General features: G+C 34.8%; 4 protein-coding genes across 6 annotated transcripts; 2 read left to right on the top strand and 2 right to left on the bottom strand.

Annotated features, from left to right (window-relative positions):
* The first annotated feature begins 5,263 nt into the window (after positions 1–5,263).
* LOC132618705 (auxin-responsive protein IAA4-like) lies at positions 5,264–7,560 on the top strand. Its single transcript, XM_060333712.1, has 3 exons — positions 5,264–5,599; positions 6,310–6,621; positions 7,297–7,560. Exons 1-3 carry the CDS (start codon positions 5,421–5,423, stop codon positions 7,373–7,375), a joined length of 570 nt encoding a protein of 189 aa, XP_060189695.1. The 5' UTR covers positions 5,264–5,420; the 3' UTR covers positions 7,376–7,560.
* A 145-nt stretch (positions 7,561–7,705) lies between these two features.
* Positions 7,706–14,818, bottom strand: LOC132620273 (transcription factor UNE12-like). The gene is made up of 8 exons (XM_060334946.1): positions 14,212–14,818; positions 13,372–13,393; positions 13,135–13,233; positions 12,110–12,229; positions 11,887–11,952; positions 11,417–11,482; positions 10,201–10,278; positions 7,706–9,236 (listed from the first exon to the last, which is right to left on the bottom strand). Exons 1-8 carry the CDS (start codon positions 14,388–14,390, stop codon positions 9,006–9,008), a joined length of 861 nt encoding a protein of 286 aa, XP_060190929.1. The 5' UTR covers positions 14,391–14,818; the 3' UTR covers positions 7,706–9,005.
* A 4,904-nt stretch (positions 14,819–19,722) lies between these two features.
* LOC132616910 (acylamino-acid-releasing enzyme-like) lies at positions 19,723–40,349 on the top strand. Of its 3 annotated transcripts, none has more exons than XM_060331669.1 (18): positions 19,723–19,884; positions 23,275–23,453; positions 24,062–24,365; positions 24,976–25,197; positions 25,780–25,992; positions 26,503–26,577; positions 26,776–26,914; positions 27,430–27,581; positions 27,681–27,763; positions 27,870–27,991; positions 28,117–28,195; positions 28,614–28,791; positions 29,109–29,169; positions 29,340–29,462; positions 29,650–29,847; positions 30,436–30,504; positions 31,247–31,323; positions 40,223–40,349. In XM_060331669.1, the coding sequence occupies exons 1-18, from the start codon at positions 19,775–19,777 to the stop codon at positions 40,284–40,286; spliced, it is 2,448 nt and encodes an 815-aa protein (XP_060187652.1). In that variant the 5' UTR covers positions 19,723–19,774; the 3' UTR covers positions 40,287–40,349. The 3 variants fall into 3 exon arrangements, with proteins under 3 accessions (XP_060187652.1, XP_060187651.1, XP_060187654.1); XM_060331668.1 differs by lacking the exon at positions 40,223–40,349 and adding an exon at positions 31,411–31,713 and having other exon boundaries at positions 19,724–19,884; XM_060331671.1 differs by lacking the exons at positions 19,723–19,884; positions 40,223–40,349 and adding exons at positions 20,570–20,721; positions 31,411–31,713.
* A 1,976-nt stretch (positions 40,350–42,325) lies between these two features.
* Positions 42,326–44,581, bottom strand: LOC132618391 (CBL-interacting serine/threonine-protein kinase 7-like). The gene has a single exon (XM_060333452.1). The coding sequence runs from the start codon at positions 44,439–44,441 to the stop codon at positions 43,116–43,118; it is 1,326 nt and encodes a 441-aa protein (XP_060189435.1). The 5' UTR covers positions 44,442–44,581; the 3' UTR covers positions 42,326–43,115.
* Between the last annotated feature and the right edge of the window lie 9,289 nt (positions 44,582–53,870).

The raw sequence follows: 53,870 nt of genomic DNA on the forward strand, positions 1-53,870 counted from the left end.
TATGGTCCAACAAACTTTAAATCTTTCTAACGCCGCTGTCACTCAAATTGCTTATAATAAAGATAGAGATCGTTAAGAACTAGCTAAAATAGTTGCAGTTTGTGGCTTGCCTTTTAGTTTTCCTTCTAACCCCGGTTTTGTGCATTGTATTAGAGCTATGTATAACCCTACTTTTTAGGCATTCCTAGATCAACTGTTAGAGCCGACGTTTTTAAATTTCAAAGTGATTATTGTCAATCTATGCGTTGTGTGTTCCATCACTTAGATACTAGAGTGTTTGTCACTTCTGATATAGGTTGCAGTGTTAATGGCAATGATTATTTATGTGTTACGGCACATTGGATTGATCATAATTGGAATATGCAAAAGCGTATACTTGGTTATAAATATATTGATGAGGAAAAAATAGGTTCTTATATTTCTACAAATGTTCTAGACATTTTGCAATTATATGGTCTTGTTGACAAAGTATTAACTGTTACATTTGACAATGCTTCTTCCATGACTAAGAGTGCTGAACTTATGGCTATAAGAATTTGCCTAATTAACCTTGATATTTTTCATGTCCGATGTGCATGCCATGTTTTTAATTTATTTGTAAAAGATGGTCTTGATTTATTTGAGGGTTCTCTACAAAAAATATCACAGACATTCATTAGCACAAGATAACTTGGAAATTTCTGTCTTATTCAGGGATTGGATCAACGCAGAAAGAAGAAATTATGGGCTACCAAAATTAACCCGTCAAGAAGAAGAAGAATATGAAGAGATAATCAACACTAATAGCGATGATGGCATGGAACTTATGGACCGTCAAGGAGATATACCAATTCCGGAATTGGATGCAATGGAAGTGATATGACATTTAGAAAAAATGTACATAGATCCGTACAAGTTTTAGTGTGATAATTTATAATTAACTACTCAGATGCCTAGTTAAAACAGAACCCTTCCTAGAAGGTGGCAGTGTAAATTATGTGATCTTATTGTAACTTAAAGGCCTAATTGAAATAGAACCCTTCCTGGAAGGTGGCTGTGTAGATTAGGTGCTCTTCTTGTATTTGAGACTTTGAGTCAAGTTTTATGGAATTTAAAAGATCTATTTTGAATAAATAAACATAAAGTTCTTACTTGAAATTGTTTTTCTTTACATAACTACAAAAAAGATTGCAATTCTTTATAAAGATTATAAAGACTTGAAAGTATATTTAATATTATGTAATACATTAAAAATAATAGCCCTTGGAAGTTCAAGAAATAGCCGTTGTTAAATACATTTAAAGACTTTAAAGTTATAAGTTATAAAAAATAAATAGTTCTTACTTGAAATTATTTTCTCCTTTTATAAATACCTAAAAATAAATCTAAGTCTTTAAATTTTTTATAAAGACTTGAAAATTTAATATTAACTAAGTTAAAAACTAGCCGTTATAAGTTAAAAAAAATAACCGTTGTAAAAAATAACCGTTTTAAAATTATAAAAACTCAACTATAAATACCCCTCCATCCTACTTCATTCTTCACACAATTATCTCTCTACCTCAATTTTAAAACTCAACTATTCTACTTCAAAGTTCAAACTTTCATGGAAAATCCACCTTCTCCTCAAAGAAGAATTTCTCGGGTATGGAATTTTTATGAGCGGGTAGACGACGAAAATGTGCGTTGTAACAAGTGTCAAAAGTGTATCGTTATACACTTAATCCCGCCAAATCACCCCATGGGGGTAACAGACCGTTAAGAAAACACATGAAGCAGTGCCACAAAATAAAAGATGAACTTTGAAGTTCATATGTATCAATGTTAAGTGTTAACCGTTTAATTTGTATGTTTTGAAGTTTTATGATTTGCAATGTGTTTACGTTTCGTTTCTATGTTTTGAATTTTAAATTTGCAATGTATTAGCCGTTTGTATGTTTGATTTGTAATGTTACCAATTTAAATGTTAAGTTTGAAGTTTTATAAAATTTGTGTCTATTTAGTCCTTTAAAATTAAATATTTAAATAAATTAAACCCCCCTGTCCCGTCCCGTCCCCCCTTGGAGTGGGACGGGCCGGGCCCCCCAAAAAATCCCCTATAAGCCCGTCCCCCCAAAGTCCCCGTCCCCCTAAATCCCCCTTTAAAAAGTCCCTGTCCCGTCCCGTCCCCCCAGAAAGTCCCCTACCGTCCCCGTCCCCTTCACCACCCTTAAATTTCTATCTTACATAACGTTTCCTTTTCCTCTCCCTTTCCAATATGTGATTTGCCTAAGGCTTCGCATGTAACTTTTGTTCTGCAACTTGCTAGCCTAAGGGTGTGTCCGGTATGAAGGAAAATGTTTTCCATGAAAAATGTCGATTTTCTTTTGATGCCCACTCATCAGCCCAAAGGCGGATATGAAATTTTATCGGTTCTAAACTTTAATTTGGACAAGATAATTTATTAGATTCGAGATAGATGAAGTAAATTTCTTTACATAAATATAGGTCTGAGTCATAGTTATTGAATTTTGTAATGTCATTAGAAAGTTGAATACCTCTTGAAGACACATTTTAAGAAAAGAAAAGAGAAAACTAAATGATGTCGATACATTTATAGAGTTTAATAAGTAATACTTTTAGATAGTAATTGTTTCTTTATTACGAAATCTCATCATTTGTGTGCTACTTTTACTTTAAATTAAAAAACTTGAGAAGAATCTCAGCAGCTCCCCATCTTCTCTTATTCTCCAAAGCCAAAAACTATATTTCTTTGAAAATATAATGCTCATTTAATTCCCCCTAAGATTCTTTGACTCCTAATCATGATTATTGTGACAATAATATGAACACGTTCTTAATAAAATGAATTGTTCTTCAAAGACCAGACAACGAATATATATAATGAGTATCAAAACATACTTTCAATAAATGATATTTTATTTCTTAATCCATTCAACGAAATTAATAAACTAAAAAGTAAGAGACTAGCAATAGACCGAGGGAACAAAATCATTTCATGTGCCATTTTCATTCTTGCTTTATTTCTTACGCGTTTCCCCCTTATTCCATGTGAAAATGGAAAGAAGTCTAAGGTTAGTGTTGGGATCGAAATCACAAGTTGTCATACGAAAGCTAACAATTGTAAAACCTTAAAAAAATAATAAATCAGACAACAAAGAAAATACACTAAAAAAAGCATAATTATATAATATGATTTGGTCAAGTGACCTACATATTGAGAAACCTAATATTTTTTTTTTTTAAAAAAACATTAAAACTATGAGCGAATAATCTCTCCTAAACGAAACTCTTTTAATGATTATATTGTGGATGCTCTTGTGTCTTGTTTTGTTTTGAGAGAGATTCTTCAATATATAGAGGTTCAAAACCTTTTCATTCAAAAAAGGGGCTAGCCAAATATGAAAGACTTTTTCTTTTTTATTTTAGGAAAAGTAAAACCAATAATGATAATACTTTGTTTTTCCTTATAGAGAAAAGTGTAATCAAATATCTGATAAGAAAATCAGGACAAAAAACCCTAACAGTTAGAACCCTCACCATGATAAGCTCCTGCACATATAAGAGGGAAAAAAGTATTGTCATCTACCTCAACTAGTTTTCCGAGGCGTTGGAAATTCAAACTGGCTCAGAGAATCGGTCTTGCTATTGAGTCGCTGGTTCTGCCAACAAAAAGTGTGTTATGTACCATGTAATTAATAATCTTGTTGTGGTGTATTATATAACACTTTAATTTTCTCTTCTTTTCTATGTGCAATTCGCCTAAGGCATCATCTGTGATTTTTGTTCTGTAACTTGCTAGTTTAGAAACCTGTTAATTATTATTTTTGTGACTCATACTCATCAGCCTGCCCTTCGTTATAGGTTCGAGAGAGTTATCCTGTGCTATATGGTTAAAAAAATAGTTGTTCTCTAAAACCAGACAAGCTACCTCATATTTTTTTTGACTAATCCACTGAATTATGTCATTATGAAGTTAAATATCTCCTGAAGACATATTTTAAGAAAAGAAAAGAGAAAACCAAATAATGCTTGCTACTTTTATAAAGTTAATAATACTTTAGATAATAGTTTCTATATTACGAAGTCTCATCATTTGTGTGCTACTTTTACTTAAATTGAAAACTTGAGAATCTCAAAAGTTCCACAACTATGAGCCCGTTTGGATTGGCTTATAAGTTGGCTTATAAGCTGTTTTCAGTTTTTTTTAGTGTTTGGCTGGCCAGCTTAAAGTCATTTTATGTTTAAAATAAGCTCAAAAAAATAATTGGACCAATTTGACTTAGTTTATCTAAAGCAGCTTATAAGCTGAAAACAGCTTATAAGCCAAAAAAAATAAGTTGGACTACCCCAACTTATTTTTTTCAGCTTATAAGCTGCAAACAGCTTTAAGCTGTAAGCCAATCCAAACGGGCTCTATATCTTATTCTCAAAAGCCAACAACAAATATAATTTCTTTGAATACACTCATTTCCGCATAAGATTCTCTTCGCAACTCCTAATCATTTTTGTGAGAATAAATATGAACAAGTTCATAATAGAATGAACTGTTCTTGAAAGACTAGACAAAGAATATTATAATGGTATCAAAACATAGTTTAATAAATGATAGTTTATTTTCTTAATCCATTCAAAGACGTTTATAAACAAAGGGGATGGAGATAGTGGCAAAACCACAACGGATTAAGATGGTCAGTTGAATACCTTTTAGATCGGAAAAATTATGAGCACATAGATCAAATATTACTTTTTATACGTAAAGAATGTTGAACAATTTTGTAATGGTTAAAAAAATGAAAAGAGAAACTTGGTCAGATAACCACGTTATTACCAGTCTACCACTGTACCACTGAAGGTTATGGTGGATGGATATGATCTCATTAATCTGAGATCTGGGGTTCGAGTCCTGGAATAAAAAACCCCAATAGAGTCATATACTGATGTCTCCTTAAAGTTCACGACTTAGGGTGTCTCGACCTCTTTTAGACGCGTGAATTGTCCTAAAGGTAATAGACGTGCACATCTTCGACATACATTAAATGTCTAATAGGTAACACGTTTAGTTGGAGTGTCAAAACGAACAAAAAAGTTTTCAAAAGTGTTGGCCATATGGGTGGGTGAACTTGTCCCTTTTGTGTCCCCTAGATGTTCAAAGCTTGTCCTCTTCCTCCCAACAGCCTTAATTAGCTTGTCTTTGTCTCAAAATTTTGCACTTTTTGAACTTTTAAAAAAATAAATAAAAAAAAATTGATTCCAATAACTCTTTCACCCTTTTCCCATTATATAACAACAACCTACAAACTATTAGCTAACTCATATTTTCTTAAACACAAATACAGTGTCTTTACAAAAATCTTGAAGAAGAAAATCAAGAAAGTGTTAGAACTTTGGGTTTATTGTTTGAGATTTAATTGTTTGTGAAGAAGCTTTTATTACAAAATATGGAGAAAAGATTGAATCTTAAGGCAACTGAACTTAGATTGGGTTTGCCAGGGTCAGAGGAAGAATTTGATCACCAACAAATTCTGTCCAATTCCAAGAATAACAAAAGGGCTTTACCTGAATCTGAAGAGGATGAATCAGATTCAGATTATGAAGCCACAACACCCCCTGTTGCCAAGTAAGTTTGATATTCCTTTTGTTCCAATTTACCTGATGCAGTTGACTCAGTACGGAATTTAAAAAGAAAATAAAGACTTTTGAAACGTGCAGTCTTAAACATGTCATATCATTTGTGTTGCTATAATAGCTAAGGTTAATTTTGTTCGGTCCAAAAATTGCCAATGCAACTGTATTGAATCATAAAAAAATGCACTATTTTTAAACATTTGGGCCCAGAAATATTTTTGAAGGATCCGAGCAACATAGACCAAGGGTAAAATGGAAAATTAAGTTAAATTACTGCCAAATTTAGAAAGATATTATTCTTTTAAATGGACAAAACAAAAATGATGCAACATAAAATGGGAAGGAGAAAATATTTCATTTCGAAATCTATGAAAATTTCCAAGTCTTGAATCATAGTAATGGAGCAAAGGACTAAATTTTCCATGGTGAATGGAATTGCAAGGCACATTAGCTATGAAAGATGTCATTTATCTGTTGCTAAATATCCCGTAGCTAACAGGAAATTTGTCCACAATTCATCGCTAAATAGGATTAGCGATAATATTTCATAGTTTAGCAACAGAAATTGTCTGCCCCTAATTCATGTTTTTTTTTTTTTTTTGTAGTAAATTATTTTTAGGTTTAAAAAAGTTGTCATTTTTTAAGTCTTGAATCATAGCAATGGAGACAAGGACTAAATTTTGACATGGTGAATTATTGCAGGGCACAAATAGTGGGGTGGCCACCAGTGAGATCTTACAGGAAGAACACCATACAAATTACCACAAAGAAAACAGAAGCTCATCAAGAATCTGGAATTTATGTCAAAGTTATCATGGATGGAGCCCCTTTTCTTAGAAAAATTGATCTTAAATTGTACGAGTGTTACACTGAGCTTCTTAAGGCATTGGAGAACCTGTTCAAACTCAATATAGGTGAATATTCAGAGAGAGAAGGCTATAAAGGGTCAGAATTTTCTCCTGCTTATGAAGATAAAGATGGTGATTTGATGCTTGTTGGAGATGTTCCTTGGGAGTAAGTTCTTGAACTTCCCCCCCCCCCCCAACCCCACAACTAATTATCGTAAAAGTAGTTATACAATCAGGTCATTTATAAAATAATTGTAGGTAAATTTTTAGAGAAAAAAAAACATATAATTAATAATACCATAAAAATGATAACTAACTTGATATATATAATAGGTTAATTGCATTGGTCGGGAGTAAGTTCATGAACCTTGATTCAACCCCCACCCACACTTGCCGTTAAAAAAATAGTTACACAATCAGGTTACTATAAGATACTTACCAGTAAATTTTGGGAAAATAGCTTATTAGTGATAATTTGATAAAAATGATAACAAACGTGTTATAATAGGTTAGACTACATTAGTTGGAGTAAGTTCTTGAACCTTGACTTCCACCCCCCCCCCCCCCCCCCCCCCCACCAACCCCACACCAATTGCCATTTAAAAAGTTAGTTAAACATTTAGGTAATTTATATTGTAATTCTAGGTAATTTTTTTAGAAAAATATATGTAATTGGCGGTAATCTGATAAAAATGGTAACTAATTAATCTATTATAATAGGTTGAACTATATAGGTCGTGTAAAAAATCTTTACAGTGTCAATGTATATAACTTAAATTTATATATGTTATATACATGTTTTTGTGCATGGATTTTAATGTAATTTTCATGGCTATTGCAGAATGTTCATGTCATCATGCAAGAGGCTGAGGATAATGAAAGGATCAGAAGCAAGAGGCTTGGGATCATGTGGACTATAATGTATATGAAAAATCCCACACACAAATTTAAAATTGATTTTTTTTTTGTTTTTTGAAATATTGTAATCAAACAGAAGTGCAGAAAAAAAAGGAGAAACTTATACTATAATTACAGGTACCATTTTTGTTGTTCTTGCTGTAACATCATATACATATAGCAGGAAATAAAACGTGGTGGTTTATAAGTCCAGCAGTTTTATTGTCTTTTTGGACTGGGATAATCTCCCCTTCAAACGTACAAAGCAACTGTACTCTTTTAAAAAAAAAATTGCTGTAAGAGCAATTATATAAACACACATACACATAGTATTTTTTTCTCTTTTCAGTTCTTGGGTATGAAAAATATTTTTGTTCTCCAATTTCTCGTAGCTTCTTCAACAATTTTTTTTAATCATCTGATATTTAGTGACTGATTTGACTATAACTCAAATACCTACCGCGTATGACCCATTTAAGGAAGAAACGATCGGTATACACAACAATCTCGATAGCATTTCCATCTTGTTTGTAAGGAAGAAAAAAAATTACTCACTTATCAGTACATTTAGTAGATAAGGAATAATTGAATTGTCGAACTAAATTGAACTATTTTTTATTATGAAGCATGACACACAAAAAAAATGGTTTGTGTAATGTGACTACAATCCACAGGCTGTGATGATTTTTTTAAAACTATGTATATAAGTAAGACTCTTTTTAAATTACTGCATAATCTCTTCAATGATTTAGGTAGATTAGATATGCCTAGTGAAAGATATATGGCTTGTCATAATTAAAGTTAGAGAAACTTACAAACACACCCATGTGGCATGCTACCCAACTAACATTATGTTGTGCTGTAATTTTAAAATATATGAGTTGGCAACAAGTAATTATTGGTAGATTATTACTTTAAAATGATCACAAGAACTACCTAACTTTTTCTTGGTCCAAACATTCAGCAGTCAACAGATAAAGCCTATTTTCAAGCCGTGAAAATAATTTGCAGATTTATAAAGTGAGTCCACATACAATAGATCATACTACTTGTTTAATCTTGATGTTGAAAAATGGTATTTGAAAGTTAGGTAAACAGACAAAACCAATTTGAGTATTTTAAGGTAATCAAAGGCACCAAAGATAAAAAGCACAAAAGAAGCATAAATCACACAGTAATACTTATTTAACAAGAACTTTTTTGGGCAGGACACTTCAATTATCCAATGGGATAATATATTTAAATTACACTAAACTTTACAAGCACTAGTTGATCACTTTTACAATTACCCCCCCCCCCCCCCCACCCCCAACCCATCCTCTATGAAAAAACAACTAATGAGTCCCAACCAACCCACAACAAAAAAGGGGGAACTAGCAGCTAATAACAGAAAATTTGAAAAAATTACACTCCACCCTAAAATGATACAAATGGACTGGTTGCTTTCTTAAGTGTTACCTTGGTTAACAAAACTCAAGAAAGTTGCGGAAGGGGCCAATGGTTGAGCTAAAAGGAAAAGTTGTGGCATCTGACTTTGATTGCATTGCCACGGATTTCGGAAGGTAATACAAGAGATTATAGGTAAGGATATAAAGGAGGGTGCTCCACAAAGCCATTAGGAGTTCTCGATGGCACGTGCGATAAGTTAGAAGTCTAGGATGGGGCTGCTGGTTCCGGCTTGACCATTGATTGGTCGTCGGTTTGCTGAGTGGGATAGATAAGTGCAGCAAGTGAAACGGGCATGATGCAGAGTGATTTGGATTGAAGGTATTGCATGGCTGCTCCAACATCTTCTTCCATGAGCTTTGCTACTTCTTGCTTTGTTTCAGCATCGGACCACTTTTCCCAGACATGCTGGTTGGATCGACTTTCACCACTGTCCCCCTAAATTATTGACGAAATAATGAAGTCTTGGAGCAAATGAAGCAAACTTACGGAGTTGAACTACCAGACACTGCATAAAGGTATTTTTTATGGTGTTTGGTCAGTAAGAAAGTGCCACCAAAACTTAAAAGGCAAGTTCTACAAAGTGGTGGTTAGACCGACTTTATTGTACGGGGCGAAGTGTTGGCCAGTCAAGAACTCTCACGTTCAGAAGATAAAAGTCGCGGAAATGCGAATGCTGCGATGGATGTGTGGGCACACTAAGAGGGATAGAGTTAGGAATGAAGATATCCGGGACAAGGTAGGAGTGACATCGATGGAGGACAAGATGCAGGAAGCGAGACTGAGATGGTTTGGGCATGTGAAGAGGAGAGATACAGATGCTCCAGTGCGGAGGTGTGAGAGGTTGGCTATGGACGATTTCAGGAGAGGTAAAGGGAGGCCGAAGAAGTTTTGGGGAGAGGTGATTAGACAGGACATGACACAGTTTCAGCTTACCGAGGGCATGACCTTAGATAGGAGGTTGTGGAGGACTCAGATTAGGATAGAAAGCTAGGTTGCTTATCCTTTCACCCTAGTAGTTGTAGTTTTGTTCATTCGTTTATTGCCATTTGATTTCTGCTTATATTTGTTGCGCCTTGTGCTTTGATTATCTTATTTATCTATGATAGCTAATGCTCCTTTCTTTCCAGATTGTTTTATCATGACTTTCTCGCTTTTGTTATTCCTCGTTTTCATATTATTTTTGATATGCTTGTCCCTATCTGACTTTTTGTCTTGTCTTGTTTTCTCTCTTGAGTCGAGGGTCTTTCGGAAACAGCCGCCCTACCTTTCAAGGTGGGGGTTAGGTCTACGTACACTCTACCCTCCCCAGACCCCACATTGTAGGATTATACTGGGCATGTTGTTGTTGTTGTTGTTGTTTGGTTAGTAAGAAGCAAAAAAGATTGATTGTGTTCATTACCTCAGCAGACTGCAATGGAATGTTAGCAACAAGTTGTGCCACTGCGCTAGCTCCTCCCAGCCTACTCATGCTCAGTACCTTTAGGCAGATTTTGAGGCAAATCATTTATTGGACTAACATAGTTAGGAAAACTGGGGCATCTAGAACAACTAATAAGGGGGGTATCCATGTATTTAATTTGTCCAACCTTTACTACGGCCAGAATCCCCTTAAAAGATTGCAGTGAGTACCATAACAAGTATAATTGTACAAGATTAAGAGCTTTAAGCAGGACTAGAATGATAATCATTGTTATTCAATTAAAGGTTTCAGTCAGTAAATTCATTACATAGTGTTGCCACCAGACAAGATTTTAAGAGCCACTATCCATCCTCGGCGAGGTTATTGTTTAATTGGAGGAAAAGAGGAAAAAGAATTTCATTTGATGGAAAGAAACAAGTTCAACCAGCTTTGAACGAGATTCTTTCTTCTTTTCCAATATTTTCACACACATTTAGAAAGGTTGACGCAAGGATAACCTGCAGTTCGAATTATCAAGCAAAGATTGAAATCATGAAGAGTACTATTGCTCATTAGCAATCTACAAGGTGCATTAAACTAGCAAGGAAGCAAAATAAATTAATGGAAAAATGGTGATTAATCCTTTGCAGAATACGTTAAGGGTGATGTTAAGTCAATAACCTTTTGGAAAACCACATCACTACAACTCACAGAATGAAATCCATCCAACAAGCTGTTCAATCAATCAATCAATCGACTAAATCTCAATCAGAAGCTAATTGAGGTTAGCACAGACATACTCAAACAAAGAATAATTGAAAACCGCCACTAAGATTCTCAAACAGATTGTAAACTTCTTTGAATGGCTTAAACTGTTTTTTTTTTGAATGGCTTAAACTGTTTTTACTTTTTTATCTCTTTTGAGAAACGCATTCCTCATTGACGTCAGCGTCGATGAGCCTGACCGGCCCAAAAGGGCACAGCCAGGTCCGTCGTAGCAAGGGTGGTGGCTTATTATGTTCCCATCCAATAGAACTATATTCCCATTATCCAAAACCAGAATGAAATCATCTGGGAAAAGAAGAGTAGGAAGAACCAGTACCGTCGTACATATCTCAAAATTGCAGGAACTTTGGAAATGTTTGTCATGGAATATAATGGCTAGAGTCATCAGCTAAGCTAGTAATTGACTTGAAAATTGGTTCTCTCAAATTACCTTAACTTGAAGCCTTAAGAACTTCACATAGTCCAGAATCTCATCAAGCATTGCTGCCCTGTCGGTCTGGTAAGACAAAAAAAAATTATCAATCCCACAAGCTACGACATCTTTTAAATTGCCTCAATAACTCAGGCTGAGGCAAACCAATTTTTAGAAATAACACTACAATGAGGTTTAGGAACTACTTGTGTGAAAATCAAATTCATATATATAACTTGAATCCATTAATCCACACTCAACCGCAACAGAAAGTTATTCTAACAGAAGATTACTTAATCTATTTTTCAATTTATGTAGGTATTGGTATTTTAACATAAAGATAAAGCGATGGATCAGCATAAAAGTCAATATTTCCATTATTTTGAATATACATCTTTAAGATTGAATGAGCCAGATTGTTACTTGTCGCGCAACAAAAGAACAATGCTCATCAACAGAATTTGTGGCAACAAGAGAATAGAGCACACCTTATTGCAGCTGGGGACAAGTTCCTGCAAAGCCTTTATTCGTTCTGATATCCTTTCTCTTCTTAACTGTAAAAAGACAGACGCATCACTACAGCGCCCCCCCCCCCCCCCCCCCCACACACACACACACATATTTTACAACATTATATATATATATATATATATTTTTTAGAATTAACATAACTTAAAATTCTTAACTCTCTAAATATATCTGTCATATTACCCGCTCAGCAATACTATGTGGATCAGTGGCCTGTCCTCTTCGTGCCCGAACCCTAGGACGAATAGCAGGTTGGTGTGGTATAGTTACTGCTGTGCTTGATGTTGGCTGGCCTTGAAAAGGCTGCAAGAACCAAAGAGAAGTTAAGAGATCTATTAGCAAATAGTTAGATTCTTTAATCAAGATCAGCAAATAGTAGATGTAAATCCTAAAATTGACAAAGATGCCATGTTTTCTAAAACATTTCCCCCTAAGACTTGCCAAGCCTTACTAAACTGGAATTTGGAAATGAGGGTAAATAAAATACATAAGAATTAATGCAAGAAACTAACATATATCACAAAAGGGGGCAACAAAAGAATACGATAAAGCCTTTCACTTTCTCCCCTTCCTTATGATCCATAGCCAGGACATAGTGTGTCTAGATAATGTGAAGTATGCAAATTGAATGAGACATATTCTGGTGAAATAAAAGGTGCAATTTTATATCTTTACTAGGAACATAAAGTATATGATGCTAAGAGGCCAAAAAAAGATTCAGGAGCCTGCCAAATTTAAAATGGGAATTGATTCTTCTCGAAGATGATTTTTTACTATATCTGTTATCCTATGTTGCTCGGACTCTTCGAAAATATCGCGAGGTGTGTGTCGGATCCTCCAAAAGTACTGCATTTTTGGAGGGTCTGACACGGGTGCGGCAACATTTTTGGAGAGTCCGAGCAACATAGCTGTTATCTAATGATATCCGTCTGTGCCTAATTATTAGGTTCTTCAACTCACCCTGGCTCCTTCATCATCGCCAAACTAAAACTCCGGAAACATTAGCAATCTTACTACAAGGGCCTGTATCAAATCGTATGCAAAACAGAGTTTCTGGCACGTATACTAGTGATTAAATTCTCAACAGCTACTTTAAATAAATTAATTAAGCTGATTTATTAGGTTAGCTGATATTAAATGGAAATGGTAGTCTAAAAGAATAATAATTATGAAACAATAGCTTAGTGAAAAAAACAGAAATATGTAACCTGGACTTGGTGAACTTGAGGAACAGTGTGGCGAACTGCATGAGATTGCAAATGTTCTAGGCCTGGATATAAATTTCCCATGTTCATTGCTTCTCTTTCCTGGAAAGAACATGAATTACAAATATAAAGATGGCATTATCCCCTAAGCTTACCCCTATCGAAACACATCCAGTTCCTCCTCCACACCAGCTAAACTCTAAATACTGTGAATTTTTTGATAAGTTACGTAAATTTCACTAATGCAAGTGTCAAGGAGGTACTGCAAAACAGAAGTAAGCAAAAAAAAAAAAAAACTCTAAATACTATTTAATTAAATTCAAAGTTTTCACAACAAAAACACTCTTAGTGGCCGTTTGGCCGTGAATACTTTTTACTTTTTTTTTTTCTGGAGTTGAATTCCAGAAATCATGTTTGGCCATAAAATTCTAGAATTTGGAAAACACCAATGAGTTGTTTTCACTCCAAATCACTCACATAAAATTAAAAAACAATTCCAATTTGTATTCATGGCCAAACACAACTCCAATTTCCAAATATCATTTTTCACTTTGAAAACAAAAACTACTTTTCTTCAAATCCTCACAATTTCCATGGTCAAACGGGTCCTTAATTGTCCCAGTACGATACGGATACAAAATAGTGAAATACACACTAATATTTACCTACCAAAAATACAAAATATAGTTACCATATATTGTAGGCATAATACATAAAGAGCCCTCAAACTTGGCCTCAGTTGGCAAGGCACAAGTAGGCACCTCAACTTATCTCCACTTTGTCAGTTGAACACTCTTAACTTGCAAAATAATCATTTAAACACCCTCAAAATTTATGTGTCACGTCAATATTTATATTTTGAGTGTTCAACTTTATACAAATTGAGGTATCTACTTATGCACATTCAAAATTAGAAAGCATACTTGCCAGCTGAGATCAAGTTTGAGGGAGGTCATGTGTTATGCCTATATTCTATTTTACAAACGTTACCAATAAGTTATGATATCTAGATGATCATTTTATAAGTTGGAGTATTCAACTGTTACATGTCAAGTTTAAGTGTGTATTTATGTATTCTGCCTTTTGAAATCAAGTGAGCTGAGAAACACCATATAATGAATTCGACGACGCCGTTTCCGATGAAGCTTCACTGGGCCAACATCAGTTACTGTAAGGCTACTAGCGTAAGAGGGAATCGTGAGAATTTGGTCGAGAAAATCGTCAGTGACAGCGTATCCTTCCGGTGGATTTCTCGACATGCCGGTGAGACTTTCCGGCCAGATAAGTTAGGCTTAGTAAATGTACTTTTTTAACTTATCTATTAAAAAACTCTTTGTTCACTTTTTAAGTTATTTTAAAAAAAAAAAAATCCCCACTTTTTAACTTAATCTCTATACTAAAAGTACGTGTTCATTTTTACTTGTTCAATTTAAAAAATTAAGAGATGTTACAAAATATATTAATGTGGATGTCCATATAGTTCCCCTCCACTACTTTTCACCATTATATTCCACCTCCATTTTCTCAAATCTTTAATGCCATAACCTCTAACACCTCCACAACTTCATCCATGATCTTTCCCGTTATGTCAATGATTAATGTCTTTTAAGACATTCCTTTTGTAATTCTATCTCTATGTAAATGTATAAATAAAGGCATGGAATGTGATATGCGATACACCTGAACACACTTGGATGAATAAGAAAGTTATTATCTCTTGTCTCTCTATTTCTATTGCTTTCATCATTTTATATTGTTACTCTTTTAGTTTGATTTTACAACAAGAGATAATTTATCATTTTATACTTATTTTATCATCATTATTAAGTACTCCTAATTATTTCTAATTCATTTCACAATATTAGATAACTTATAATAATTTGAGTAAGGTTTGTTCACTGAATATGTTGTTGTATAGGAATATTCTCATTTCATTTTGTGATTTCTTAACCCCCTGTTTGGATGGTGGTTTCCCGTGGTTCATTAATGTATGGTTTTGTATGAAATCATGTTTGTTTCCATTCTTCTTAAAATTATGTGGTATGGTGTTGTAAACCCGTGGTTTATCCCATGATTATATAACCATGAAAAGTCTCAACTTTTGTAACCACGGATTTGATGGTTTTTTCGTGGTTACGTATTTCATTTCCCCATTATACCCCACCCTCCACCATCCACCCCACCCTCGCCCCCACCCCACCCCTGCTCACCCTCCACCATCCACCCCACCCCACCCTACCACTCACTCCCACCTCACCCATGCCACTCACCCCCACCCCACTCCCGCCCTACCACCCACCCCTCCCTCATCCCACAACCACCCACCTCACACCACCCACCCCTCCACCACCCACTACCCCTCACCACCACCCAAACCCCACCCCTACAACCACTCACCCCCACCCTACCACCCACTACCCCCATCTTCATCCCACAACCACCCACCTCACACCACTCACCCCTCCACCATTCACTACCCCTCACCACCACCCAACCCCACAACCACTCACCCCACCCTACCACCCACTACCCCCACCCACCTCACACCACTCACCCCTCCACCCCCTACTCACTACCCACTTATTTTTTAAAGTTTCTATTTTATTCTTTACCTGAGTTTTATTAATATATATAAACTAATTTCTAATTAAGAGTTAAGGGTATTTTAGTAAACATACAAGTTATTATACAGTACCATACAGTCAAACCAAACAATTCAAATATTATTAAATCACAACAAACAATACAGTTTATCCAAACATTATGTTCATTAATACAGTACAATACAATACAATACAACACCATACTGTACATTAATGAACTACGGGGAACAACCATCCAAACAGAGGGTAAGAGATGTGCCAAGTCAAATATGGACAGAGAGTAGTAGTAAACATCAAAGTACTTGTGAAGTGCTTATAAGCCAAAAGACACGAGATGATGTTCAGTTTATAAGCCATTTTAGTTTGACCAAGTATTTTATTATTTTATTCTTAATAAATTTCTGATTCTTAAGATATCTTTTTCAAAATGAAACATTCCTCTTCATTTTGTCTGTAATTTCTTATTTTCTTTATAATCACATTTTTAAATCTATAATATTTTGTAAAAAAAATATAGGTGTCTTATAGTCATCCTAATAAAAATATAATTTATCAGCACCTTTTGGTCAAACCCAATTTCATAAAGTCGCGCGGGCACCTACCTATTCCACCTCGGTAGGCGAACCCTTAACCCAACATTCACAAATACAGTATAAATAACAAAAAAAGATAAAGTAACGTAAGCCTGACATATGAATATATGATAAATGCGAAAGTAAATCAAAAACCACCCCAGCATCTGGTCTGGTCATACAAGAGCATCTAACTAAAATCTATAATTCTAGAAGTAATAATAATACATCAATAGTCTCAATAATGTCTTAGAATAGCAAAGCAAGACATAATAGAAGAAGAGTCTTCGGGTAGCAAAGCGTCCACATGCTCACCCAAACAGACTAGAATCAGCAGCCTCGAACTCTCAGCCACAAGGGGTAGACATTGATCCCACCCGATACTCTGCATTCATGAAAGAATGCAGCAAGTGCAGGTCAATACAAACAACACATACTGGTAGGTATCATAGGCCGACTAAGATTAGCTAACATATACCAAGACAATAAAGTAAGATAAACAGGTAAATCAACAGAGCATAAGTCAACACGAGCCAGTAACCAAGTACAAGTCATCACCTATATTATAGCATTTAAACCCAACTATGCCATGTCTCATTACATCCAATTTGAATCTGTATATCACAACTATATCACAAGAATATCATATGAAGCCAAAGGTACAATGCAATGCAATAATGTATGAAATATGGATGTAATGCACATGCACCAATACACAATGTACTCCGATGATGGAACATCACATCTCGGCAGCACAACCCATGGAGGACCCGCGAAGTCCATGTACCATTCCTCACGATTTTGGCAAAGACCTTAGCAATCCCTACTAGCACTCGTACCTCAATTCCGGGATAAACATCAGACATCGGTCCTCACGTCACTCTTATCCAACTAAGCCCAGCTCATAACAGTGTTTCCTTGTATATCATCAATGTATCAACAATATATCATGAAGGATGAAAATGCGTGCAATGTATGAGCTCAATGTCAATAATCAAATCAATCTCAAAAGTACCACACATAGGCACACCAACAATATCAATAAAAAAGCTATACAATAAGCCACAATAGTATCACAATCCTCGTCTCAAAACAACAAGAAGTAAGGTGCTACAATATCATCATCAAGATATATCACTAGTCATGAATATCTACTATCTCCAAGTGGCAACGAGCCAACAACAAATAGAACAAGATAAGTCACACGGGGTGGCTAGCCCTAAATCATATAATAAGGCCCAACGTAAGGCAATATCCAATCCAACTTCATACCCGAAGGTTTACATGCATTCTCCGACAATATCATCTAAATATATGCTTCGCTAATAGAAGTCTCACCATAGGGTAAACCGTAACCTACCTGGAAGGCCGAATAACAAAGTCTCCAACAATCACACCTTATTCTTTTCTTTCCTTTGAGCCTCGTGATAATGGAAGTCTAATCATATCCAAAATAGGCAATTAGAATCAAGAAGAACATCATTCAAACCTTACTTCTATTCAAGGCTCAATTCCCAACCTATATAATGGGGTTTATGAACTAGAAAGATGAAATTTGGATCCTATAGGTCCCAACAAAAAATTAAGGTTCTAGGTGATCAATTCCCATCAATAATAAACTAGGAGAACTAACAAAATACTTAAATTCGGATTCTAGGCAAAATCCCCAAATTTGGGTATGAATCCTCACTTCCAATCCCATAAATTTAGCCACTAATTAGGAACAAATGATGCAATAATAGATCCTAGTCATCAATTCCACGCTTAATGAAGCTAACCCAATCAATAAATCAAGATTACAAAGCCTAGAAAGAAGAACTCATTGAACCCTTTTTTAATTCTTAAACTCTTAGTGAACTAGCATGATAATGGAATCCTAAGATAATTATGGAAAATGGAATAGCAAAGAAGATAGAAGGACTTATCACAAAGATTTCCCCCCAAGAATCACCTTAAAATGCTCCCAATAACACTAAAGTCGAAATAATAAAAAATGAGGGATTTACGACTTTTAATACTCATTTAATGAATGTATCTGCCCGATGCCCGCTCCTACGACAACGAGACCGCTGCGGCGGTCTCGCTTTGACGCTCACTCAGACCACTGTGGCGGTCAGCTACTATATGCACTAGCTGCTGCAGTACTAGTGCTGCTATAGCGGGGCACCAGAACCAGAAAACTTCCCAAAAAATCACAATCTCAATCCAAAATCCCGACTATCACCCGAGGCCATCTGCTCACATACCACATATGCAGACACATATAAAAACACGCTACGAACGCACTCGTGGCCTCGGAATTCCCAACGGAGATCTCGGTGACCGAGTCAACCCCCGATACCTCAACATCAACTTCCCAAACCAAGTCCCGAAATGCACCCCAGTGCATTGAGAACCGATCCAAATATACGCACAAGTTTTAAAAGGCCATCCATACCTCTCGGAATCGACAGATTCTCGAAAAAGGTCTGTTACCCAAAAGTTAACTTTGAGTCAACTCTTTTTTCGCTTTAAGCCCAAATTTTCCAAAAAGTCGCTCGAATCGTATCCAAACACCTCGGGAAGCATGTCAACGGTCCCCTCGGGTCAAATGTGATCTAAACAAGCTCGGGGAAGGGTCAAAAGTACCGAAAAGACTATAACGTTTGGTCGTTACATCTCAGCACTTTTATCTAAATATCTAGCTGCTTATTTATAAAAATTAAGTTTCATCACTTAAAGCTTATTAACTAATTCAAAGGAACTCTAAGTCGGAGTCTAAAAATGCGATTGATAAGTAACAAATGAAATATATAGTTGAAAATACGATTTATAAGCCGGGCTCAACAATTGTGAGTTATAAACGGGGGTAGGTGAATGCACTTGTAAGTCGGGCACAACAACTTTGATTTATAAGTCGGGATCTAAAAATGTTAGTTATAAGTTGGGTTCAACACTACGATTTATGAAAAGAATCTATGAATATGAATAGAGCCAGCAAATGCGATTTGTAAGTCGAGGTCAAATGTGATTATATAAATGTTCATTTTTTTATCAAATAATATTTGTATTTTATTAAATTTGTATCTATTTTCTAATATTTAGTTACTTTTTTATTTGAATTGTATATTTATTACTTATGTTTAAATTCATACATTATGCACATTCAGATGTTGAAAAACAAACAATCTTAATCATTTAGTGTTCAGATCTAGAAACAACATCTTAATCAAGATGTGCATTCAGATTAGACGCCTTGATCTTAATGAAAACAAATAAGGCATAAATAATTTTACATGAGTTGGTGTAAATACTTTAGTTGGGTCAAGTATTCATCCAGAAACTCTATGGTTGAAGTTTTTTCCCCAAGCAAAATGTAAAATGCAGTTGATGTTGAGTCTCATTAAAAACTAAAAAAGGGGCCAATATGAAAAAAGTTCAACTAAAAAAAAGGAGCTAATGTGGTTGAAAAGTAAAACATAGTGGAGTATGACGAATATAGTTTCTTCTCCCTTAGCAGCAATACGCACGCACTCTCATAGCTTTCCCCAATATCGCATTCTCAAGCCTATTTCCAATAGACCCATTTGGCTAAACACGTAAATCCTCTTTCATTTTGTCTTAATTATGCAAATATTTGCTCGTAGCCTTGTATAGTACTGATTCTTTCATTGTGTCTTTAATTATTTACATTTGGATACTCCCTCCACTTAAAAAAAAGTGTCCACTTAGCTATTTACATACCCCTTAAAAAAATATTAACTCCTGAACAAAAAAAAGTTAATTTGACTAAACTGCTCCTAATTAAAAAAACACTTAACAAGGGTAAATATGAAAAAATAAAGCTAATTCTTTCTTAATTTTGCAGAACTATCTGATTTTTTTTTTTGGGTTCTTTTCTTGTTCTTCTTTTGTTGCTTTTCTACCATTTTCATATGCTTATCTTGAATTTGTGCATTTTTTGTTGATAAATTAACATAAATAGGCGCCCATTAAAATAATAGCCAACAAATATGTACTCCCTCCATTTCAATTTATATGAACCCATTTGACTGGACACGACATTTAAGAAAGAGGGAAGACTTTTGAAACTTGTGGTTCAAAATAAGTCTTGAAAATTTGTGTGACTGTAAATCATTCATAAAGTGAATTTGTTTTTAAATTAGGAAAGAAGTCATTCATTTTAACACGGACTAAAAAGAAAATAGGTTCAAACAAATTCAAACAGAGAGAGTATATTTTTTGTATATTAATGTATGTTATACATAAAATATGAGTACATCTTTAATTATTTTTGGTCAACTGGCCAAATGTGTAATGTGCCGTTTGTGTGTCATATGGTGCAAAGATTGAGTTGTCCTCAAATAAGTATTGTCTGAAATTCGCCTTCTCAAGCAACTCAAACCTATTTCCAGTTGACCCTTTTGGCTATACATGTAAATTCTCTTTCACTTGTCTTGATTATGCAAATATTTGTTCAAATCTTCCTATAGTACTGATTCTTTCATTTTGTCTTTAATTGATTACATTTGGATACTCCCTCCGGTTCAAAAAGAGTGTCCACTAAGTCATTTGCACACTAAAATACTAACTCCTAGTCAAAAGTAGATAATTTGACTAAACTGTCCCTAATTAAAAAGGTATTGAGATTTGATCACTTAACACTTAATAAGGGCAAATATGAAAAAATAAGGTTAATTCTTTCTTGATTTGGCAAGTGGACACTCTTTTTGAACTAAAAAATAAAGGCTAAGTAGACACTCTGTTTGAACGGAAGGGAGTAGACATTTTTTTTTTTTTTTGGGTTCTTTTTCTTGTTCTTGTTTTGTTGCGTTTAAATTTGTGCATTTTTGTTGATAAGTATAGCCGCTCACCAAAATAATAGCTAACAAATGTATATTTTTTTGTATATTAATGTTGTATGTTATACATAAAACTTACATTTTGGATACAAAGTAGTATATATTTTTTCTATATTTAGCTAGCGAATGTAATTATTTTTAGTCAACTGGCCAAATGTGTAACATGCCCTTTTTTGTTACATATGGTGCAAAGACTGAGTTGTCCTCAATAAGTATTGAAAAAGAAAAGAACTTTATCTGTTCTCATAAGTGCATTTAGGATTTGACCGTTTTTCTGCTATGAATTAAATAGACATAATACATAAACAGACCCTTAAACTTGGTCTCAGCTGCCAAGTATGCCCTCCCACTTTGGGTGTGCACAAGTAGGCACCTCAACTTGTCTAGAGTTGAACATGTGAACACAAATGCTGACGTGGCACATAAATTTTGGAGAGTCACGTCAGTGCCATGTAAGCATTTGCGTTTATGTGTTCAACGTTATATAAATTGAGGTGCCTACTTGTGCACATCCAAAGTTAAAGGGTATACTTGCTAGCTGAAGCCAAGTTTAAGGGTCTGTTTATGTATTATGCCAATTAAATAAAGGGTGTGCATAGATGCTAATTGCATTTTGACCTTTAGCAAAAATTGCATTTAGATTCTCTTTCACTAAAGGACAGCCTGGTGCACTAAGCTCCCGCTATGCGCGGGGTCCGGGGAAGGGCCGGACCACAAGGGTCTATTGTACGCAGCCTTACCTTGCATTTCTGCAAGAGGTTATTTCCACGGCTCGAACCCGTGACCTCCTGGTCACATGGCAACAACTTTACCAGTTACGCCAAGGCTCCCCTTCGATTTAGATTCTCTTTCACTGTGTCTTGATTATGTCAATATATGGTTGTAGCTTTGTACAGTAATGTAGATAGAATTTTATGATTGCAATATTAACTTTTGCAAGTTTTCCTTTTGCAGAACTGTCTTAACTTCTTTTTTTTTTTGTTTTTTTTTTGTCTTTTGTTGTTCTTCTAATGTTGGGTTTCTAATTTCTGCGGTTTCCTTATGCTTATCTTGAATTTGAGTATATTTTGTTGTATATGGTGCAAAGATTGATTTGTACTCGATAAGTATTAAGAAAGAACAAAATTTTATCTGTTCTAGTATGGGCATTTACAATCGACCATTTTGCTGCTATGAATTAATTAAAAAGTGTACATGGATGCGTGCCTTTGGCAAAAAAATCATGTATATTCTCTTTCATTGTGTCTTGATTATGCTTGTATTTTCGTATAGTACTGCATATTGCATTCCGATATATAGCTTTTTATGTCCCTAATTAACTTTGAAAAGTTTTCATTTTGCAGAACTATTTGATCTTTTTTGTCTTTTTCTTGTTCTTCTTCTGTTGCGTTTCTAATTTCTGCCATTTCCTTTTGCGTATCTTGATTTTGTGCATATATTGTTTCATTTGGTGCAAAGATTGATTTGTACTCGATAAGTATTAAGAAAGAAAAAAACTTTATCTGTTCTAGTAAGTGTAGTTAGAATTGACCATTTTGCTGCTATGAATTGAATAAAAGGTGTACATAAATGCGTTACTTTAGCAAAAATAAAAAATGGTGCACTTATCAGGAAAAAATCTAGTAATCATTAATCTACTATGCCTTAGCATATTGTAGGTGGTTCTCTCTGATTCTAGGATTTTTTTTCTTTCAATATGCATGGGCGGGTGTTAGCTAGATCCAATACAAGGACATTACGGAATCAAAACTTGGAGCAAATGCTAATTCTTGTGAATGCTTCTGAAAAGATCATACGTTTACTTGTACCAAGTTGTACATTACCAAAGAAAAGATTCTTTTTTCTTAAGAGGATGTTCCATTAATCATGAGTAGTGGAAAAATTCAAAATCATGTGGTACTTAGTTATTATTTGTTTGAGTTTCTTTCAGCACCAGTCTTAAAAGTTGCTTCCTTTAGATCATTTGAACTTTTATTGATCAACTTCAAAACACTAGAATTTTTGTTTCGTAGTCACTTATCTCCATCTTGTCATTCTGTAAGCATTCAAGACGAAAAAAACGTGTCCATCACTGTTAGACTCCCTTTTCTATATTAATTGGTCTTTTTTTTCTTTTTTTTTCATTAGTAGACGAAGTTTCGCAGTTTTATCCAAAATGAATAATGTGGGAGCCATCTCCACTAAAGAGTTTCCTCTGGGTTTGGATGCGAGTTCTGAGGAAGAATACTCTTCTCAATCTAATTTGCTCCAAGATTTCACTAGTATCCCCACCATTGACAAAGCATGGACTTTCACATCTGACGGTGGTATGATTTCTTTAGTTTTTCATTCTCTTTGTTTTGGTGATGAACAATAATAATTGCTGTGTTTGGTACGAAGGAATATGTTTTCCATGGAAAATATTTTTTTAGAAGATGTTTTCTTGGAAAACAAGTGGGTTTCTTACTCTTTTTTTTCCCGGTGTTTGGTAAGTAAGCAAATTTTTTTTTCATTCCAAGAGCATTTATATGTAATCTAGTAAAACACTATGGAGGTGGGATGGAGTGGGGAGTGGGGGTTCGAGGGTGGTGCCGGGTGGGATGGTCAAGTGGTGGCAGTTGGGCCGTTGGGTGGGTGGGGAGGAGACAATGGTCTTGGAAAATGATTTATGGAACTTGTTTTTCCTACTTCCATTAGGGAAGTCATTTTCCTCATTTTTAAGGAATTTATTTTCCTAGAGTATGCCAAAGTATTTTGACCAACCAAACATGGGAAAATAGGAAAGAAAATGCTTTCCTCCATACCAAACACGCCCTAAATCTGACCTGGAGGATAAAAATGGTGTAGTATTAGTTAAATTCTTCCCTTCCCACTTAAATATTATGCTTTATTCTTTAACTGCTGCTAGTTTTTAACCCTTTTTCTACCTTTCAAGGTTCCCAAGGTATGTTCTCAATGAGCCAACCAAATCTCCTTGCCAACAAGAAGAGGAGATACATATTACCTTGTCAAATTTCTAAAGAAAGTAAAAGTGCTGTAAGCTTTAAATGGGCTGCTTTCCCTATCGAGATGTCCAACGTGTCTATGATGATCCCATCACCTTCAGGCTCAAAGCTTCTTGTAGTTAAGAATCCTGAAAATGATTCTCCAACCAAGTTTGAAATTTGGGGTCGATCTTTGGTCGAAAAGGAGTTTTGTGTTCCTGCTTCTGTCCATGGCTCTGTATATTCAGATGGATGGTAAGTTATTATATGAACTAAACATCGAGAAAATGATAAAAATAGTCCCTGATGTTTGCAGGTAGGTTCAGAATAGTTGCTTTAAGAATGCAATGAACAACTTTGGTCCTTTAAGTTTGTCAACAGTTAACACTTTTAGTTTCCGTCAAATATGTACCGAACTCTGTTCGTTAGATTTGACAGGAATTATTAAAAAAAAGAAAAAAGAGAAAAGGAAATTAGCAGGAACTCATATTTAGAGGTATAATTTTTGTAGTTTCTGCTATTTTTGATTAATTTCTAGAGTCTGGTCCAGCTTTTGAGGTGTAATTTCTTTATATCTTTTTAGTGTCTAGTGCAGTTTTTTGTGTTACATATTTTAGGATATGGTGGGACTTTCTTGGGTTTTATGGTTAAATCTGCCCTTTTTGGTTTCCATCAAACTAACTAACATAAATTGTTTAATATTTGACGTAGACTAAAAGTGTTAAACATTTAGCAAACTTAAAGGACCAAAGCTGTTTTAGTGCATACTTAAGGGACCATTTTTGTCATTTTCTGCTAAACATCACTTTACTTACTTCACTTTCCCATACACTCACTTGGTGTTTGTTAAAATTTGATAATGCAGGTTTGAGGGAATATCATGGAACAACGATGAAACTCTTATTGCTTATGTCGCTGAGGAGCCTGCTCCCTCGAAGCCTACATTTACTACTTTTGGTTATAAGAAAGATAATTCTACAGATAAGGATAGTGGGAGTTGGAAAGGTCAAGGGGACTGGGAAGAGGAGTGGGGGGAAACCTATGCTGGAAAAAGACAACCTGCTCTTTTCATCATCGATGTCAACAGGTATGACAATTTGTTATATGGCAATATACACCGATAGCCCCTTAAACTTGCCAGTATATTTCATTTAGATATTCGAATTACTACCTGTTTTGATCGAGCACCTGAACACATGATAAAGTTTCCTATTAGACATTTTTGACTCAATACTTTTAAAAGCTTTTGCGTGTGTTCTCAAGCGCCCTTTACGTAGATAAGTTAAGCACATAAATATGTCACCACCTTTAATTATATGCATTAGCCTCAATAAGCCGTAAAACCTCAAGCATGTTCCAATTGAAGTTGATGTATAATTAAAGGAGGGGCATATTTTATGTGATTAACTTTTCTATGTAATAGGCGTTTGAGAACACGCGCAGTTTTTTTTTTTTTAAAATGAGTCAGGAGTATCTAATAAGAGCACTTTATCATGTGTTTAGGTGCTCAATTAGAATAGGCTATAGTTCGAGTGCTTAAATGAAATTCACTGACAATCTTAAGGGGTTGACGATGTATTCAACCTCGTTATTTTTGCTTGTATCAGTCTGGTAAAAGGATTTAGTTTTGATGTCTTTGGATAGAAACCCTAAATATAAATTTATGCAGTGGAGAAGTACGTCCTGTTGAAGGAATGGGGAAGTCACTGAGTGTCGGACAAGTTGTATGGGCTCCATCCCGTGAAGGCTTGCAACAATATCTGGTTTTCGTTGGGTGGCCATCAGATCCTAGAAAGTTGGGTATAAAATATTGCTATAACAGGCCTTGTGCCTTGTATGCTGTTAGAGCTCCACTTTCAAAGTTAGAAGTCCATCAATCTGGGTAAGTAACTTGCTAGTTACCAGAAATGAAAATGTTGTGGATTAACTACATCTGCTTTTGTATAGATGTAGTATATAGGGAACTTATAGCATGTCTGACCAAGCTTCTCCAAGGCCAGAAGTGTTTTTTTTCAAAGTTAAGGTGTTTGGCCATACTTTTAGGAGAAGAAAAAGTGCTTTTGAGTAGAAGCAAAAGCTGTTTTAAGAAGCTGAAAAAAGTAGCTTCTCCCCAAAAATGCTTTTTTGAAAAGCACTTTTGGAAAATATACCTAGAAGCACTTTTTAAAAGCTTGGCCAAACACGAATTGATGCTCAAAAGTGTTTTTCAAATTGATTAACCAAACACAAACTACTTCTCACGAAAACTATTGTTTTTTTGTTATGAAAAAACACTATGCAAAATAAATTGATTTTATAAGCCTGGCCAAACAGGCTATTAGCTAGTGGAGAATTCTTGTATATCTGATTTATGCATTTTTGGTAGTCTCAACTGACTTTTTGTCACTTTCAGAACTAATGCAGCCAACAATGTATCTCCGATTAAGCTGACACAAAGCATAAGTAGTGCTTACTTTCCTCGTTTCAGGTTTGTCTTGAATTACTTGTCTGGCCAATTCCTCCCCGTCCCCTAGAATAAAAAAGAGAGAGAAAAAAAGAAAAATGGTAGAAAAAAGGGAAAAGGAGATGTGTGGATGAAGAAGTCATTCCCCTAATTCCTTTTCATTAAGATAACATTTGAAAAACATCAGTTGGATCTAACTAGTCTTTTCAATAAATTTTGCAGCCCGGATGGAAAATTGCTTATATTTTTGTCTGCTAGAAGTTCAGTAGATTCATGGGCACATTCTGCAACTGGTTCACTTCATAGGATTGATTGGTCATTCAGCGGAAAGCCAACTCCAGATGCTAAAATTGTTGATGTGGTAGACTCACGTTTTGTAATTCTGATTACTTGCATCAGCACTTTGAGGCTAGTTATCATGAACCATTTTAGCAGTATTATTTACTTTTAATTGATTCCGAGCTTTATCCTATGGTCAGCACACCTACTAGGGGTTTCAAATGGGCGGGTGGGTCACAACCCAACCCGCCCAATTCTTACTAAGTTTTAATTTCTTTGTATGTTCTTTTATAATTTTTTAAGTACCTAACAAAACTTTTGTTTTTCTTTTCTTACGGCTATATATAACATATCAAATTAAAACATGTCTTTTTGGAATATTTTAATAAGATTTCTCATGGGTCAATTTGGGTTACATATCAGCCCAACTTTTAGATGGGCTGAAATGGGTTGGGCTAAAATGGGCTGAGCCAATAAATTGGCGGGTCAATGACCAGCCCAAACTTGGGCGGGTCAATGACCAGCCCAAACTTGGGCGGGTCATGTTTTCATGGGCTAATTTGCCACCCCTACTCATGCTGCGAGGGGCAACTGCAGGTTCCTGTTGTGACGTGTCCTGAGGATGGCTGCTTCCCTGGCCTTTACTGCTTTAGTGTTCTTAATAGACCTTGGCTTTCCGATGGACATACTATAATTTTATCTTCTATCTGGGGCAGCACACAAGTAATAATTTCAGTAAATGTGATAAGGTGACCAAATATTTTGTTACTCAATCTGAATGGCATGAATTCTTTTTCTGTACCAATGAGTTAATAATTGTGATATGCGTCTTTATCAAAAAAAAATAGTGGAAGTGTATCGCGCATTAGCCCTGGAGACTCTAGCTTCTCTTGGAATTTGCTTGCACTAGATGGTGACAACATCATAGCTGGTAAGAATCAGTGTTGATACTTAAGTTATATACTTTATACTGGTTCCTGTAAACTGTAATAGTACTCCCATTAATCAAAGAGTCTGGCATTTTTTTCCGGTTATAGTTTGTAGTAGTCCCGTTGATGTTCCTGCAATCAAGTATGGTTCCCTTGTCCGTAAGGCATCCACAGAGGACTCATGGAGTTGGTTAGATGTTTCAAGCCCCATATCTAGATGCTCTGAAAAGGTCTGTCTGTTTTCTTTGTTTATTTTTTTTTCCTTTATTTATTATTTCATCTAGTCTGTTCTGTTAGGCATTTACTTGCTAGGATGGCTTTTCTGAAATTTAAATGTCCCCAAATATGCTCACAGGTTACATTTTTGCTGTCTTCCCGCCAATTTAGTGTTATGAAGATTCCTGTCAGGGATATCTCGCAGAACCTTACTAAAGGTAATAACTCATCGCACTCTTCACTAAAGACTTGCTTACAGGTAGACGTGGATTTCTTGGGATAGGTTTATGTATCGTGATATAAAGACCAACTTCTTGCCATAACCTTATGCAAACCTGTTTCTTTTGATAGATTGCAGCTATTCCTAATGTTTTCTCATCTATAGGGTAGGAAAGCTATTAAAAAATGAACAATTTATTTATCTGTCAAGCTGTTTGATTACTCGCAGTGATTCTCCCATGAGTGCATAGGGGGTTAAGAACCCCATTGAACTTAAGGGCAAGTTTATAAATTCATGGAAGGACGTATGATTGTGACCTCTTATGCTATTTGCAGATCAATAGATGCTTGGATCCTTCCAGATTACTAATCTCTGCTGTTTTTACTATAACCTTCAATGAGTTTTATTCATGTTAGGTGCCAGCAAACCGTACGAGGCTATCTTTGTATCCTCCAAGTTGCAGAGCCGTAACGTGTGCGATCCACTGATTGTAGTCCTTCACGGAGGTCCTCATTCTACTTCATTGTCAAGCTTCTCAAAGTCCTTGGCTTTCCTTTCCTCACTTGGTTATAGCTTGTTGATTGTAAATTATAGGTAACCAACATTACTGACTTCTTTCTTCACACCTCTGTTAATTATAATGGTTACTGAAATATAACTCCGACAGTGAAATACTAGTAACGTATATTTGAGATGCTAGATTAATGTTAAAACTCCCTCTGTCCTGATATATGTGAAACACCTTTCGATATTTAGTAACATTTTAATTTTATAATACCCATTTTACCCTTAATGAGATGATTTATAGCCACATATATGTATGACTTATTTTAGACCACAAGTTTCAAGTCTTCCTTTGTTTCTTAAACTCCGTACTGTTGATGAGCACTTTTTATTTAATCTCCTCACAGAGGCTCCTTGGGTTTTGGCGAGGAAGCAGTACAATCTCTTCCTGGGAAAATTGGATCACAGGTACTTGTTTGCAGTCTCTTCGTTTTCTTTCCCTTAAAAGGTTTCTTCCTTACTTTTGTTTAGGCTTGAGTGGTTTTGTTATATGAAATAGAATTTCTCCTTTTTCATAATAATTCTATTAAGGGATTTGGAACCTAAGAGTGTTTGTACTCTTTTTTCATAATCTGCAGGATGTTAATGATGTACTTGCTGCTATAGATCATGTCATTGAAAAGGGACTTGTGGATCCATCTAAAATAGCTGTGCTCGGAGGGTCCCACGGTGGATTTTTGACAACTCACTTGATTGGCCAGGTCTACCAATTTCCTAATACGCCACTGTCTTTTATGGTTTCTATATGCACCCATTTTTCTGAACTTACTTATGGTGCTTGTCAAATTTGTTCAATAAACATTTGTGGTGCTTCACAAAGCGAACCTGGACAATTTTTTTTTTTTTTTAAATGACTATTGCTTGATAGTTCTGTTACTATTTTTGTAGGCACCGGATAAGTTTGCAGCAGCAGTTGCAAGGAACCCTGTCTGCAACCTCGCTTTGATGGTCGGTACATCGGATATACCTGATTGGTGCTATGCAGAGACATTTGGAGATAAGGGAAAATCAAGTTTTACAGAGGCTACTTCAGCTGAGCATCTTGACGCCTTTTACCGAAAATCACCAATTCTACACATCTCCAAGGTATACGCCTCTGTCAAATCTGTATTCGACAGTCTCTTGTGTTAAGCAATTTATCTTTCTGTTAGTTCTCTAGAAATGCCTGCTTAAATTGGAAAAAAAAATTGAAATTATAAGTCATGCTAGATTTCAAGGATCACGGATACTGTTACAATCAACCTCTCTATAATAGAGTCGTTTGTCCGGATATATTTTGGTGCTATGGTGAATTGGTTTTTTTGATAACCGTGGTGTCCGGGCCAGCTTGCACGCACCTCGACCAGTTCCACGGGATACCTTCCACCAGCAACAGGTACCAGGTAACTCTATCCACCAAGGCTAGGACAGATGAGAATAAATCACCTTGTATTTTTGTTTCTGCTGGATTTGAACCTAAGACGTCATAGTTCTCAACCCACTTCATTGACCACTAGGTCACCCCATTGGGTGCTAGCTAATTATTGTTATGCGAACATATAATATAAAATAACATGAAAAATCCGTTCCAAAAAAACTTGGCCGTTATAATAAAATGTTGGTGTGAAGGATGACTGTTATAGAGGTGTGACTGTATATGCGTCTCCAACATCCTTGTGTTTGCCAATTTTGCAGGTCAGAACTCCTACGCTTTTCTTGTTAGGTGCTAAGGACCTCCGTGTACCGATGTCTACTGGGTTGCAGGTGAGATTTCTTATCATCTTTCTAGTTGCTTGTTTTATTCATTGAACATAAAGGTTCATTCTTAAATGGAATCAAGTGAGATTTCTTATCATCTTCCTAGTTGCACCTTTTGTTGGTTGCATATCATGTTTCATTTTTAACATGATATCAAGGGTATGGGCAAACTCCTTTTTTTTTTTTTTTTTTGGTGTGTTCATGGTCTATATCATTTACCTTTTGGTTCCTTTGAACAACTATGAACCAATCCATTATATGATCATATCTCTGCGGACTCTAGTTGTTGGCTCTATTGATAAAGACAATCTACAAGCTTTGTGTTTACTGATAAACTGTTGTAAAAAGGATCTGTTGAAGTACGCAATCATCTATGGACCAAAAATGTTATATGTGCTGCCGCCCAATTGGCAATAAGAATCAGTGAATCACGTAATTCAGTGAGATGAAGGCGGGTTAGTTATTGTTTATAAGCCAGTTTCACGCACGAGATTCCTGTAGGTATAGAAGATTGGATGTCGTTCATAGAAAACCATATCCTTTTGTTCGGTTTTCTACTTTTTGGCATACTTATATACGGGTGTGTTTTGCCCATTGTTAATAAATTCCTATTATTTGATCAAAATGGAGCCATTACAGTACTATTTGCTCCGGTATAATAAGTGATGGCCTTTTAAGTTTTGGTTACTCATTTCTATACAATGTATTGCTTAAGAAAGTGTGTGATTTGCACTCTTATCATGTGCAGTATGCTCGGGCGATGAAGGAGAAAGGAGTGGAGGTTAAAGTCATCGTGTTCCCCGAGGACACTCATGCACTTGATAGGTAATCTGGTTCTATGTCCTCCATGAGTTTCATTTCCACTCTTTTGCTTTCATATTTTGAACTCACATATATACATCTCTTTTGCAGACCACAATCTGACTTTGAAAGCTTTTTAAACATTGGAGTGTGGTTTAAGAAGTACTGCAAATAGATGAATTCTAAATTTCTATTGATGTCCTTTGTCACATTCCTTCATGCTGAATGCCAGTATAACTAAATTATTAAATTGACCTCACATGGAGTTTTCTTCTTTCTACATGATATAGCAGCTCTAGTATAGCTTTTGAAAAAGGGAAAAAAAATGTTATACCTCTATATTTTGACAATAATTTTTAAACTTTGGGGAGACAATATTTTGGTTTATTTATTCAGTTTGTTTGTTTTAGCTAATTCTAAGATGTATAAAAAGAAAAGATCCTAGTATCACTGTACTCTGCACTCAAATTAGTGTGATGTAAATCAATCAAGGCAAACGAACAATAACTTTGGTGTTGCTTTTAATCATGGAGTTGCGAGCAGTCACATAAACAGAATTGTGTAATTGTTTATATCGTCCGCTCTTTTGAAAGAATTTTAAAGTCATGGGTGTTAAATTACTTTTAGTCGTAGAGTTGCAAATAATCACATAAGGAAAATATAATTTTCTAATATTTAAGATATTTAGTTAATTAAATTATTAACCATTAAACATTTCCTTATTTGAATAGGTAAAAACTTTTTACAATTAATAATTTAACATCAATTAAGATTTCATTAATATAAATTATTATTTTTCTAACATTTAGAAATACAAGCCCGTTTGGCTTAGCTAGCTAATAAGTACTATGTTGAAAAATACTTTCAAGTGTTGAAACTGATTTAATAAATAAGTAATTATGTGTTTGGATAAAAGAGTTGAAAAACTGATAATAAGCAGTTGAAATGTTTACTAATAAAGTTTTTATAAATACCTTTTTCTATTAAAATGATTTAAATGCCTTTAAAGTTATATCCACTAATAAGGACGCCATTTTTGCTAAATTTACATTCCAAATTAATTGAAATATAAAATTATTTATGTCTAATTATTTTTAATACAAAATTAATTATAAAATATTACTTTCGATGAAAAGTAGTTATTTTATGATAAACGAAAATATAATCGACATTATTTCTTAAACACAACACAAACGAATTTTAAAACGTAAAGAAGATGAAGGGTGATTTACCAAAAGGAAAACTTAACAATCATAAATTCAATAGCACAAAGAGATGGGAAAAAAGACCAAATTTAGTTTCTTTGGTTGAACATCAAGACCAAAGTTAACTAAATATCGTTTATAACGAGATGTGGAGTAAGATACGGCGTAGCATATTGGATCTCATATAATAAAATATGTACTCTTATAAATATTGTGCAACTAATTTAACTAAACTCATCATCCTTGCATTCCCGAAGATACCAAATTTAGCTATTGCGCCAATGTAATAACATTTTTCATCATTTAAATAACTATTGCATTTATTTTAACCCAAATTACTATTTTCAATTTATTTTTGTACATCTTTTTGTTCATCAACGCAAAACTAGTGTTAATGAAAACAAATGAGCCGTTATAGACCCTTAATATAATTGGCGGCAGTAAGTAGCTAATACTTAATGTAATTTTTTTAAGTATAGTAATTAAATAATTAGAACCGCCAAGCAAAGGGGGGTAAAATGGTCTAAACAAGAAGATAGTAGATTGTATATAAGGAGGGGAAATCAAAATTGTAGTTCTAGGTTTTGTTTTGAGACCATGCAGGTACATGTACAAAAGAAAGGCAAAGGCAAAGCCAAACAGGTACGTGATGCAGATGATGAGGTACAAAAGAAAGGCAAAGGAAAAGCTGATGATGAGTTTCTCACAATCAAAACGGAAATAGTCAGTACGGTAAAATATCAGCAATATTAACGAACTATCAAGACACGGTAATTAACAAAAATAAAAAAGACCATAACGACACCAATTTTCTCATCAGCAATGTTAATATATGGTAAGTCTCTCTTCTTCTGGAGATTTCTTGTTTTGGTTCATATGATCTTCGTCGTCGCTGATCTTAGCGACATAGACTTCATCATGCGATTCAGTGTTTGCTTCTTTAACATTCACTCTAAACATGACGGTTCTATCCAGAAGAGCATTCATCTCCACTGGATAGGGACACTCATGAGCAGAACCGGAAATCTAAAGTCATTTTAGTTTTTAGTAGGTCTCAATTTTCTTAATATCAATCTTAGATGCATGAGCTGTATTCTCAATTTGAAGTTCTTTTGTCTGTGTAGTGTTGGTGTTATCAGAAAGACAACTAATAATTAAGTTATTTGGTGGCTTAAACATATTGATTTTGATCTATCCATTAGCTCGAAGCATGTCACGGTGCCTATAAGCAAATAAAGTTTTACTCATCTGTAGCAGACTTCTTGGTGAACAAGGCTGAGCACCTTCAAAGGTTGCTCCAGTCGCCTGAAGCCTTCTGGATTGATTGTGGGAGATTTAGGCGTGCCAAGCCGACCATCTTCCTGTTCCTGGATAATCGTTCCCGGATAATGCTTGCTGCAGGGGCCAATCCTATCTTCGCGCATATTTCCTTAGGTTGTCTGGTAGTTGAATCAGAAGCATCAAATTAATCCAAAGCTTCGGGGCATTACACGTATTCGGTACAGAACATACTGTAGAGAAATATAGCAAAAGAAAAGTAAATCGGAGAAACCTTCTGCTAGCCCGAGATCGTTAACTAAAATCGGAAGATTCAACTAAAGAAAAGGAAGCTTAAAAAGGCAAAGAAAGATTTGAGGTAGAACTTTGTTATGGAAGAAGACTCCTTGAATTGGCTTGTATTGGGTTTTTATGGGTTGATTACAAATGCCTAATGTCACCCCTATTTATACTTGTCTAGGGATGCTTCTAGATATTATTCTAGATACATCCATAAGAAAAATCGAGTTATCTTTATCTTCTAGTATTACTCTAGAATATCTAGATTTTTCTTCAAGATAATTATCTAAGATAGTACATTAGGTTATTCTAGAACCTTTAATAAATATCTAGTATTTTTGTAGCTCCAAAAAATCAAATTTATTTCTTCACACTCCCCATTAAAGTGATTTTTTGGAAACTAACCCGAGCTTGTTGCGGAAGAACTCAACCGAAGCTTTTGGGCGTGCCTTGGTGAAGATCTCAGCAATATTTGCTCGACACTTCTTCCTTCTTCAAATGATGATGGTTTTCCACTAATAATTGAGCCTCCAAAGAAACATGAATATGTCTTGATACAATTTCCATCTCGGTAGCGAGCGGACTTGCCACTATTTCTTTTTGGATTTTGCGAACCACGTGACTCATCTTCATGCTGAACTTCACATTCTTGAGTTTCCAGACTCCCCCTTTCTCTTAGCTCCTTAACAATTGTGTTATCTGGAGAAGCACCTGAGTCGGTGATGATCTGACCATGAATTTCCTTCGAAGCCTCAATACCAGCATAGGATCCATCACTAGATTTCCTTTCCAACTCCTCGATAAACTGTTTGGCAGCTTCAGAGCTTTCAAAAATCATACTGCTTGTATCTCCATATGAAATTAAGCCTTCAAGGTCAACCTCTTCATTTATTTGATACTTTGCTTCTAGTATTTCCTCTGAGCCAGTAATTGACCTTGATATGTCATATGATTGACCAGAGACTTCAACTTTCACTATATCTCCCTCAATGCTTTGTCTGAAATTGTCACCATTGACATGTATAGTTTCAGACACTGCCTGCTCAGGTTCTACTTCAACATCCCTCACGTCCAGACTTTTATTACCAATTTCAGGATCTGCTTCATTGATTTCCTCGATAGCACCTACCACGTCACCAGTATGAACATCTTTAGAATCTTCTTTCATTTTGTTAATAACACCAATGCGTTCTTTCTCCACATGATGAACTGTATTATCTCCTGAATCCATGATCCTGTCTCTTTCGAAATTGAAGGAAGCCAGGGCATCTACTACTCGAGCCTCAGCTACGAAGCACCTTCCCCAGTCCTCTTCTTCTTCAGCAGCTTTCTCAACTTGAGTCATGTTGCTCATTTTTGTTCGGCAATATCTTTTTATGTGTCCTATTTTACCACACCTGTAACACTTCAGAGTCTTCTTGTAGTTATTAGTAGACTCTCCCTCCTTTTCTGGTGAGCTGGAAACACTTTGAAATCGGGAGTGTGGCGTATCTGTGAATGTTTTTCCTTTGAAGTTTCTCTTGTCGGATACAAGAGCATTTCCTTCCCCTTCTTTAAAACATACACTAGCCATCTGTTTGGCTAGGAGCTCCTGTGATGGCAACAAATTCTCAAACTCGTCCAAGGATGGTTGTTGAGCCCATCCTTGAATTGATGTAACAAAATGAATATATTCTTTCTTCAAACCACGAATGATCATTCTTCTCATTCGTGCTTCAGAGATAGCCTCATCTAGATTTAATAATGAGATCTCTGAACATAAGCTCTTAATCTTCAAAAAATATTCAGCAATAGAAAGATTACCTTGAATGGTGTTAGCCAATTCATTCTCCAAGATCTGTAGCCGCGCTTCATCCTTCTTATTGAACAAACGATCAAGGGTCCTCCAAATTTCATAAGCTGATCTGCACCTTATAATATGATCAAACAATTTGTGAGAGATGGACCTCTTCAGGATGAACTCCGCCTTTGCATTAATCTGCTTCCACTTCTTGTATGCGCTGGTATTTTCCGGTCCGTCAATAGGAGGACTTGTGTAACTACCATTAACAACATCCCACAAATCCTCTCCCACAAGGTATGACTCCATACATGTCTTCCATACCTTGTAATTGGACTGATTCAACAACTTCATCCCCAGTCCATTAACTCGGCCGCTTAAATCCATTTAGAGAAACCAGTTGAATCTACCACTGGCCCGATTGTTACGTCCCGCATTTTTATACATTGGGACAACCCGGATTAACTATGATAATTTAAGGCCAAGATTATTTCGGGATTTGAAGTCGGGACTTTTGACCATTTGATTTTATTTTGAGATATAAGTTAGGTATGAAATTGATGGCATTGAACACTTAGGGAAAATTGGGACCACAATTCATAAAAATTGGAATTTAAAAATGTTGTACAAATGCCATGGTGGCCATGTAAATGAGATTGGTCCCACACATTGTGTGGCCAATTTTAAATGGTCCAACACATTGTGTGGGCCAAATACAACTAAGAGATATTTTGTGGACTAAAAGATGACTTCCAATTCATCTCTCTTCATTATTCACTTAGAAAAAAATAACAACTTGGAGAGCCCCATTTTTCTCCACTGTTTTCGGCCAAGAGGAGAGAAAAACAAGATCATTTTTAGCCTTCCCAAAAATAATTCCTTGGTGTTAATCAACTATATTGAGGTCCCTAAGTAGCGTGGAAGAGTTGTTTGGGTCATCCAACCATTAATAGTGCCCATTTGCAAACCCTAGCTATTGAAGGAAGTGAAGAACAAAGGTAAGATTTCATCTTGTTTATGTATTGTGAATCTTGTATGCCTATTGTAGTATGCTAAAATGGATAGAAATCATGAAATATGGAATGTTGAAGTTGGGTTGTGTGTTTGGTATGTTGGCCGTGTGAAGTGGGTGTGTGTTGTGTGGTATTGGATTGATGAATTTAGTCTTGTATCGTGTTAAATTGTTGTAGAGTGGAGAAAAGAATACAAATCGTCAATATATGTATACATGGAAGTAATGTAGCCGTGTGTAGCCCTAATGTTTGGCAAGGAATGAATTTATATCGCTTAGCGTCGTAATGGTTATTGTGATGATTTGTAGGTTGGAAATGAGAATTTAATGCCCCAAATTGACATAGTAGGCGTTGCGGACTGATTTGGAGAACTTTGTGCATTGAATGAAATTCGTGTATATAAGAATCATTAACATATGTATATGTGTGGTGTGGGCGAATGTGAGTTTTATAATGTGTCAAAGATCGTATCACTATCGCTTAGTATTTTAGTTATCGTCGATATGAATTCTAGTTGGAAATAAGTGTTTAATGACTTAAGATTGATGTGGTGATTATGCGGGCTGATTTAAGGCTTATCGTACGCTTGATGTAAATTGTATAGTTTATGAGAATGACATCGTTATATTGTGGATTGTGATACAACACATAATTGAAAATGAGGGATGTGTAAAGGGGGGGGGGGGGGGGGCTGCTCTCGGCCATAGGGGCTGTTTTTCGGCCAATTTAGAGGAAAATTGTGGTTGTTGTTGTTGATTTTGAGCGAGATAAATTCTCGGGATGGCCTACCTACAGGGGAAGTGCTGCCGAATTTTCTGTAGAATTTAATGATTAGTTTGGAATGAATGGCTTAAGTGCCCTTAGCTAATGTTTGTTATTCGTTGGCGTAATTGTAGACCTTGGAGAGCCCGAGGCGTAGATTTGGATTAGCTTTAGATTGGCTATCTTGGAAGTGCGTTCGAGGTATGTAAGGCAACTTCCTTTCTTTTTGGCATGTCTTAGTTTTCATAGGCTAAATTAGAGCCTTAAGGAAAATTCCAAATCCGAAATCCGAGCATGTTATGATCCGTATATGTTCTTTGGCACTCTTATGTATGATTTGATGATATATGAACCTTTATGTATTCGAAAAATCGCTTTTCGAACTTTGCGCAAAAAGGTTTCACTTTAAAGAACTTCGAAATTTCCGAATGCCATAACTTTCACATAAATGCTCGGATTGCTCCAATATATTTTTATAAAAGTTTGCATTACGCATAACGAGTATGTTTTCCATAAGCGGGCCCGACTTGGGTAAATTCCCATCCGTGGGTCCCGCGACTTCCCTTTATGAAATTCGGGAGATTTTGAAAGAATTTGTTAAGACTATTATTTCGATTTTCAAATATGATCGTTGTGCTTATGTTTGAATTTATGATATTGATTTTATGCATATGACTACTCACGACTCTATTCGTGCATTTTGTTATTCCCTTCGCCGAGTCCCGGGCCGGTTCTGTTATCGTGCGCATTTTGATATACTCCGGAGTTATGCTGTGTTTATGGTTCACCGAGCTACTCGCAAAAGAGGGTCGGGTTCCACCTATATTTGGTGTTATGCTGTGTATGGCGTTATGTTGTGATGTGATATGTGACGGGGATACGGAGATTTGAGACTTTCTGGTGTTATGGCGCCATGGACGGGTGGGCGACCATATTCTTCTGTACCCGATGCATGACTTACATGTTTTTGAAAGTAAACAAATTTTAATATGTTGGATTTGCACTTATGTTTGATACTTTCATTTCGTTTATATCTCAGATTTGCTTTCTGTACATTCTGCTTTGCATACTCAGTACATATTTCGTACTGACCCCCTTTCTTCGGGGGCTGCGTTTCATGCCCGCAGGTACCGACGTACAGTTTGGTGATCCTCCAGTTTAGGACATCCTCTTCTGCCGTTTGGAGTGCTCTTTTCATTTCAGAGCATACACTTTTGGTATATATATATTTTGTTCGCTATGCATGTATATATTTGTTCCGGGGTACGGCGGGGCCCTGTCCCGCCATATGATTCGTTTGGTCTGTATAGAGGTCTGTAGACGTATTTGTGGGTGTGTGTGCCTGCTTCAGTGCAGTTGTGTTTATATGATCTCTTTCGTTATGGCAGCCTTGTCGGCGTGCGTTTTGTATATGTTTTGGGCCGTTGCGCCATTTGGTAGCCTTGTCGGCTTTTGACATATTTGATAGCCTTGTCGGCTTTTGACATATTTGATAGCCTTGTCGGCTTTTGACATATGTGATAGCCTTGCCGGCTTTTTGATATATGTATATGTATATGTTTGCGCTGAAATGTGTCTAATAAAGTTTGATATAGTTTGAGACGGCATATAGCAGTTATAGCCATAAATGCTGTTTGTATGAGATTCGATGTGGGTAGGTATGTCAGGGTGCCCAAGTAGGGCACTAGTCACGGCCTACGAGGTTGGGTCGTGACACCGATCTTGCAATAAAATCCAGAAGCCAACTACGACTATGGTTGTGATACCATGTAGAGAAATATAGCAAAAGAAAAGTAAATCGGAGAAACCTTCTGCTAGCCCAAGATCGTTAACTAAGATCGGAAGATTCAACTAAAGAAGAAGAAGCTTAGAAAGGCAAAGAAAGATTTGAGGTAGAACTTTGTTATGGAAGAAGACTCCTTGAATTGGCTTGTATTGGGTTTTTATGGGTTGATTACAAATGTCTAATGTCACCCTTATTTATACTTGTCTAGGGATGCTTCTAGATATTATTCTAGATACATCCATAAGAAAAATCGAGTTATCTTTATCTTCTAGTATTACTCTAGAATATCTAGATTTTTCTTCAAGATAATTATCTAAGATAGTACACTAAGTCATTCTAGAACCTTTAATAAATATCTAGTATTTTTGTAGCTCCAAAACATCAACTTTATTTCTTCACACATACCCCTGCCAACATTAATTAGTGTTATTGTAATAATTTGGTTCAATACCACTTACCATGGTTCCACCAAGATGACCCCTTTTAGAGCTTTATATGGACGAGATCCTCCCTCCTTGTTGCGGTCTAGTGGCTGTAATGTTTGTTGCAGCACAATGATCGATGGCGTTTTAAGTTATGGTTTTATTTCCATTCAATGTATTACTTAAGAAAGTGTATATTTTTCACTCTTATCTGGTGCAGTATGCACGGGCGATGAAGGAGAAAGGAGTGGAGGTTAAAGTATTCCCCAAGGACACTCATGCACTTGATAGGTAAAGTGGTCTATGTTCATGAATTTGCAGTATAGCTTGTACTTGAGTTAACATTCCACTATTTCACTTTCATATTTTGAACTTACATATACACATCTGTTTTGCAGACCACAATCTGACTTTGAAAGCTTTCTAAACATTGGAGTTTGGTTTAAGAAGTACTGCAAATAGATGAATATAGACATCCAATCCAATCAAAAGATTGAGTGATCTTAGGTAATATGAAGACGGGAGATCAGTGGCGGATTCAGGATTTTCATTCAGGGTGTTCGGAAAAAAAAAGAAGCTAAATATACACTGTAATATTTTGCTGAGGGTGTTCAAAAGTTAATATATGTACATAAATACAGAAAATTTACCCTATATATACACTGTAATTTTTTGCCTAGAGTGTTCGGGTACACCCTCACTTACACGTGGATCCGCCCCTGCGGGAGATTCGGTTTTATAGTCCATTTATGACCCCTTTAACTAGAGATCAGTAAAAAAAAATTACCCAAGAAACGGGAGATCTTTGTGGGGTTGTTTTTCTCTATTCAAATTGTAAGTGGGCATATGAGATCTTTGTGGGGTTATTTTTCTCTATTCAAATTGTAAGTGGGCATATGAGATCATTTCCTCTTTAAAGACTCTGACTCTTCTAATATTAGTCGAATGATTTATTGTACATCACAAGTTACTAAATTATCAAATTTACGTCACATGGAATTTTCTTCTTTCTACATCCATGATAGCATTTTGAGAGAGAGAAAAAAATGATATTCCTCTGTAGGTGGTGTTTATTATATGTAGTTTTCGCAACACGTTTTCACAAGAACATCTAAACTTTGCAGAGACAATATTTTGGTTTGTTAATTCAGTTTGTTTCTTTAGCTAATTCTAAGATATATAAAAAGAAATTATCATTGTACTCTGCACTCAAATTAGTGTGACGTAAATCAATCAAGGCAAACGGACACCAACTTTGGTGTTGCTTTTAATCATAGAGTTGCAAGTAGTCACATAAAGAGAATGAGTAATTGTTTCTATCGTCCATTCTTTTGAAAGAATTTGAAAGTCGTAGGTGTTAAATTACTTTTAATCGTAGATTTGCAAATAATCACATGAGGAAAACGAGTAGTAATAGTTTATTTCATCCACTTCTTTAACCCAATGAAAACATGTTTAAGACGGATTAATTGTATTCCTCCATCTTTAGTTTAGAGATCTTTAGATTCAAGTCACGAGAACGGAGAAATGAACACCTCCTCTTCATTATACAACACGAATTTGGATGGGGAAGTGGTAATAAAGAAAATTTGAACCAATAATAAAACATGTCGCCGTCCGTGGGGTCGAACCCATGACCACGTTTAGGGGTCTTTAGATTCAAGTCACGAGAACGGAGAAATGAACACCTCCCCTTCGTCATACAGCACGAATTTGGATTGGAAAGTGGTAATGAAGAAAATTTGGACCAATAATAAAAACATGTCAACCCACGACCACGTGGTTAAAAGCCACGCACTGAGCTAAGACGGCTCATATGTTCATAACATAATTACTTTTGTTAATATCCTATAGTTTTTCTCCTCCTCATTTCTCACCAAATATCAGGTATTAAACGGGAAGCTTCAAATATTTGTTTTTTTCTTTCAGTTTCAAATTCCACACGAAAGGAATATCGTACGATGGAACATTTGGTGGGATCAGGTTGTGGAGATTTTTGAAACTTTTAAAAGGAAAAATTAGTGTGAAACTGAAAATGTTTTTTGGTTACCACATTATGCTTTGGACCCTCAGTACTAAAGCATGGGTAAGCTTGTGAAAGTTACTGCTCAAGATACAAATGTTGTGACCTGTTGCTCCCTTTCCTATGTATTTTCTTTAATTCATATGGTTGGTGAAGTAATGGAATTGTCATAATTAAATAAAAGTGTGTTTTATCTAGCAGTTTTTAGATGAAATGGTCACAAATTTCAATATGTATCAGGACAGATCGAGATGTCTCGGGTTCAAATCGCACTACCACCAACAAAAATAGATATTGCCACGTGTTTGGCAAATCTCATGTTTTTTAGGTAAAATATAATTCATTCAAAGTTGTGTTCTCTTTAACAACTTAATTTTGCTTTACGGGTGATATCATAGGTTCAAGCATATGTTTTGATAGCCTAAAATCCTAGATCAAATTAACTTACGAGTATGAAAAGGAACTAATGAGAAACGTATTGTGCAACTAAAAATCAACAAGAGGATTTTTATTTACAAAATCATATTCAAACACTAAAAGAAAAGATCTCAACTCCCAAGCAGAACAACTATCATATGCCTATACATTCAATAGCATCTGTGATGGCTACCATCATTGTACAACTCATCCTCTGCCATTTCCCGTTGAATTTCATCCAACAACCATCCTTCATCGGGATCAAGTCCTAAAAATGAAGAAATTTCCTACTACGGAAAGCTTTTAGCTTTAGTGAACTTAGGATCAAGTCCTAAAAATGAAGAAATTCCTAGTACGGAACGCTTTTAGCTTTAGTGACCTCTATCGGTGACGTAACTCGTCTTTTGCCATTTCCCATTGAAAAATTCATCCAACAACAATCCTCCATCGGGATCAAATCCTAAGAATTGAGAAACTCCAAGTATGGAGCACTTCCCATTTTAGTGATCTAATACCGGCAACAAAACTTATCCTTTGCCATTTTCCCAATGAAATTCATCCAACAACTAACCTCCGATCCACCGGGATCAGAAACTTTTAGTAAGGAGCGCTTCCCTTTTTAGTGAACTCGGAAGTCACAATTTTCCTATTGAAATTCATCCAACAACCATCCTCCATCGTCTCAAGTCCTAAGAATGAAAAAACTCTAAGTATAGAGTACTTCTCGCTTTATTAAACTCTATGCAGCATGAATCCAGATTAATCGAGCTAGTTAGTTTCGAATAAAAGTACAAAACAATAACTAAAAAAAATAAAAGAAGACGAAAACAACCATCCACCATCTTTCCACTTCAAGACCCATCATTGTACCATGAAACTACAATATCTTTCATCCCAAATTTCAATTCTTCCCATTGATAATCCTCAAATTCTAATCCTCCATTAATAACCTTAATCTCCACTAACAACAACTCCATTGCCACCTCCAAAATCTCCACCATTAAAACTACTCTTCCTTTAACCAATCCAATACCCCCACCTTTCCCTCTTTCCACTTTATACCCTCCATTTTCTCCAATTTTCATCAACTTCTCTTCAACATCACCAATTCGAGCACTCGTCGTAAACTTCATCTCTTTCTTACTCAATCCAATTTCAAACAACCCGGTTAAATCCAACCCCGATGACATTGATATTATGTCAAACGCATTTACTCTGCCCAATGTTTTACAATCTTTTTCAAATAAACATTCGCCTACTTGCACCTGATGATGACTTGAATGTCCCATTTTCGTCGTGGATTTCTTGAACCAAGAAAGCTTCATTAGTTGCTCTATGCTTAATCTAGTATTCGGGTTAGGATCAAGTAACTTGTTTATTACATTCCGAGCTGGTTTTGAAACCCAATCAGGAAACTGAAATACGCGACGGTGCATTGCACGGTACATGTCTGGTATATTTTCATCATCAAAAGGAAGTGATCCAGAGAGAAATGCAAATAAGATTACTCCACAAGACCAAGAATCAGCCTTTTTACCATCATACCCTTTTCTGTATGCTACTTCAGGAGCAGTATAAGCTGGTGTCCCACAAGCAGTATGAAGTACGCCGTTTTTTTGCTGTTCAGGCAACGCAGAAAGTCCGAAATCGGAGATTTTAAGGTTGTTGTTTTGATCAAGAAGAAGGTTCTGTGGTTTCATATCGCGATGAGTAACGCCATTTTGATGGCAAAAATGGAGTGCAGAGACTAATTGGTGGAAGTAAAAACGCGCGGTGGAATCAGAAAACCGCCCTCTACGGTTTAGCTTGGTGTGGAGATCGCCCCCTGGGGCGAGCTCCATGACGAGGTATATTTTGGTTTTTGTAGCCATTACTTCGATCAATTGGATAATGTTCTGATGATGATTGAGACGACACATAGCGGATATTTCACGTATTATACGGGGCTCCATTGAGGTATCGGTAATGGTTGTTTTTTTATCGATAACTTTGATCGCGATATTAGTGTTGTCGTCTAAACAAAGGCCGTGGTAGACTTTAGCGAAGCTACCACGGCCTAAAAGACGGCCAAGTTTGTACTTGCCAAGAATTATGGTTCCGGTTCCACTACCGTTGGAGCTAGTGGTTCGTCTTATTTTCGCGGTGGAGGAGGGTGGTTGGGTGCATTTCGTGTCCATGCCTGCGACGAGGGGTCGGGTGGAGTGGGGTGGGGGGGTTGGTGGGCAAGAACAGGGCTGTCAAATGAGGAGGTATTTAGGTTGGTTTTATAGGAGATCAGTTTGAGCGGAGGCTTCACTGGATCTAAGCTGTTTTACTTTAGAGTGATTTGAACAAATGGGATACTTTTGCATGAAAAAAAAAATGGGTACCACTTCATGTTATATACTAACTTTTTGTGAGTGTCATGATTTTAAAGTTACGAACAAAAAAAAATTGTAGCATACAAGTTACAACAAATAAGTATGATTTTATGTTATATTCAATCTCTAGTGCCTGATGGATTAGTCATGAATCATACAGAATTGTCACAAGTTCTCTATAGAGTAAGATTGTAGCTTGTTCCATAAACTTGTAATATATCGGCTTATATTACAAGGACACATATGTTATTTGACATGCTTGTAAATACAGACATGTCTATTTTTGGCTATTAACAATACAATGAGAATAATAGAAACCATTAAGAATACAAGGATATATGTTTGGCTAGCTTATAAGCTTATCAATCTAGTTTAGAGACACTTCTTAACTTATATTTGTCTTTGAATAAAGTATATATAAGCGAAGTGCTTATATGCCACAATCAATCAAATGTTATAAGGCCACCCTGGATTTATGACTTTTCAGTTTATAATCATTTTTTGGTTTTGACCAAGTCTTTTACTATTTTATCTGTAGTATTTTCTCACGTTTCCAAGATAATCTTCCTAAAACATAACTCTTAATTATCTCGATATTTTTGTATTTGTCATTCGTCTTTTAATTTATTTATTTTTTGTAAATATTTTCTTACCAAATTAGCTACTATTTTTTATTAGTTTCAACACTTTTATTAAAACACGTAACCAACTATTTTTAAAATCAATCTCAATACTTAAAAGTATTTTTTTAACATTTGAGACTTATCAGCTAGCAGTAAACAGGCTCTAAGAAATAGTAGGGACTTCTTTTATTTCCACTATAATTTGGCTTATTTGAAGGGTAGCTATTAAATAGAAAGTAATTAATGCTCAACAAGGCACAAAATATTTAGCAACATTAGGCTTTCAATTCATAATGGAACAACTTGTCATTTCTTATGTCCAAATCCATGTTGCCTTTACAAAAAAATAGACATCTTTAAATAAAAGGATTGAACTATTTATTAATAATAAATAGAGCACATGATGTTTAATTTTCAATTATCTTTTGATTACTTGAAATCTCATATATATCTTCTTATCGATTATGCACTTCTTTTTTCCCAAACATTTGTCCTACAGTTGCATTACTGCATAGACATATCTTCTCCACTTCCATAGTAAATTGAATAATTAAATCATTAAAGTTATCCGATAGATATTTTTCTAGATTCTTTAAAATCTGTCACTTTCATTTTTTTAATGAAATATATCACCCGCTTTCATATACTTTAAAGTTCAGGTATAAACAATTTGCTACACAGGAAGTTGATGACAGATAAGAAAATGCGAAGCATCCTTTAATTTAGGCCCCTTCTTTATAGTCATCAGCTATTCGCACTAAAAAAAAAAATTGTGGAGGTTGAAAGTTGCAATTTGCGGAGGTTTTAGCCTCCGTTAGTTGCTAAAACAGGCTAAAATCTCCGTAAATTGTAACTTTTAACCTCCACAAATTACTCATTTTTTTGTAGTGTCGCTATCTACTGACTCGACTAATTGACACTCACATTACATAAGACATATTAAAATGAGGAAGTGCTCCTCACTAACAATTTCTCCATTCTCAGACATGAACTTGAAACCTCTTGTTAAAGATCTCAGTTATCTCACCACATCTCGGATGATTCCTTTAGCCCCATTTTTTTATAGTCAATTCTTATCGTATAGAATAAATGTATGGACAATGAACTTTTTTTTTCTTGAATTAAAAAAATTCTTCTCCTTTTCTCGGCTTAATACCTACTTTAGAACCATATCCGCTATTCGGTGCTTATAGCTCGACTAATTCAAATTTATTTTGCATAGGACGCATGAAAAGAAGAAAATGCTCCCTACTAAAGTTTCTTCCTTCTAAGAGCACGAACCCAAAACTTTTATTTAAGGATCAAAAATCTCATTTATCTCACCACAGTCCGAAGTGATTCCTTTAGATCTTTATCAAGTAGTGACAAATAGACATGCACCAACTTTTGCATGCAACTTCACAAGATATTTATTACTTTAATTAGCAGTATATGGAAGCTTCCGTATTAGCTTCCATAGGGCAACTTGCTTTTTAGTAATGGTCAAAAGTCTTAAGAGAAACGCTGTTGCTTTTAAAGAGTCATTGTGGAGCTTGCCTGTTTCCTTTTTTTTTTTTGCTTTATTAGTCACAAGTTGCATGCCATATTTTTTCCGTTTTTATTAGATTTAAAATAAATTATTGATATCTACTAAGTGATTTTAAAAAACACACATATAAAATATAAGCTAAAATTACTGAATCCTATCAAATTTGTAATTAATGTTATGGATCCGCCTGGTTAGAATTGCGGAAGCATCCTCGAAAAATATGGACGAGGCTACTCTGTTTGGAGAAAAATTGATCTTTCCTTTTTGCCAAAAAATTATGTTGTGCATATACGTAAAAACTATATAGTGTACAACTGATCCAAGAAATCGTAGTGTACATATAGTAAAAGAAATTTGGTCATGTGCAATACACACACAAAGAAATTTGGTCATGTGCAACAGCAATACACACACGCACATCCTATTATTGTTATGTTGGAAAATTGCGCATCGAGTGTCTTGGATTCAGTATAGGAGCAAGAGCATGTAAGTTGGTACTAATCAAATGAAAAAAAAAAGAAAACTCAATTGATAGAGTCGTTAGATATGAAGGAAGCATCTTATCTCACTCCCACTATTCCTATAGATATTTTTTACTTGATGCATATAAGATAGAGCAACTTTTGGTGCCTCTGAAGAGTCACCATTATATATGCCAATTATATTAAAACGGAGTATTAACTATTGTCTTTGTCTAATTGTCTTCATTAAGGTTGTTTAAGTCGCACCTAATCCAATAGTTATCTAAAGAACATATTCTTGACATTGACAAGAAATCTAATTCCGTTTGTTTATTGGCCCAAATGGCCACTCTCCTTCCATGAATTAGCCTACGTGTTTTTTAGTGCTCAAAGAAGAAATCATGAAAACGAAATATCCTGTGCAAAATTATTTTTGTTTATAGCAACGACAAGCTTAAGTTTATTTATTAGGAAATTACTTTTTTGAAAATTGAATTATTAGTTTCATCCTTTGTAGAGAAGTAGTCACGGGCGAGAAATTAGCACAACTAACTCGATTTCTCCTGATTAAGTTGAAGCTTTGGATAGAGAACAGAGAGAGCCTAAAGAGAGAAGTTTCAAATTTTTAAATGCCTGAGACATCTATATAAAAAAGAATTAACGACGGACAAATTTTGTAAATAGCAAAATCCTTCACTAAATTGGATCAGCGATAGATTATTAAAAAAAAATTGTTAGCTACAAGCGATTTCGAGATAGATTAGCGACAAAACTCGTAGCTAATTTCAGTTTGTCTTGTAGTGAATTTAAAGGTTCCTCCTCTCTAACATTATACTCTAATAAAAATGTTCAGATCTTGCGTCTTCTTTTGCTTAACACCTCCCACTCACACCCATCTATATGCAACTTCTAAGCGTTTATTGGCCACTTTTCGCCCCTATTTTTGAAAATAATCACTGTAATGGAGTTTCATATTTCATAGGAAATTCCATCAGAATATCGTGGAGTTATACCTGTGGATTGAAAAATTCATACCATTACTTTTCAATTACAGGAGTTGAAAATGATTATTTTGTAAATGTTACCCATATACTTGTTTTTGCGCGGATTTCCCTTCATATGGACTGGTCTTTAATTTTTACCCCTCAAATCGCTGGCCTTTAATTTTTGCCCAACTTCTCATTTAATCATAGCCCAAGCCAATTAATTTAATTCGGATTCAAGTAACATATATATATATATATATGTATAGACACACACACACTAGTCTCTATAAACTTGCAGTTGCACGTTATTCTCAATCAATTTTATTCATAATAAAAAAATATTAGATAACATTATTTGTCATTATATACATTTATTTTATAAGTTACAAAAATGTAGATAAAACATAATATTTTCTAATTATTGACAAACTCAGTTTAGCATGAAAAAAAAAAGAATTTAAATGAGATTTTCTTAATGACATTCTTTGTGCATGGTTCATTTGTGTTAGATATTTGCGAGCTAGTCTCCTCATGAAGTGTCTAACTATTGTTCAGTATTGACAAAGTATTCTACGACAATAAGAACAATATTTGTTATTTTGAAAGTAAAATAATATTATTAGTTATGATAAATATGAATTTATTTTCGTACATCTAAGTAAATCTCCCAAAAAAATTATTGTTTGCTTCTGTCATAGCAATTGAAGACCATGTTTATAAGATATTATTATTTTGCAGTCAAATTAGTTTATTTAAGTTCATGAGGTTTAGATTATAAGTATGTTATCTAGCTATATTTCACCTAATAATTTTCAAAGCGATATATGTTTACCAACACAACTTCTACAAATTTTAACTAAATAGGATTTGCCTATTTAGACTTTGTGTTTACAACAATAACAGGCTACGTTTGCCTCTTTTCAGTGACAATTCTTCCCTTTCTAGTAAAAGTTAAATTTAATTTAATAGTTTAGTGGTACAATGATTTGTACATATTATTTGTTGCAGTAATACTATACGAAATATAAATTTTTTAATTAGCCTCAACATATACACTTAAATATAAGTATTTTATGATTAGGGGTGTTCACGGTTTGGTTAAAAACTGATCCAAACCGAAAATAAAAACCAAACCGATATTTACTTTGGTTGGGTTAGGTTTGGTTTGGTTTAAATTTTTTTAAAACCAATAATATTTAGTTTGATTTTGGTTTTACTAAAAGCAAACCGAAGAAAAACCGAACCAAACCGATAAATTTTATACATAATTTTTATAATTATATATATACAATATACTAATTTTTATAAATACTTTTAAATAATTTATATACTTTTTATTAAAAATTTCAGTTATCTCTAATAGGCTAATGAACTTTATACCTTAAGCCGATTTAAAAAAAAAAAAAGAAATTTCATGAATTCAAACTCATTTATTTAAATAAACAACTATATGAGATTTACCTCGATTTATTTTTTGTATTTCTTATAAACTTTATTCACTTAATTAAAATCATAAATCCTAAGACATTTTTTCCATAATGCAAGAAACTATAGCTACCATAATAAAAGGGTAATAACGGATTATAAGTTGGAAAAAGATAGAAAATTTTCTCCTAATTGTAGGAGAAAAACATGAAAGAGAGAAATACCGTTAATTTTCTTAAAAACCGAAATAACAACCCAAACCAAACAAAGCCCTCTACAACCAAACCGATGGATATGTATTATATTTGGTTTGGTTTGGTTTTAACCCAAAACCAACCCATGAACACCCTTATTTATGATTATAAAGGTATTTAGATTAAAAAAATAATCAATTAGAATAAACTGAATGCCGCTTTAAAAAATATGCAAACATTTTGAGTATGTATATATTATTAATTTAGAACCGTGTAACTTAAAAAAATTTAAATCTAGAACTCCTAAGTTTGTAAAATAAGTAGATGGCTATATCAAATCAGAATTTTAAGCTTTACTTACATTTTCCTTATAAAAGATCGACACTGTCGGTTGGGTCATTACCGTCATTCTTGGCATGATACAATTACCGGAGATCAATGACTTTGATATTGCTCTGGGACAATCTGGATTTAAGCATCGTATGAATATGAAATTTTAAGTGAATTAATATTGGGTTTAAGAGATATTTTTTTGATGGGAATGAAATACAAACAATAGAATGACTTTGAAGTAGGAGAATCTCATATTACGTGTCTAGTAGTGTTTTTGTCCAAGTGGAATTCGTACAATATTGGTTGACCTCAAAATTATAGTAGTTATTAAGTAAACTAATGAATGCACAATTTTATCCAACAAAGGTTACATGATTGAACTAATTTTAGCTTTTGAAGGGTATAAAAATCGTTTAATATTTGAAGAATATTTTGGTCAACCAACATGAATATTTTGGTCAACCAACATTTATATTCATGTTTTAAAATAATATATATATATATATATATATATATATATATACACATACATATACATATAATTGTTACTAATTTAACATGTAAGGAATATAATTGTTTGGTTTAGAAATAAGCTATAGGGACTAGTAATATCATGATTAGTAATCAGAGGTTATTCTTTATCAAGTGTTTCGTTCTTTATCCTGAGAATGAGATATATAGGGTTGAATTTAAATGTCTTATTTTTAAACTTAATAAATTTGAAAAGGTGTTGATGACCGATTTGAAAAAACGATAATGGATACTTTTATCTTTTGGTATTTAATCCATTTGTTATTCCATAATATTATATTGGATACAAAATTATACACCAATTGTTATATCAAATTATAACCAGGATTAACTATGCAAAATTTAAAATAGAAACCAAAGGGCCATATTATACCAAGAATATCTTTTGTTGATTTTTCACTGAGTTCTTGAAAATATTTGAGATTATTTACTACATATAAGTCGTTCAAAAAATATAAATGAGCATTGAAATATCAAATTTTGAGTGTCGAATTCTGACATGTTACTAGCCACGTGGAAGTTTTGTCAACTCTGTAAGTAAGTTTCACGTAAGCATTTCTTGACTCACTCTTTATATCTTTCCCTCCCAACTAGTTATGACTTCATCCCTATCAAATGTGGTGCTAAATGGATAAGAGTTGAGTAAACTAGTAAAGAAAGAAAGGAATACGTGGATTTTCGTGTGGATTTAAATTCTTGGCTACCTCTCCAAACAGGAAAGTCTTTTCACTATATTTGGCAAAAGGATGGTCACCTAAGTGCACCAAAACTAATAACCTCCTATCCACCTTTCCAAGTCCTAACTACGACTATCGCAAGCACATACCTTTTGCCATGGACCTATGGAGTTTTTTTTAAAAAAAAAAATTAAGATATAGTACTAAGTCTAAGAAGAGAGGTTCGAGAAAAGTGAAGGACGAAGCTGCCGCACGTGGGGAGGCCTCCCCAGGTGCGGCAGCTTGGAAGAGGAGGAAGCGGCCACCTTCACACGCTTAAGTAATAAATTATAATCGGATATATTCCAGTGCATAACAAATATAAAGTATGTAAGTGTATAATAGTGTACATAATGATTATACGCAGATTATACATACTGACTAAAATTTATTAAAAAAAAAAGATTAGGATTATTTTTGTTGTCGACTTTGTTGAGTTGTTGTGTAGTATAAATATACCTTTTCGATTTAATAATCCAGTATTAACACCTACTAAATTGACTAATTCGAATTCGTATGGGTCGAATAAGCCTATTACGGGAGTTAAAATATTCGTACCAAGAAGTTCTTTATTCGTATGTAGGTTTTAAATCCAAATTAAATTTTTGATTAAGAGTGAAACAATTCCCATCATCTTACGTACCACACTCATTGATGTGTGAGATATGGGATGACATATATGAACAAAAATTGAATCGGCAGTTGGGTGGTGATTGTTGGGGAGCTACTGATATGAGCATTTAAAACAAGAAACCATGCACAATTAGTTTGTTTGTTCAGCCAACTTTTGCCCCCTACTTTAAAACAAAAATAGAAGTAAATAAAAAAAAAAATGCAGTTGACTTTCCTTGTATATTTGATGTGTGTCTAACAAAAAGTCAAAAACAAGAATTGAATTTAAAATGCTGACATCTTTTGAAGTTTGCTGGTCAAATTAAGACTGCTGACAAAAAAAAGTTCGTCATTTCCATATGTGTCATTTGAGTTTGGGTTCTTTTTAAAAATATATATATATATTACATAGGGGTAGGGAAGGGGAAATGCGGGAGGGGATTACAACGTGGGATTCGAACTCTCACAAATAAAATGAAAGTTCAGGTAGCCAACCAACTGAGCTACTAGATCTCTACTGAGTTTGGGTTCTTTAATTCATTTATGGGCGTTCTTTAAATACAAAGGCATGGATTTCTGAAAGATGTAATTTAATTATGAACTTTCTTCATATTTATTGTTGCTGTTAATGCGTGTTGCAAACTGGGATGGAGCTATACACACACACACATGATTTGAACGCGGTTTGACTTTCTTTAGGAAAAAATTATATCTTGTATATAAATAAAAAAACATATATGAGAAGGAGAATTGAATTTTCTTGACCCAAAAGAAACTCCTAGAATAGTGATGAAAGTAGGCAATAATATGAGCAATACTTTAACTTATATATCTTAAACTTCTTATCTAGGAAAGAATCTTAAATTAAACCCAAAACATTAATATAAAACAAAAATAAATGAGACATAAAAGCCAGCCACGTGTGATGCAATCTCAAACTATAGAATGGCAAAGCTCAAAACTGAGGAAATGATCTCTGATGATCCTTTACATTTTACTAGAATAATGAATCACTCAATATACAGCTTCTTTTTTCATTTACTGATGAATTCAATATGATATTTTATCGATTTTTTATGAAAAAGGTCATGTAACTTAAAGAATGTGTAATATAGGTAATAAAATCGATCTGAAATAATCTCAACCAATTACAATTTGAATAGAAGAAATCAAGAAAATGAGCTCACAAAATTTGCATGTGTCTTAGCTTAACGGTTTCTTATGTTATCTCTTACAGATTTTTAACAATCATATAACTAAAATTACACTTGTAATGGGTCATATATTTGATTTCCCTGTAGAAAACAAAGAGATGATCTCCTATGCTCACTTACAACTGGGATAAAAACAAAAAATGCTACAAAGATCTCGTGTGATTTATTTACCAATCTTTCATGTTATATTTTACTGAATCCTATGGAGATAATCATATAACTAAAAAGATATTATGCATGAATAATTGGGAGGAAAGAAAGGGCGATAGATGATAATAAGAAAGAGCGTGTCACGTAAGGGATGAGCTTAAAAAAGATGTCATACCATGTAGTGGGCAATAACCCTCATCTCATGTAAGACAATTAAATGCACTTTGTAGTACCGTTGAGGAATTGGAAACCTTCTCGAACACAAAATAAAAAATGAAGAGATAAAGCTAGCCTATTCGTCATAGAAAATCAATACTTCAAGTCAAATAAAGATTAATGTAATGAGTACATAAAACCGACTTTCCCTCACAAGCAAGAGTCAGGCCAATTTTCAATTACTAAATTAATATATATATATATACGAATTCTATACGTATAGTATTAGTACTATACGTATGAAGAAAGCTAGCATA

Source organism: Lycium barbarum, chromosome 11 (genome assembly GCF_019175385.1).
Source record: "Lycium barbarum isolate Lr01 chromosome 11, ASM1917538v2, whole genome shotgun sequence".
NCBI classification, from domain to species: Eukaryota; Viridiplantae; Streptophyta; class Magnoliopsida; order Solanales; family Solanaceae; genus Lycium; species Lycium barbarum.

Coding starts and splice junctions, on each gene's coding strand:
- LOC132616910 (XM_060331669.1), top strand. CDS start 19,775: ATGACGAATATAGTTTCTTCTCCCTTAGCAGCAATACGCACGCACTCT. Junction 27,992..28,116: donor TATCTAGATGCTCTGAAAAG/GTCTGTCTGTTT, acceptor ATATGCTCACAG/GTTACATTTTTGCTGTCTTC. Junction 28,196..28,613: donor CTCGCAGAACCTTACTAAAG/GTAATAACTCAT, acceptor TATTCATGTTAG/GTGCCAGCAAACCGTACGAG.
- LOC132618705 (XM_060333712.1), top strand. CDS start 5,421: ATGGAGAAAAGATTGAATCTTAAGGCAACTGAACTTAGATTGGGTTTG. Junction 5,600..6,309: donor ACAACACCCCCTGTTGCCAA/GTAAGTTTGATA, acceptor GAATTATTGCAG/GGCACAAATAGTGGGGTGGC. Junction 6,622..7,296: donor GTTGGAGATGTTCCTTGGGA/GTAAGTTCTTGA, acceptor TGGCTATTGCAG/AATGTTCATGTCATCATGCA.
- LOC132618391 (XM_060333452.1), bottom strand. CDS start 44,441: ATGGACACGAAATGCACCCAACCACCCTCCTCCACCGCGAAAATAAGA.
- LOC132620273 (XM_060334946.1), bottom strand. CDS start 14,390: ATGTCGAGAAATCCACCGGAAGGATACGCTGTCACTGACGATTTTCTC. Junction 13,394..14,211: donor AGCTCACTTGATTTCAAAAG/GCAGAATACATA, acceptor TCTGTTTTGCAG/TACCTCCTTGACACTTGCAT. Junction 11,483..11,886: donor TTGTCCCCAGCTGCAATAAG/GTGTGCTCTATT, acceptor TTGTCTTACCAG/ACCGACAGGGCAGCAATGCT.